The sequence below is a fragment of the Lotus japonicus genome, chromosome 1, assembly GCF_012489685.1.
Source record: "Lotus japonicus ecotype B-129 chromosome 1, LjGifu_v1.2".
NCBI classification, from domain to species: domain Eukaryota; kingdom Viridiplantae; phylum Streptophyta; class Magnoliopsida; order Fabales; family Fabaceae; genus Lotus; species Lotus japonicus.
In genome coordinates, this window is record NC_080041.1 from 23,973,939 (window position 1) to 24,046,027 (window position 72,089).

General features: G+C 32.9%; 4 protein-coding genes, 2 long non-coding RNA genes and 1 other non-coding gene across 7 annotated transcripts in view; 3 read left to right on the top strand and 4 right to left on the bottom strand.

Moving 5' to 3' along the window:
* The window catches only part of LOC130734203 (uncharacterized), a 2,783-nt gene extending 2,396 nt beyond the window's left edge, over nt 1–387 (bottom strand). The window contains exon 1 of the long non-coding RNA XR_009017816.1: nt 1–387. This exon is cut by the window's left edge and continues 1,615 nt beyond it. This is a non-coding gene — a long non-coding RNA (uncharacterized LOC130734203).
* Nucleotides 388–9,017: 8,630 nt separating this feature from the next.
* On the top strand, nt 9,018–9,104 carry TRNAY-GUA (transfer RNA tyrosine (anticodon GUA)). The gene is given in 2 exon segments: nt 9,018–9,054; nt 9,069–9,104. It is a non-coding gene; the product is annotated as a tRNA-Tyr (tRNA).
* Nucleotides 9,105–15,915: 6,811 nt separating this feature from the next.
* Nucleotides 15,916–28,425, bottom strand: LOC130730557 (uncharacterized). The gene is made up of 7 exons (XM_057582601.1): nt 27,535–28,425; nt 26,106–26,198; nt 25,935–26,002; nt 25,700–25,859; nt 17,268–18,576; nt 17,031–17,177; nt 15,916–16,610 (listed from the first exon to the last, which is right to left on the bottom strand). Exons 1-7 carry the CDS (start codon nt 28,162–28,164, stop codon nt 16,153–16,155), a joined length of 2,865 nt encoding a protein of 954 aa, XP_057438584.1. The 5' UTR covers nt 28,165–28,425; the 3' UTR covers nt 15,916–16,152.
* A 2,359-nt stretch (nt 28,426–30,784) lies between these two features.
* Nucleotides 30,785–31,772, top strand: LOC130734205 (uncharacterized). Its single transcript, XR_009017817.1, has 3 exons — nt 30,785–30,906; nt 31,021–31,098; nt 31,376–31,772. It is a non-coding gene; the product is annotated as an uncharacterized LOC130734205 (long non-coding RNA).
* A 482-nt stretch (nt 31,773–32,254) lies between these two features.
* Nucleotides 32,255–34,080, bottom strand: LOC130734204 (zeatin O-glucosyltransferase-like). The gene has a single exon (XM_057586555.1). It carries the CDS (start codon nt 33,908–33,910, stop codon nt 32,489–32,491), a length of 1,422 nt encoding a protein of 473 aa, XP_057442538.1. The 5' UTR covers nt 33,911–34,080; the 3' UTR covers nt 32,255–32,488.
* Nucleotides 34,081–57,485: 23,405 nt separating this feature from the next.
* LOC130730566 (uncharacterized) lies at nt 57,486–59,156 on the bottom strand. The gene has a single exon (XM_057582612.1). The coding sequence runs from the start codon at nt 59,154–59,156 to the stop codon at nt 57,486–57,488; it is 1,671 nt and encodes a 556-aa protein (XP_057438595.1).
* Nucleotides 59,157–65,259: 6,103 nt separating this feature from the next.
* LOC130734206 (zeatin O-glucosyltransferase-like) lies at nt 65,260–67,047 on the top strand. Its single transcript, XM_057586556.1, has one exon. It carries the CDS (start codon nt 65,335–65,337, stop codon nt 66,757–66,759), a length of 1,425 nt encoding a protein of 474 aa, XP_057442539.1. The 5' UTR covers nt 65,260–65,334; the 3' UTR covers nt 66,760–67,047.
* The last annotated feature ends 5,042 nt before the right edge of the window (nt 67,048–72,089 follow it).

A 72,089-nucleotide genomic window follows, 5' to 3' on the forward strand; every position in this document is an offset into this window, starting at 1 on the left:
AATGAAGTTTTTGATGAACTTTCATTTAATATTCTTACCTTTATACAAATTAAAATATCACAATTTAAAATTACAACTTAAAACAAATCTGTGCAGCGCATAGGTAAAAGAACCCATACTTGAATGCATTGTACCAAACATCACATTTTCTTTGTAATAAATATATTACACAATAAAATTAACTTATTGCTTAAATTAAATATTTCAAAGTAAATTAGCAATTTTTTATGTCATTGGATAAATAAATTTTTAAGTTGTTAAGATTATTTCTATGCTAATAATTATATAATTTGAGTACTATTAATTATTTACACAAAAAATAACTCTAATTATATTTATTGAAATGTCTTAATTAACACAATTTTTTTATATTTATAATTAAAATTATTTTAAATTTTATTTATTTAAACTACAATAATTTATATATAATGTTCTATAATATTGTAAGTAAACCCGTGCAACGCACGGGTATAATATCTAGTGTGTTTGTATTTGTTTTGTAGTAATGTAATAATTATACTAATTTATATTTTTTGCGTTTATTTTAATGTTAAACTTTTTTTTTGATAGGAAAATGTTAGTTGTTAATTGTTAGTAAATTAGTTCTTTCATCAGGGTTCGCCTCTAGCCCTTCACCCTTCAATACCCTTCATTTTCCTTAGCTCACCAAGTGAGCTACCCATCCCACCCCAATGTTGAACTATTTAATTTGGTCTTTTATATAACAATTTAATTTTTTATTTTAGTGAGATGAAATGTTATATGAGTTTAATGGATGTGCATTTTCAATGTTACCCAATTATTGTATGCCACGTGGGATAAATGATTATATTTTTCATTTATTTTAATTAAATTACAATTATAGTTTCTGATGTGACAGAAAACAATTGAATGTTTGTGTAAAAAAATGTTTACACCAACGGTGTATCTTCCATTTTCTCATATTATATATGAGCTGATAAAAGAAATTGAATAAGTAATGATTATACTAATATTTTTTGGCAAATAAAATGATTACAACATTGAGAATGTAACTTGACATTTTGATTGACCCTCTGGCTTTCCCGAAATATAAGAAAAAAATAGAATAAGACAATAATTAGTATAATGAGATAAATATATTTGGATTTGTTTTATATTTATTAATTTAATTTTCTCATTCATTAAGTACATGGATTAGGAAGGTTAAAACTCTTTTTGTTGTAACAATTTTTTTATAGATTAATAATAATAATATTATTTATTATATTCTATAATCCTAATAAAATTATAATACATATTCTATGGATTTCCGTAACTGATATTAAACATTTTAATTAGTATGTAAATAATATTAACTAAACACCAATAAAATATCTTATGAAATTCATATCAAATTTAATTTTAAAATTTCAAAATTAATTGCTAAAGAATAATATTAATATTTATTTATGTATTGTATAAATTTGATAATAATTTTTCGACGTCTTGTGAAATTCCGTAACCGATATTATAATCCTCAAGAAAATTTATCATGTCTTTTGGAATTTCTTAACTAATATTTTATTTTTATCTGATGTGTAAATAATATTAACTAAACAGTTACCAAAAAACTAAGTGGAAGCGCAAGGGTTAGTAAATTTTTTATTGTTGCATGTGCATTGATTTATTAAATTCCCGTCTTACCCTCAAAGTTGCAAAAACTTCACTTTTATATAGTTTATTGATAGATAGATGTTACAATAGAAAAATACTAAATTTTTATTAGGGTACGATGTACTATTCTTGTTTTCCGATGAAGCAAAAAGAGTATCTTTTATCTTCAAACATCAAATTAATTTAACCACTCTATCCTTATAATTAACCATAAACTAATACCATTTAACCAACTAATTAATCACTTATAAAAAATGATATAATTTACCGCTACCCTCTTAGAGTATGATAAAATCTGTCTTTCAATTTATAAAAAAACAAATCTCTCTTCAATAATAAAGTTGTATCTTTGTCTATTCACCATGAATAACGCAATTAATATTGAATATAATTGATACATTGTAATGTTGGCTAGACAAAAATTGAGAAAGCTTAAACTTTCTGATGCAATAACATGATGTTCATAGCATACCCTTAAATTAAGTATAGCAAACAACACTTGAAAACAACATATCAAGAAAGTTGAGGAAAAAGAAAAGTCATTTACGACACTATTGTTGTCCTACTGCTCAGAATCATCCTTTTCTTCTTCTTCCTCTTCAAACTCTTCTCCCATCTTCGTCCTCTTCAATAGGCGTTGTACCACCTGACTTAGGTCTTTCCCTTTCTCACTCTTGTCAATATATGCATTCAACAATAAAATCAACTTGTGTATTGAATGGCCACAAATAGAGAAGAAAAATAGTTAGACTTATAAGAGAGTTAGTGGAAAGTTAGTACTTGTAATTGTTGTAGTGGAAAGGGTTAGTGGAAAGTTTTTATTGGCATTGATGTCAAATTTAATGTTTAAACTGTCAACTTATTTAGGATTAATGTCTTGTATATATCCTAACTAACTAATCATGCCCTCTGGAATTCCCTAACTGACATTAATTACTAATATGTAACCACTAAATTCCTCAATAACCACATATAAATGAAAAAGATGTCACATTTGACCTTATTAGAGAGCTCTTCCAAAATGAGGGCATTGAAACTTGTAAATGTATGAGTGGCAACTCTTGGCCATAAAAAATTAAAATGAATATCTTTTTAATAGAAAGTAGAAGAGATGTTTAGTAAATAATTAGGAGAGAATAAATTGAGATAAAAGTATGAGGAGAGAATAAAATGAATTATAATATTGAGGAACTTCTTGAGCCCGGGGATACTTCATTTTTGAAATCCACTGCACCCATATGAGGAGTAAAATAAAGAAGATAGCAACCTAATGTGAAAAAAATTTAATTGAGGAATAAAGACTGTATCTTACTGGAGTGGAAGAGGAGAAATGAGAATAAAGAAGACAACAACCTAATGTGAAAAATAAATTGTAGAAAAATAAGTCTGATCTCTGAAGTCAAAATGCAGAAAGAAGGGGAAAAAAAAGAAAAAGGTTCTTACCACAGTTGGAGAGAACGATCTTGCTCTTTGTGGATTTCTTCCCTCTCGCTTCGTTTTCCACAAAACAAATGGTAGAAAAATTAGAAGAATGGTTCTTACCACAGTTGGAGAGAGCGAGCTTGCCCTTCACCGTTTTCTTCCTTTTCGCTTCGTTTTCTCGAGACGGATATGTTGGGAGACAAAACCTCTGCTTCCTCCCCGCAATCAACAGCAGAAAGTAAAATAAAATTGTGCGTACCTAAAGAGTCATTTTTAGGAGACAATGAAACAATAAAAAAGTACATAAAATGCAAGAAACTTACATATATTCAAGATAGTACATTGGAAGAATGGAAACAATAGAGGCAAAATATGAAAGAAGAACAAATTTAAACGAAATCAGTTACATGTAAAAGGAGAACAAAGGCTACAATGTATTAGATTAGATGAAAAGACAATCATTTGGTTGATTTAGTTGATGGTAAAACAATGAAAATTAAAAAGCACGAAACTTACATTAACTGAAGTAAATTAAAATAAGACGAATTTAACAGTTTATTGTTACCAATGGAAGTAAAGGAAGTTTACTTTAAAAATGGAATAGAAGATAAGAAAATATCATAATAATGTTAATAATTCATAGAATAAGAACAAAACATGCATCAATGACAAAAGTACAGTAAAATGGGTAATTTCTACCGATTGAATTAGTGGTAACAGTATGCATATTACGAATAAACACTGAATCTTATCGCAGTGGAAGATGAGGAAGGAGAAGAATAAATGGAAAAATGAAGATCAGTTGAGAAGAATGTAGCTTGAGAACGAAATGTGAAGAAGAAATGATTATGAAATCAGAATAAATAAATCAAAAGGGAGATAAAAGGAGAAAAGTGGGCTCTTACCGGATGGACGATGATGATGGAGAAGAACATTAACGCCTAAGAATTAAAAATGATGAAGAAGAAGTGGTTGATGAAGAAGAATTTTTTCTAACCTGATGGAAGATCTTCTTGCGCAGAAATGGTGCTGTTGGAGAATCCAGAGGGAGAGATTTCTTGCATATAAATAGAGGTTAGGGAGATCAAGATGGGAAAGATGAAAAGATTTTGAAAGGAAATGGAAAGACTCAAAACTTAATAAAATTTATGGGTGAAAAATGAAGAGATTCTTGCTGATATTTGTAACCACAATCAAGAGTTACAAAAGTAACAAAAAAAAACCAAGAATATGAAAAGGTTACTCAAAGTGTTTCATAAGAAAATGATGCAAGGCTAGGATTAGAAGCAATCAACGGTCAAGATTGATTTCATAATTAATTACTCACAAATTTACATATATGCCCATGGAAAAATATTCACTCATGTGCATTGATTTATTGAATTCCCATCTTACCCTCAAAGTTGCAAAAACTTCACTTTTATATAGTTTATAGATAGATTCAGGAAATGAGGAATAAATTATAGGATGAATTATAATTCTAGACGGAAATCTGGGTTTGATTATGTTTGATTTAAGAAATAAGGAGTAAAATTATACTCTGAAATGTGAATCAAGGGGAGGCCACCAATTTTTGCTACTTACCAAAAAAAAGGGGAGGCCACCAAACCCTAGGCAACCCGGTTATAAATAGATGAAGTTTTTTATGGTAGGAGTCTTTCAGAGTAAGAGAGAAAGAGCACCAGAGTGATCACTTAATTGTGAGAATTGAGGCTTCATCTTTGCGCTTCAATTCAATTCTTAGAGTAAGACATACACTTTGAGTGCAACATGTAGACATAAAGGAGGACGCTGCATAACCAAGGAGCAACTTGGAAAATTGGTAATGGTCGTTTGATCCTTTTTTGGACAGATTCCTGGCTACCTACTGTGGATAATCTGGTAGAATATATCCCTGATTCTAGCTATAGTTGGGTTAAAACTCTGCCAGTTTCCTACTATGCAAGTGATGGTGTTTGGAAATGGGAGACTCTGAGGCACTTGCTCCCTGACTCCATTTGTACCGAGATAGCAAAAGTTAAACCTCCTGATGATAGGAAAGGGGAGGATTTTCCTTTATGGAAACCTTCGATAGATGGGTACTTTAGTATTAAATCTGTCTACTCCCTGATTTTCAACTACCCCGACATTTATTCCTCGAAGACCTTTGATCTGGTCTGGAAGTACAAAGGACCTCCAAGGGTGCAAACCTTTCTTTGGCAAGTATCTCATGATAGACTTCTCACTAATAATGAGAGATTTCGCAGGAATATGACAGCTGATGCTATTTGTCCAAGATGTCTTGAAGCTGAGGAAACAGTTATCCATGTGATAAGGGATTGCAGGTGCATTCAAGAAGTCTAGAACCCCCTCATCTCTCCTAGAGAATGGGACAAGTTCTATAGCCTGGGCTTGACAGATTGGCTTGAATACAATTTGAAGAGAAAAGAGCGCCATAAGGATGGAGTTAAGTGGCCACTGTTATTTGGAATCCTTGCCTGGCACTTATGGAAGGACCGTTGCGATCTAATCTTCAACAATAATATTACTTCTCCCAGAAATATTATTATTAATGCTACCCTCTTTGCAGCAGAAGTCACCAAAAGCCTGCTGTCCTCGGATAAAATTGACGACCTGCCTAGGAAAACTGTTCTTGTCTCTTGGGAACTTCCGCAGGAAGGAACCTGGAAGTTGAATGTCGACGGGTCTAGTCTTCTGCACAGTAAGAAAGCTTCTTATGGAGGTCTGGCTAGAGACTCGCGGGGTAGAATTATCAGAGGCTTTGCTCGCAGCCTGGAGTTTTGTAACCCTCTTGGTGCAGAGTTATGGGGAGTCCTATGGGGCCTGCGCTCATTGGAAAGTCAGAAACCAAAGAACTTGCAAGTGGAATTAGACTCCAAAGCCGCTTTTGAGCTCCTGACAGTGCATTGTCCTGTTCAGCATCCCTTTGCAGATATCATTCAAGATATTGCTACCTTGTTCTCCCCAGATTGGAATATTTCCTTTCACCATATCTTTAGAGAAGCTAATCTCTGTGCAGATTTTTTAGCTCATATTGGTCATAGCATGGATGTTAATTTTACTAGTGATCAAGCTCCCTCGGGTCTGCTCCCTCTTATTAGAGCAGATCTGATTGGGACTGTTATTCCTAGAGCTGTTTAGTTGTTTTGTTTGGGCCTTTGGCCTCCATATTATCAAAAAAAAAAAAAAAAAAGGAGGACGCTGCAAAGGAATCATCCGGATTAACATTTCTTTTGTGCTTCAACCAAGTAATCCTTATTCTTGTACTTGATTTGTTTAGACGTACAGTACGTGAATGTTCTCATGCTTCTATAGTTCCACTTGTGAACTCGTTTAATTCTTATGCATTTACTAGATTTGTTTAGCACAATACGCAAATGTTTTCATGCTAGTATGATTCTATTTGTGAACTTGTTCAATCTTTGTCCCTTGATCTGTGGTAAATATTTTCAGGCCAGTATATATGCATGCTTCTGTTTGTGAAACGTTTGCTCCATCGGAATAATCACACACTTGTTTAATTTGTATGCTGTCTAAATGTATTTAAGTGCTAAATGTGAAAACTCCATCACTTTTCTTCAATCTGGTCCTTTATTTTCCCTTTATATTTAATACAAAATTGTTTGAGGAAAAATTAATCTTAATATTTTTTCTTATTTCAAATTATTTTTCATAGGCTATAATCCATTTAATGCATAAATTGATTATATAATTATTTAGTTTATTTTTGTTTTGACTATCGTGGCTTTATAAAAATGGTAAAGATAAAAACCATTGGTTGAGAATTCAAATTTGAAAATTATTTTTATTTTGAAATACAAATAATTTAAATGAATATCAAATTTGAAAGTATGATATATATTAAATAAAGAAACCCAAATGGAGAAAAAACTGGTTGAAAATCGGTTTCATTCCTTTTTTGCAAATGAAGAAACCGAAATACAACCCAATAATTTGAACATAATTAAAAAAATTGATTATTTTTTTAATTAAGACATTAATCATTCATGGAAATTTCGAAAAAGATTTGTACAGGTGAAAATTTCTATGTCAATTGATATAGATTATTCAACTTTAAAATTAACCACTAAATTATTAGCCTAATTTGTCTGAATTAATTTTGTTTACTGAAAAATAACCTAATTTGTAGGTTCAATTAACTAATTTTCATTATAAATAAAGAGAAAACTTCACTCGGTATCATTCATCATTTCATTTCTTTTCAAACTTTATATACGTACTGTTTCACAAGTCACAACTCAATCCTTTAAAGGATGAGTGCGCCATTGTGGCTAGGGTTAACAAGGTTGCTGATGGATAACAATGTTTTTTGGTATTCATATTTTGCTTTTTAACTGTATGTTGTCTCTAACATTTGTTTCAATGTTAACAGGGTGATAAGATTCATGCCTTTGTTATGAAAATTTATCGCTTTTAAAAAATCACAACTGAAGGAGGTGTTTATTCATTTCATAATTTTAATGTAGGATATAGCTAAGGTGATTACACGCTATGCAAGCATCAATACAAGATTAACATGAAATTCGAAAACAAAGTCATTCATGTTAGTAGTGAAGAATTCCCACTCAATTTGTTCAAGTTCGACGATTTTGATGAGATTTTGAACTCTTCTTTTAACTAAAGCATTTTGATTTATAAGTAGTATATGTGATTATGTTCATTATTCATTCTCAAATCATGCAGCATTGTCAGCACATCCTTGCATTATTTGTGAATGAATAATGAAATAATCAGATATACTACTTACCAACCAAAGTTTTTTATCAAAAGAAGGGTTCTAAGATCTATTCAAAATCGTCGAACTTGAATAAATTGAGCGAAAAAATTTCACTGCTAACAGGAATGACTTTGGTTTCCAACTTCATCTTAATCTTGTATTGATTCCTGCATGGCCTGTAATTACCATAGGTCTGTCCTACATTGAAATTATGGAATGACCAATCAGAGGCATCATAATACTACTCCCTCTGTTCCTATTTAACTGTCCAGGAAGAGAAGAAACACACATATTAAGGAGTGCAATTAATTTTGTTACTTTTCATAAAAGTATTATTTGATTTCATATTTCACCCTTTAAAAAGTATATTATTTTTCCTCATTTATTGTTCCTACAAGGACATTTATTGGAAAAACATCATTTAATACTCTCTTGAAACTCTAAGTGGACAGATATATAGGAACAAATTTTTTTCTTCAAAGTGGACAGTTAATAAGGAACGGAGGGAGTAGTAGATAAGGAGGCAACGGTAGGATCAGAAAGATGAACAAATACCAAAAGTTAAACATATAATAAAAATATGATAAATTCACCAAATAAGTGAGAAATGTAACAGTACCAAGGAGGGGAGGAGACAAAATTCTAGAAGATGATGAGGCAATGCAGTGGTGATGATATTTATCTTGTGAGGACCAGGGACGGAATAGAGAAAGTTGATAACAAATTCCATGATTCAATGGATTGATATAATTTTGGTTAAATGTGAATTAATGAAATGAAATGTTGATTTTGAAATTTTAAAAGTTCAAAATTTTGAGAAGGTGAAAGGGAGAGAAGAATAAAGGTAGGGGAAGGAGGGAGGCTCATTAGATGACACGTAGAATTTTAGAGAATTTAAGCCAATCATAGAATGACACATGCAATTGTGTGGTTCTGACTTTTCTATGCATTAACGGTGTAAATAAGTTTTACATAATCATTCAATCACAACCTTACATTTTACTAGCTCATAAATAATTTAGCTCATAAATAATTTTGGATTTAATAATATTTAAAATAAGAAATGAAAAATGTAATTGAATGAATGTGTAAAACTTTTTACATTTTCATTGCGTATAAATTAATCTCAAATAGATATACTATGGATGGATGGTTTTGAAGAATTGATTTTTCCTAAACATTACATAGTTTAAATATATGTGTTTGTTCCTAGATAACAAAGCCGACCTTAGCTCAGTTGGTAGAGCGGAGGACTGTAGTTGGTACAACAGAAATCCTTAGGTCACTGGTTCGAATCCGGTAGGTCGGATTTTTTATTTTTGAATCGCTAATTATTTTGAGTTTCATTTTATCCTTAACGTTACTTTTTGAATCCTTACGTTTTTTTTTTTCTCCTTAGGTAAGTGAACATGTAATAAAAGGTAAACGAATAAGGGTTGGTGGGAGAAGTAAGATAGAAAAATTGACGATTTATAGTAAACCCACTGTTAGCATATGCTGAATGGAATCACTTTTTAATTGGTACTAGTATTTTTTACCCGTATATTCATTTTTGTTTGTCGTTTGTAATTTTTAAAAACTTGTGTTAATTTTATTTTGTTTATTCAAGTAATTATAAAAGTCACTATTAAGTGTGAGTAAGTTTGACAAACTATTGTTTTGTTGGATTAGAGGAGTATCCTACTGGTTTAGTAGGCATATTAACCTCTGATTTGAGTATTTCTCATTAATGAAAGCTCCAACTTTCTGTCAAAAAAAAGTCTAACATAGAAATAAAATGACAATTTTGAGCTGTTTATAAGTAAGATGATTCATACACCTAACGTTTTGAGGTTTTAGGTGAAATATGAGGTGTTCAACACACTTGTGTTTGTTGTTTACCCCAATGTGATGATGTGATGATCCCTCATAGTTCTAAACATATTTTTTGCCCTAACACCACCATGATATTAATGTTGCCAACTCAAACAGTATTGTGTCCCAATGAGACTATTTGAAATCAACGAAAAAACATATGAATATTAAGTTGAGTAATATCTCATTTACGATCTGAATATTTGAATGAATTTTATTGTCAAAATGAACCTCATAAATGTAGTAGAAATTAATTTTAAAAAGAAGAAGAAGGAGAATAAATTGGGTCATTTATAAGATATGAGGCAAATAAAGTAGGATATCAGTTACAAACCTTAATTGACGATAAAGCAAATAAGTAGGATATAAGTTACAAAGATAACTCTTTAATTAGATATTTATGACTCCATAATCATGATATTGTTTTGATCACAGTAATTAAATTGGGGTGATTTACAATATAAAACCATCTTATTTTTCATGTTCTTTATGTCTTTCATACAATAATTAATCCACTTAACGTTTGAAAATGTGAAGAGTTTTAAAAAAGAAAATGTGAAGTTTTTTTTATAATATGCGAAGTGATTAACATTTAAGGAAAGAAACTGAGTCTCTAATGATAGCTCAAGTGGTAAGAGCTGGGGGGCATATGGGTAGGGGAGAAGAAGGTCTAGAGATCGATCCCGAGAGGGTGTAATTTATCTTTCCTATGTACCAAAAAGAAAGGAAAGAATCCGAATAAAAAATATTGGTGGACATAAAAACAATATAATCCACTATTGGACACCTACATTTGTGATGGTTTTAGAACACTAAAAAGTGTATAAAAGGTTAAGAATCCAAAAAGAACAAAGGCATATAATAATTGCAAAAAAATAAAATTCATAGTGAAACGCATACAAATCAATGGACCAACAAATCTATGAAATCATATAAGAAAACCGGTAAAAAAAGTATGGACAAAGACTCAAAGAGGTATGTATACCTATAATTTAAGTTGTACATAAGATTGAAGGTTTAAAAGAACTGGAAAATATTGAAGGTTTAAAAAACTGAAGAATATTGAAGGTCTCTTCAAAGATTCTTAGGACCCCTATGTGAATGCATTGATTTTTACAATTAAGCTTAGTGAATCGATTAGGGAATGCAAAAGGACAATGAGATTCCTATGAAACGAACGGTCGTGATTGAATATGGGAGAATAATTTACATTTTTACCAAAATAATTATAGTCAAATTTTCAATGTAGTATAAAAATTGTTAAATTATTATTTTACCCTCAAGGTTGCGAAACTTCTTCTTTATTATATCTACAGAATGACCAAAATTCATTATAAATTTAATTTAGATCTAATATTAGTTAACGGGTAAAAAATTATTTAATTTGTTAATGTATCAAAACTATTTTGTAGATAAGTTTTTGACCCTTGTCTTTTTGTGTATAGCATGAAATTTTTTAAAATTTATATTATTTTGTTATGATTATTAAAATAGAGTTTCTAAATTAACAAAATAAAGTTAATTTTACTTAAGTATAAGAAAATAAAAATTTGAATTTTTTTTAGTTTTGCGATAAATGCGTTTGACTTTTTTAAGAAGCGTAATATTTATATTTCTTTGTGGTTGTTTTTTAAATATTGAATGATTGAATTTTGTTTTTATATAAATATTTACATTTTTTTTTGTTTTGCAATGTCCTAACAAAACTTAACAACCTTCATGAATTTTAAAATGGAAAAATCAAATGAACACTACATGCTCTCCAAAAATCATCAAATTTAAATTTATCATAAAGGTAGAAGAATTAAAAAAAATAAGAATAAAGAATACTTGGAACTATTCTCAGAAACTGAACCCTTGTCCCTTGTTGTTTTTCCTTTCAAAATTTCAGTGGGGTGCAGAGGAAAGAAGTCCAACGCTTCTTGGTTACTACATTGAATGTTATGATATGAGATCCTCTATTGCAGCCATCATATACCATTTGGTCATTATAGAGACTTGACATGGGTACAACCTTCTCAACATGACTCCTACAACCTACAGGTAGAAGCACCAGCGTGTCTGAGGTATACAATATGGGTCATAGAGGGCTGGGGGATAACCTTTCATGGAATTCTATGTTTTTTTAACAGGATGAACAAACAAACCAAAAGAACTCATTATGATTTTATGTGGGGGCATAAATAAAAGAAATGATAAATGAAAAGAAGAACACATGTACCACAACAAACAACATCCATTCAAGGGCTATAGCAAAATATCTAAAGAAAATTACTTCATCCGTTCCAAAATGTAAGTTGTTTTAGAATTTGTACTATATTCCAAAATATAAGTTGTTTTGCAAAACCAATGCACTTTTTTTCTATTTCTTCCTTATATACCCTCATTTAATATTATATCTCTTAATTACCACCTTCAATTTTCACCTATCACAACTCTCACTATCCACTTAACCAATAATAACATTTCTCTCTCCTTAATATAACACAACTTTAAATAGGGGTATTTTAATCAAAAAAATTATCAATAAATGAGCTCTTAAACAATATGCACAACCTAAAACAACCTATATTTTGGAACGGAGGGAGTAAGTAGAAGTTGTTGTCATTGAAAAGATCAACCTTATAATTTTTCAATTGAGCAAAGAGAAGTGCCTGCTTTCATTAACACCAATCTTCCTTAGGTTTTGAAATAGAACTTGGAAGATTGGAATGGTCAAAATAACTAACTTAAAAAAAAAGATTTCATTCTGATATAGAATGATTATATCAATCCAAAATAGTTAGAATAGACACATTCAAAACATGATATTCATAACTGGAACTTATGAGCTAACAGATAAAAACAAAAACTAATGAGGTGATATTTGTTTAAACAAAAAATAATTAAAAGTGTATCTTTCATCATCATCATCATCATCATCCTTTTTTGGCACATATTTGCTTGGTTTATAAAACTTAAAAAATACTATATCATGAAATTCTTAATGAGGTAAATTTTTATAGAAACATAATGAGTTATGTTTATTATTATTATTATTATTATTATTATTATTATTATTATTATTATTATTATTATTATTATTATTATTATTATTATTATTATTATTATTATAACCATTATTCCATTTTTTAATTAAATTAAATATACTTGAACAAATATGTTAGTTTGTGAAAGTATCTTTTTTTTGTGGTAAAATAAATATCGATATAAATTTTATGAAAATGCATTAAAATAAATTAACATAAGTGCATCACATGATGAACTATCATGATCGACACATCTTCATCTTCATCAGATAAAATATGACCGTGGTCGAAATTGTGTGAAGCTGCTTAGCAATTTATAAGGGGAGTTTATTAAAAATATGCTATAATTTAAATTTTCATGTTGGTGTAAAGTCAAGACACTTGAAGAATCAATATCCTTCCGAGATCTAAAAGATGCATGGAATGTCCCATGCCCATTTTTAAACAATGCAATTGAGTTTCATCTTCGCTCATATCATTTTGAGTTAGACCACCTATTGAATTTTTGGATTGAAATAGTGTGGTATGGTTTTAGTCAAATGTTATATTATTTTTTAATTAATAAATATCTAGTAGCAATAATAAAAAACATAAATTAAATTAAATAACAAATACTTACTTCTTATATCATTGACACGGTTTCTATGAACTTGTGAATTTCGGCTTCGTGCTGAGGCCTTTACATGAGAGATACATATTGTTGTGCTTTGATCTGCTGCATTGTTTTGTTCAAATATTCCATTTAAAAGAATTTTTAGGGAATATATAAAAGCAATTTAGATAATCAAGCACCGACACAAAATAAGTGAATTTTTTTTGTTTTGGAAACATACCATTTGAAATGTTAGGTTGTTGAATGCTTGCAGAAGTTCTTTCGTCGTTGACATGGTTTCTCTGAACTGGTGAATGTCTGCTTCGTGTCAAACCCTTTACATGGGAGATTCACAATGTGTTTTGTTATGGTATACAAATATTTACATTGAAAAGATTTTTTTAGAGAATATATAAAAGCAATTTAATTAACAAAACATCGACACAACATAAATCAAATAAAAGTTGTTTTACGATTAGAAGTGTTAGATTGTTGAAACCTCGCATAAGTTCCTTAGCTCATTTTATGTTAGAATTTGGCATTATATGAAAATGGTGGATTCATGAATGTTAAACTTGTAGAAAAAATTGGATAAAAAAAGAAATAATTAAAAAATTGATATGTACGAAACTTACTTGTGTCGTTGGTCGAAGATCCATGATTTGATGAATTATACTTGCGATCTTCATCTTTCAGCCTCATTTAGAGGGCGATAAACAATGCGAAAGGGTGAGAAATCGTTTCAAAGGTAAAGATGTTTGAGTGGGAAATTGTGTGTTGAGATGAAGATTTTTTTGTTATTTATATAGTAAGCAAATGGGAATGGAGTTATAGAAGTGGAATAGTTTTTTCTCTTGGTTTTAATTATTTATTTTTGTGTCATGATTAGATACTTTGATGTAGGATTTTAAACCAATATTGAAGGTTACAAATTTTTAAACTTCTTCTAAACTAATCTCTTAATTTATATGTAGCTTCTAAATTGCATTAATATTTTTATAAAAAAATGTGTGCTTATAAAAATATGTAGCCTATATGCACATGTAAGACATTTTTTATTTATTTTCTATGCAATAATAGAAAGCATATGAGAATATGATTGTAGAATATGAATGGTTGTTGTAACATCATTAGGTAATTTAAAGTGGGATGTTAAAGGTTTATTTTTTTTAACTTCTTATAAATTAATTTCTTAAATGTATGTAACTCCTAAATTGCCTTAATTTTTTTAACTTCTCATAATTCACTATTAGACACTTTTTTTTTGGCAAATCATTATTAGGCACTTTGATAAATCAAATGCTTGTGAATCAACGGTTGAGATTCAATCCAAGAGAAATAAATTATTTTTTACTAAAATACCCATGCCAAACTTTCATAGTTTTTAAAATTAATTGTTGAATGACTGGTTTGCCCCAAGGTTGCACAAACTCTCCCTTTATATAGTTTATAAATACGAGAAAGAGTAATAGACTAGTTAATGAATTGGATGGAAGATTGGAAGTAGTTATACATCACTTGAGGAGTCCATTTATCTCTGCTTATTTGAAAAAAAAATCATATTTTTTGAACTGTTTATATATGATTTTGATAAAATAAATTGAATTTGAATAGCTTTTAGAATAACCAATTATTTTTACCAACTTTTAAAGTGAAAAATAATATTTATATTTGTAGACAAACAAGATGTTGTTTGTTAGACTAAAGAAGATGGTGAGTGTCCCAATAGGATAACTTAAGTGGTAGGAGTTGTGGGAGATATGGGTTGGGTAGGGTCGTAGGGGAAGTCCAGTGATCGATTCTAGGTGGGTACAATTTATCTTTTCGATGTAAACAAAAAAAGATGGTGAACTTGGTATTAGATTAACAATGCTTTGCTTAGGAAATAGCATTGTAGGTTATTGTCGGAAAGAGAAAAGTAAGGTGATATAGATCGATTTGAAAAGGAGGAATTTTCAAAAAAAAAAATATCTTTGTGGTGGAAGGATATTTGAAGGGCATCAATTACCTCTAATGTTGGTCATGAACAGGGACATACCAACACTAAATGAGGCCTAAAACAAACTTTAGAGTGAGCCATTTTAACCTAAAAAATATTTCTTTTCATGTAATCACTTGTTGTTCTTATGCTCAGTTTTCTAAATCTATTTGGCAACAATGTCTTAAGTTAACTGATTTGGTGATTGTAACTTGTAAGGAAGGAGTGCATACTCTGAGTTTTCAGTCCTCGGGTAGAACTAACCACTCAGCAAACAATAACTGTCTCAGTTTGACAGTTTTCTTTCCTTCTCAAAAAGTAGTTTAAAAAGGGAATATAAACAACACATGACAAGTATTTGCATTTTAATGAAGGAGCCATATATCCATTGCCACAATACAAACTTAGAGCCAAGTCCCTTTGCACTCTTCACCATCAAAGTGATGTTACTAATAATTTACCACAGTGAATGGAATTTTCTTGTGGCATATTTCATTTTACTACCTGAAACTCTTCAATGCCTCCTTTTAAACAGTGAGGTGCTTTGAACATGTGACCTCATAGTCACATAGTACCAACTTAAATTACTGCAAGCTCTCATCTTGAGCAGGTCCCTTGGTATTTAGATAAATTTTTGATGATAATTAATATTGACATGCACAGGAAAAATCAATTTGCTTAATGCTCATAGAAATCATAAGATCATGGTGAACAAACCAAGTTCCACACAGTAAAGTTGCATAGAATGAAGACTCAATCATGAAAACATAAAACAAACCAAGGGACAATTAACACCTAAGGCTTTGTTTTCTCTAATGATATAAATAAATGAAACATTGAAAAGACCAAACAGAACAATTATCCAATGAGTTGTTGCTTTTACATGCAACTATGCATTATTGCTTCACCTCCTTGTCCGATTCCTGCTGGTCTGGGCAACAATTGCACTACTTCTATGCCCTCTACTGGAAATTGGTCCTCCTTGGCTAACTCTCAATCTTCTCCTAAAGTCTCGCTTGTTGTTCCCAAGTGCAGCTTTGGCAACATTATCTGGTAATATTTCGCGTGCTCTCTGACTCTTGAGTGGTTGCTTGTTCAGGTACACCAACTTTGGAAGGAGACTGGACACTGCCTTGCTTAACTGGTCATCACTCATGTTGCTTTGAATGGGATTTCCGAGCAGGTTAAGGGCCTGAAGTGAGTTGTAGTTTGCCACTAGTTGGCCTAATGCTTTTTTTGCCGTGATCTTGTTGAAGCTCAAGTCCAGAACTGTTAGCTTAAATAGCCTGTGTAACCCCTCAATATCACTTATCTTGTTCCCCCCAAGGTATAGCTCTTTGATGAGTCTGCAACTTGACAATCCTGGTAAATCACATAGTGAATAGTTTTATTGTAGAAAACACTTACGAATGAAGGCTAAGAAATTTGAGATGTGTTAAAAGCATAATATAAAACCATTCATGTATGACTTCACCCAATAGTTTAAGTTTTTGGGATAGTTGGTTCATGACATAATATCATAGCCTCTACAACTAAGTGGTCTAGAATTGGATCATTGTTAACCCGAATGATCTAATAAAAATGTTAAAGTTCAGCACAAGGTAGGTGAGGCCTATGCACTGTTCAATTTTCGAGTCCAATGGACCCTTACGTGAGTGAGCGGGATAAAAGTATAATATAAAACCGTTAATGTATCCTCGCCCAACAACATCAGCTTTTGGGATCGTTGGTTCATGATAAGATGCACACTTCCATTGAGCATGAATTAATATAGACACTAACCTTGACCAATTCTTGAGATGCGGTTGTAACTTAAGTCAAGCACCCGCAACCGGGTTAATTCTTTGAGGCCCTCAAGGGTGCTGATCTTGTTTCTTGACAAATTAAGTGTATGAATACACTTCGGCAGAAATCCTGGTGAGATGTGCACTGTAGATAAATGAAGAAGTAAGTCAATCAACTGAGTTATATTTTAATTGATTGTGAATTAAGGGCTACATTTCTGTTCGAAAGCTTTACCTATGAAATTGTTTGATAGATTGACAGAGCGAAGATTAGTCAAGTGCGAAATAGCAGGGATGACTTTTATACCAACATCGGATATATGAGCAACAGATGAAGCCGGATTTAGACACTGGACCAAACTATTGGCATTCAAAATATCTCTGGAGAGATTTGCATCTAGATGATTCAGCTGAGATGTGCTTCTTGTCATTGATCGGCCCTCATTAGGAGTAGGTGGGAAGACAATACTTCTGGCATTGCCATAATCCAAATCATCCTCAGGAATTGGTTGCTGAATTTCAAGATCTTTCACCCATGCATCCACCCAGGAAAATTCTGATTCTGTTGAGAAAGCAAACCACTGGTTGCCGGCCCGAAAACTAGAACTTTCAATTTGTCTACTCCACCTTTGATCATCAATATTTTTACCAATGCTGCTTTTGTTGAAGGTTTCTGTAGTAATTGACTCGGATGATTCCGCATGTCTCAATGCCTTGCCTTGCTTAGGTTCAAAGGTGTCCGACGAGTACCCACATTTACTATTTAAAGCAGCACTAGAAGGAACAAGTGATGAATTTCTAGAGAAAGTTCTATGGATATTTCTGTGGCTCCACATGAAGAGCTTCCACCACAATTTTCTACTTCCAGAAGGGAGTATTTGACTTAAAGAATGTTGTTTCAACATCACTCTATCAGCACTTATGTGACTCATCACAGACTTTGACCTTTCTAGTTTAACCATTGGATTCGCTGATAATTCCTGAAAGTCCTCAAAAGACCCTGAGTTTAAAAGAGGCAAGGGTAGAGTTGTGTTCTTCAGTAAATCCCCTTTTTCTAGGTTAGAGCAGAATCGCTTGAGCTTTGGAGAAGCCCCGAAATCAGCCTTGACAATCCCAGGATCACTAACATGTCCACTTTGGATTATATCCACACTCTTTTGGTTGTATCTATCATTTCTCTCTTCCAATTCATTGCTAGCTTGGTTGGGATACTTCATCTCTTTATCTATTGAATCATGCTCTTTTTTCGTTGCCACAGCTTCCTGGTCTTGGAGATCAAAATCAGAGAGTTCCCTCTTGATTGAGAGTGAATCCTCATGCTCATCTTCCCCTTCATAAGCTTCGTCTACTTCAGCCTTCACTGGACTCTCACTCTCAAGACTCATAACCCTCACTTTGCACCTTGAATTGTTTTGAATACCATGGGGTACTGAAACATCAAAAGTGGTTGGCTCCAAATTACGCGTCGTCTCTGATGAAGTTCTTGTTTGTTGTAGCTTGACAAGTAGAGTGTTAAAGTCCTCTTTTGCAGGTTTGACACTCCCCTGAAGAAGCAAGCAAGATTGAAAGTAAATCAAGGTTAATCAAATGAATTATAAGAATCTCACAAAATAAATTAAGACATGATATCCAATTAACACAATTTTACCTTAATTGAGAAGCACCTTAACAAGGCCATCTCAGAAGATGAAACCTATTCTGATATCCTTTTTAATTCAGATAGTTCATCAAATGTTAGCCATAATCAATGGGAAGGCGCAAGACAAGAGATATGATCCTTTCTGAACAAAACTTGAAACTGGGAAACAAAAGACCAAAGCCTGTTCCAATTGAAGCAGATATATCTATAGAATTGGCCAGAGTTGTATATGCAACCAATCCTCCTCAAGTCAAATCTCCACCCAAAATTTATCTCTCATGATAGACCTACCCAATTGAACAACAATAATCAGATAATAACCAAATGTCACAAATATTCATCCAGAGAAAAATTCAAGAACCCCACCAGCAAAATCATATCACATTGTGAAATTCAACGTTAAAATTTCCTAAATTCCCTAAGATCAACAATTCAACATCAACTTATACACAAACACACACACACACTTTTTGATGAATGTACTAGGAATTCAATTCAATTTAGTGATCTTTAGCAAAAATTGAACATAACAGAAGACATGAGTTATAATAATTGTTACTAGAGTCAAAAGGTGGTGACAGGAATCTAGCTAACCTCAAATGTCTCCCTCGTGATTCTGACGCAGGATCAACTAGACGCAAACCAAGGCGTGCATTGTGGCAACACTAGTTGATGGAATTAAGGTTGAAAAAAATAAGGTTGTTGTCGAGATTTTCGTTAGAAGTTGTTGTGATATAATCTGACGGTGCAGAAAGTACTAGAGAAAGCCGGAGGTAGTTTTTGTTGGAAATCAGAAATCGATAATGAAATTGAAAACCAAGGCAGAACCAACACGTGGTGTTTCTAACTAGGAGGGTCACAGAAGTCAGAAACATGCATGTTCTCCAGACTCCAGCAACAAATTAACACTATAATTGTTCTGAAACATGCATCTTTTTTGTTGGTACATGGCAATTAAGTCTTTTTCTTAAGTATTTTTTTAAATCAGAAAAATAAATTACAACGGAATGATCATAAACCTTCCCTACCCAATTCATATATTTCACAACACTTACCAAATATTTTTTTTTGAAACTAGGGTATAAACAAATATAGTAAAATATTTAATTTTTTAATTATTAGTTTAATTAGTTAAGAAATTTTTTACTATGATATTAATTAATTTTGACCTCAATTATTATTTTATTTTGAATCTCTCTTTACAATAAATTGTCAAGAATGGATTTTGATCTCTTCAATTTAATTTTAAAGGGCATGAAATTTGAATCATTGAATATTATATACTTTATAATTATAAAAAATAATATAAAGATAATTGTTTTTTTTTAATTAAAGATAATTTTTTATAATCCATTAAGAACAACTTCTAAAATATAATTTTTTTAGGAAAAAATATAATTATTTATTAGTTTTTACTTAAATTGTTTAGTACATTTTTTCTATGATACTAATTAATTTTTTTACCTCAATTATTATTTAAATTTTAATCTCTCTCTATAATAAATTGTCAATAACGGATTACCATCTCTTCAATTTACTTTTTAAGTGCAACTTTTGAAAATTATATACTTTATAACTAGTAATGCCTCTGTTATTATATAACAGTCCAGAGAGAAAAGAAACACACATATTAAGGAGTATAATTAATATTGTTAATTTTCAGAAAAATATAATTTTTTTTTCTGTTTTATCCTTTGGAATGTATTTTTGTTAGGAAATAACACAGCTGAAAAAGTAAAATAAATCAGAAACGCAAGAAAATAACGTCGAAACTCCAAAATCGGAGAAAAAACCACGACCGTTGTTAAAACCGACAACCACAGAATAAACATTGTGTGAAAATTGTTACAATACACAGACTTCACTCTCAACCACCCCATGACCCCAGTACACCCGCACTCACCAAAGTAAATATTTGAACTACATCTCACAATACTAAAAAACAAGAGCATCAGAGAAAAAGAAAACAAAAATATAACTTAAAGTGTTTTCATGTGCTAAAGCTTGGTGTTTTTGGTGTGTTGAAACAAGGAGCCTAAGATCCCTATATATAGTCTTGGACTCTCACACCCCTCACTAATCTAAGCCATGTGGGACTTCTCCAAGATGCATAACTTGATCTTTTTTCTCCTTCATTAGCAATGTGGGACTTACATTGCAATCAACCTCAACAATCTCCACGCACCTTGATTGTAATGGTCTTCAGTCTTCATTGTCTACAGCGACAATCATTGTTTTCACCGACAAACATAATGCTCATTGTCTAAATACCGACAAATTAAATTATCATACTCCACCATAAAGAGTACACTACACTTGGAACTAAACCTTCCCAAGAATTTTCTTCACTTGAAAATAAACCGTTCCAAGAATTTTCACATGCCGAAACCATGCTGAAAATTTATGGTGCAACTTCCATGTTGGTTTTTTCCGGAAGTTCATCAGTCATCGACATAACTACGTACCTTGCATCACCGCCAACCAATGCCTGCACGCTATCACCACAGACCTTGCATCTATATTAACCAATTCTCATGTGCCACCTGGACAATTTCATGCCCAGAACGCCTTGTGTAATCATGATTGCATCAACTCCTCATCACAACATCATTGCAGTTGTAGACCACTTCGTCAGCACCTTCGCAATACCAGACAAAGTGATATCCATCGAACCGGAAGCTCTGAAACCACTGTTAGGAAATAACACAGCTGAAGAAGTAAAATAAATCTGGAGTGCAATCAACAACACAAGAAAATAACAAGGAAACTCCAAAACCGGAGAAAAAACCACGGCCGTTGTCAAAATCGACAACCAGATAATAAACATTATGTGAAAAATGTTACAATACATAGACTTCACTCTCAACCACCCCATGACCCCAGTAGACCCACACTCTCCAAAGTAAATATTTGAATTACATCTCACAATACTCTAAAACAAGAGCATAAGAGTAAAAGAAAACACAAATATAACTTAAAGTGTTTTCAGGTGCTAATGCTTGGTGTTTTTTGTGGGTTGAATCAAGAAGCCTGAGATCCCTATATATAGTCTTGGACCCTCCCACCCCTCACTAATCTAAGCGATGTGTGACTTCTCTAAGATGCATAACTTGATCTTTTTTCTCCTTCATTAGCAATGTGAGACTTACATTGCAATCAACCTCAACAATCTCCACCTTGATTGTAATGGTCTTCAGTCTTCATTGTCTACACTGACAATCATTGTTTTCACCGACAAACATAATTCTCATTGTCTATATACCGACAAATTAAATTATCATACTCCACCATCAAGAGTACACTACACTTGGAACTAAACCTTCCCAAGAATTTTCTTCACTTGAAACTAAACCGTTCCAAGAATTTTCACATGCCGAAACCATGCTGAAAATTTATGGTGCAACTTCCATGTTGGCTTTTTCCGGAAGTTCATCAGCCATCGACTTAACCACGTACCTTGCATCACCGCCAACCAATGCCTGCACGCTATCACCACAGACCTTGCATCTATATTAACCAATGTCTGTGTGCCACCTGGACAATTTCATGCTCAGAACGCCTTATGTAATCATGATTGCATTAACTCCTCATCACAACATCATCGCAGCTGTAGACCACTTCGTCAGCACCTTCGCAATACCACACAAAGTGATATCCATCGAATCGGAAGCTCTGATACCACTGTTAGGAAATAACACAGCTGAAGAAGTAAAATAAATCAGGAGCGCAATCAACAACACAAGAAAATAACAAGGAAACTTCAAAACCGGAAAAAAAACCACGGCCGTTGTCAAAATCGACAACTATATAATAAACATTATGTGAAAATTGTTACAACACATAGACTTCACTTTCAACCACCCCATGACCCCAGTACACCCACACTCTCCAAAGTAAATATTTGAATTACATCTCACTATACTCTAAAACAAGAGCATAAGAGAAAAAGAAAACACAGAAATAACTTAAAGTTTTTTCAGGTGCTAATGCTTGGTGTTTTTGGTGTGTTGAAACAAGGAGCCTGAGATCCCTATATATAGTCTTGAACCCTCCCACCCCTAACTATTCTAAGCAATGTAGGACTTCTCCAAGATGCATAACTGGTCTTTTTTCTCCTTCATTAGCAACGTGGGATTTACATTGCAATCAACCTCAACAATTTTATCTTTCCTCATTTATTACTATTACAAGTGTATTATTTGGAAAAAACATCATTTAATACTTTCTTGAAATGCGAAGTATAAAATCTTAGTATCCTCTCACTTTAGCAATATTGATTGAGTTTTATTTATTTTAAAATTCATTTTTAAAATGACTCTTTAATAAAGCAATTGCGGTCAGATAAACAATCTGATATAATCACCACAAAACACATGGACATTGCAACCAACAAAATCATTGGTTAAAGAGTCATAAGCAAAGATAAAGGGCTTGTTTGATTGCATTTTTTGAAAATTATATTTAAAAATTGTTTATAGAAATTATTTTTGAAAATTATTTTTTGAAAAAATTGTTTGATTTAGACATTTTCCAACATTTAAAAAAATTTGTAATTTGAAAACTAAACACTAAAATATAAAATATCTTTTAACTGTTTTGGTAATTTAGTTTTAAAAATTGAAATTGAGAACTGTTTACGAAAATAGTTTATGAAAACAATCAGGTTTTTCAATTTTTAAAAGCAGAAAACAATTTTTAAAAACTATAATCATCAAACAGACTCAAACTAATCCATGTTGATTTTACATATGAACACATAACTAATAATCCTCATTATGTGTGCGAATGTAGTTACACAACATAGCATAGTATATGATGATCATTTTTATGTCGTATTGTATATGAATCCACATTGTGTCTAAAAAAAAATTAATATCTCAAAAAGAAATCTCAAACATGTTACTCATGAAACCTCACCCTCTAAAGAAGGAAAATAAATATTTGGAGATAAAACACAGTTATAGAACTATGTAACAATCATTGCATTGATAGTATTAAAAGTGTGCATGCGCATAATAACACTAAGTCAAAATTACATAAGTTCAATGCTTAAACTTAGCCAAGATTGTCTTAGGTTGCTTAGCCAGGATTTAGTAGGGGTTGCATCCTCTTCGTTTATTTTGGCTCTAATTAGCTTTGTTTTTTTTTCTTTGGGGCTTAGCCCCTCTACTTATTAAATTTTTTAAAGCAAAATTTATATTTATATAAGAGAGAAAATAAAAGAGCAACGCCTCATTAAGAGAAGAAGCTACCCTCCCTCTTCAAAAACAACATGGGGAAAGAGCAACAGCTCTAGCAAAAAATCACAAACGCCCTACACAACACTGACCAAAGGCACACCCTCCCTAAACAACAAAAACAAAAAATCTACCAGACCAATCAACCCCTAAAAGGCCGAAAACAACAACTAAACCCCAAGGATTGAACAACCAAAACACAAGAGACCACTTCAACCCATCAAATAACGACAATCTGAAAAGGCCAGCCCGACAAAGCTCTATGCGCTGAAATCTGGGTCACAATCTATTTCAAGGCAACAATATCCGAACATGAATACTCTATGCCTAACTGTTTTCCCACCAAAAGGGCACTCCTTACCCTAGTCAAAACGCCCCGTGGCTCTAAGAATTCCGCCGGCAAAAGCATCAACTGTCGGCCTTCGGATGAGTTCTCTACTAGCGGACTATAGAGAATGTTGAGCCCTTGTGATTCTCACATCTTTGACTCGGCTCTCATTCTTCCTGGGATGACCTCGACTGTGAGCTCCCTTTGAAGATTTGTTTCTTGGGTCACCTGCGTCTCCTAGGCATAAGCACCTCCTCCCCATGAGTGACACCAATCTCCTCCTCGACAAGGTTGACTCCCTCTCCAAACCCACCAGCCTCGCTAACCCCTAAATAAAGAAAGAACCGCAAAGGAGAGGAAGCAATTGGAGACAACACCTCATACGACTCAAGAGGCCAATAATCAATTTATGGAAAAAGGAATTCAACCGGAATTCTTTTCCCACAAAAAGAAATGCACTCTATCGCTAAAGTAATACAAGAATGAAGTCATAGTTATCGAACCTAAGAGACTAAGCGTCTAACATTGTCCATTTAACATTGCATTCGAGAGCTGATGCATCCAGGAAAGTGTGAGGACTATTGCCCATTTAACATTGCAATCGAGAACGGATGCAATGACACTAGCTCATTTAACATTGTACTCGAGTCACACAACATGTTACTTCCTTGTAACAACCTAGGATTAACACAAATCTATCACATTTGGTCCATATTGAAGAGACGGCCAAGTTTACATTAACTGTTGTAAAAACCTTATACAATCTTCCTCCTTTACCCGAGTTTATAACTAGCTATGCCGTTTGAGTAGTTACCCATTTTGAAAGGCCTAAATTGTTAATTTGAATCAATTACTATGTCTATAAGAGTACATCAATCTTTTATGCGTGGTGCTTTTGAGTTGTGAGGGCATTAGATATAACAAGTTTAAGCCTCATACTATCATAAATATATCTATGCAGAGAAAATCCTGCAATATATAGTCTATACTAGTTAGACAAAATAGGCCAGTGTATGAAAATCCTAGGTCGTTAACACTCTGGAAAATGCAGATCGGAGAAGGGCCAAGAAGTTTAGATGGGTTACCAATCTGATATAACCATTGAAATCCACATAATGTAAGTCATCTTGTTACAAATAATAGAAACTGAAGAAAAAATTAGTGACACTCGAAAATACTCACTCTGTATGTTCTTGTATTGTAATTTATTTCATTCCGCTCTTAATCTTTTGACCTCTATCAAGCACAACAAATTCAACAGGCTTCAATTCAATATACAGAAGCCAAATACTATTTATCCTATTTGCCAATGAGATCCCTTGCATTGAACTGTTTATAATTTGCTCCCACTGCTTGGAGACAGATGGAAAAAGAATGTGTTCAACAATATCACTCATTTTACCGTTTCATGTTTCTTCAATTCTTCTGTTTGCTTGTTTTTCTTTTGGTACTTAAATTCACACTGGATTGTTATTTTGCCACTTGGAAAGTGAGCTCTCTGCAGGTGACTGCAAATCCACAAGAAAGGACTTCAAGACACTGAAGAATTCCTTACCCTTTTCCACATTGAAAGCATGCCCAGCATTTTTAAGGACCACAATTTGAGCATTGTCCCCTATATGCCTGCATTGCAAATCCAATGAGTTCTGAACTCAAAAGTGAAAGTAGCAAGTACAATTAGAGAGTTCTTATATTAACCTTTTCAATCTGTGACCAAGTTCTAAAGGGAATACTTGATCATGTTCTCCCCAGATAATTAATGTAGGCTGCATGAAAAATGAAATGAAGCCTTCTAATTTAACTATACTATAAAATTACAATGGGATAAAAGAAAATAATATCCAATAAATAGTGTAGAAATTAATGAACCTGAGATATCTTGGGTATGTCAGAAAGTTTTCGATCCTTTGCAATGGCTCGGATCAATTCTCTTTTTTCTTGTACATAGTCGACACACATTGCCTATAAATCCAAATTCATCAATGTAAGCACACTTTGGCTCCTTTACATTCACACATCCACAATAACACTATACAGATCTATGTTTAGTTGAAATGGCAGCTGAAACATCATCTTATTCAACCATTACACATCATTTTAGACAAAACATGCTTAAAGAACTGAAATGAAGTAATGTCAATGAGCAATTATACATATATATAGTGAAATTATCTTAACTATTAAAAAATTAGCTAAATTGGCCAAGTACCCTTAACTCATAAGGTAAACAGGAACACAGTTTTGAACTTATTTCTGTAAGTTGTTCACATTAGCTTATGTATAAGTGCTTATGTGGTAAGCGCTTATTGTCATAAGCAATTATTAAGTTGTTTGCACGAAAAGTGAATTGTTTTTAAGACAAGTTTTTAAACATATATCAGTTTAATCTTGAAAAATGAAAATCATACAACAACAATAATCAAAGTCTATTTTCACTAAGTGGGATTGGCTGAATGAAAGTACTATTTTGTTATGAAGCAAATCCGATAATAAGACTATTAAAATCTAAATATATCTTTAATGATTTGCCCTATAAATATCTTGGTCTCTCACCATTTCTGACTATTGTAACTGCATGCATCCGGTCATTTGGTCTACCACCTTAATCAAATTTTAAGGGATCTTCTTCACTCATGTCCATATCATTACACCAAATTATACATCTTTCTCTAAAATTAGAAAACAGCTAAAACCAAATATGATCATCCAAGCAGAAGTGAAATTGTAATCCATCATCTTGACCTCTTGAGAAAATTGGAATCGGTAGCTTTTATCAAAACACACTTTTTGAACACACTCTCACAAATTTCGTACAATTGGTCCATTTACAAAATCGTTAACAAAAATAAAAAAATTTCAGCTATGACAATTAATTGACTTAAATCTTATCTTCCTCCAACAAAATTAGGAAGAAATGTGTGTTGCTAGCTCTATCACCCAATGACCCAATTACCAGGGGATTAGTCTCATAAATTTAACCATGATTGTTAAACCTGGTTGACTGGTTCTATAAAGTTATAGAGTGCTAACTGATAAACCACTAAATAGTATAGACACTCATCATTTTTCTCTATATCACTCATTTATAATCACACTATATCATATATCAAATTCATTATTTCTCTTGTCTTTCCTACTCATCTACACCCAAAGAGGAGTCTAGGAATCATTTTTGAAAGTTATGCGAGGTCAAAGCGAATGAACTAATTTGCTAACAATTAACGACTAACATTAACATTTGCCTTAAAAAAAGCAAAAAGTAACACACAAGTAAGATAAAAAGGAAGAGTCATCTTACATGAATGAAATCATGGAGGAAGCAAGAGGGAAACCAAGCCACCGGAGGAGGTCTAAAAAACGCATACCTCACAAGCTCCCGGAGCTTCGCCGGCGTCAACGGCACCAAAATGCTACAAGCTTCTTCCAAATCACACACCGGAAAAACCCCTTCCTTAATATCCCTCTCTTCCAAACACACCCCTGAACCACAAACCACCACTCTCTCCACCACCTCCCTATACTTCACCGCCAAGCTATACACCACAAACCCACCATAACTCAACCCCACCACCGTCATCTTCCCCACGCGCCTCCCCTCCAACACCCTCATCACACACTCCGCCTGAAACTCTTCACCCCTCTCGGGTCGGGTCGTGTATGACCCGCCGAAGAAAACGAGGTCCGGGACATACACGTTGAAGTGGGGTGTCAAGTGGCGGATGATGTCGCCCCATTGCCACAGCGCGTTGGCTCCCAGGCCGTGGACGAGGAGGAGGTTCGGTTTCGACTCGTTACGCGTCGCCGGAACCCAGCAATGCATTATGGTTCCATCTTTCAGGTCGGTTATTGTTGACCGGAGACCCGACCCGGTGAACGTTGACCGGTAGCACCGGTTTCTGGTTTCCGTCAAGCTGAAACATTGGGTCATGGTATGTAACTATGTATAGTATGACTATGACTATGAGCAATGAACAATTTCTAGAAACTCAAAAAAATTGGAGGGTGTGAAATTGTGATCAGTTTTTGGTGTTGAAATATGAGTTTGAAGTTTAGTTGAGATGCTTGGCTAACATGTGCTGCATTGAAGAAAGTGGTTGTGTTGTTTTGGGAATCAAATGTGTACGATTGAAGAATGAGAAATGGATAGAAGCAATTGTATGTGGTACGATATGAATCACGTGTCTAGTTTCAATCATTGGTGTTTATTTATTATTATAGATATATATGCATCATTTTTTCCTCATGGCTGACTCACTAGTAGGTTGGCTTCTCTTGATTGGTTCTTTCTTACCTAAGTTTGCTAATTTTTTATTGAAAATTCATTTTTGGGTATTTTTCATTTTAATTATAGGTGGCTTCTAGTAGCAACCGGAACAATGGGCCAATTCCCTCTCCAATCATGGGTCCAATAGAATAAAAAATTACATCTTAGTTAGTTATTTTCATTTTTTTTTTTGAAAGAAACTAAAATTAAAAGGAAATGGATGAGGTATAGAAACCATTAATTTCCCTGGATAAAATTAGTAAGTTTTGGAGGAACCTCCTCAATCTAAACAGAATTGGGAAAATGACGACAGTTTTTGGCCAAATAATTTGTCACACTTTTCCAGAGCGGCAAACAAATAAATTGGAAAATGTAAAAGATGAGACTAACTTTCTACAATTCAAAAAAATATCAAGTAAATAAGAGCAACCCCTTATCGACATGTGTGACACATCAAACAAGTGCAAATAATATGTTACAAAACAAACTTCACGCGGAAGCCTAAGTCATAAGCCATAGATAAAGACCATCGGAATGCAATCACCTCAGCCAGCAAAGGAGAGCCATCCATGATGGTTCCTAGCGATGAAGCCCATACCCATGAGTTTATTTGCTGCATACGACACGTCAAAGTTCACCTTTATCGTCGCACCCACTAGCCACCTCCACATCGCAGCCAAATCACGACCTGATCATTGTACAACATTAGAAAAAGTTGAAGGAGCTTGCAAATCAATCACCCTTTGGAGCACCAGATCAACCAAAACACTTTTTTTATTCGAAAACACAGAGATATATTAAGAAGAAGGAGAAAACTTGGGAACAAACTCTCCCAAGTGAGCAACAAGTATTTAGCAACAAAAACAACACAAATAGATAAAATAAAAGCCAACACAACAGAAAAAAAAGCTATGCTAGTTATAGGGTCATCCCAACACTTGAGCCATTGAAAACCACCTTATCACGAGTCTCACATATCACGTTCATCAGCAATAAACAGAGGCCAATGATAACTAAATCTGAATGTTGAAGCACTTGCTGCAAAAACTCAGAAAAATGCACTCTTTATCGAGCCGAAAACCAAACACTTAAGCAAACCACAAACTACCAGCCTTTCACAACTGGACAGAAGATTAGAACATGATCCATCGTTTCAGGAACCTCGTGACAAAACGAACATGAATCATCAACATCAATTATCGCGCCCGAAGAGCGACATGAACTTGGAGAGCATCTTGCAGCCCAAAGAACCTCCTTACACATAGGTAGAGCAGCAGTCGACCACAACCACTTCCATAAAAGATAGGGAAAGTTTTGCACACAATCCATGTGGTTCGACAATCTTTTATATTACTTCGATCGATCTGTACACTTGCGGAACCCGTATCATCCACATGTAATTTTTACATCAATTTATTCCTTTAGCATTTTATTTATTCATATTTTTTGTCCTTCATTTCCCCTGTGAGTGTGTGTGATTTGCGATGAGAGGTGTAGGAAGCTTATGAGGCGTTCAAACTTTTGTGAGCATTGTAGTTGTTGTTTTTCTCGACAAGACTATATAGGTCAACACCATCTATGCATTGTTTGTTGAGTTGTCCATTCTTAACATTGTGAGAAGGTGAAAGGTATTTTGGTTTCCACGTTTGGTTTTGCTGGCGTAGTTCACCCATTCTTGCCATACTTGTCTGCTTCTCTTGGTTTTGTCGGCGCACATCCTACATTCGCGCCATCTTCTTCTGCATCATTTGAGTTTGTTGTTGCATCTGTGTCACCAAGGCTCGCACAACGTCGTCTGTTAGAAGCCCTTGATTTTTGCCGTTGTTGCCCGATTGTAGATTCATGGCGAATAAGTAAACCTTGGGGACCTAGGAAGTGTTTTATCAGGCCCCACAATGAGCACCAATGTTCCTGAATCAACTATGAGAATTAAGCCGACTAAGAAGACCAAAACTTAAGGTACAACCTTAACCCTAAATAAGTAAACTTTGTGATATGGGACGACTAGCTTGCTAAACTAAATTACACGGGAAACAAAGAGAATCAAGAGATTTTCCGAGACAATCTCCGGGTTGGAAGTCCACACGTTCATATGGTTGCTCACATGGGATAAAGTCATTCGATTTGCCTAGGCACTTGTTTCTTCTTACTTGACCAGTCCGGTCCCTTGGGTGTTCGGGTTGAGATAAAGTCATTCGATTTGCTCTAAGCCCATAACGGAACATTATAATTTTATTACATTTAATTAAAATTTACACACATATCATAATTATTAATTTGAGTGATAATCTAAAATTATATTATTATAATTTCATTAATATTCCACCTCCACCATTAGCAACTCGTTCGGTCCTGTACACGCGCAGGCAACAGTCAATCTCAGCTCACTCGAAGTTCTACAATTAGGTATGATCTTTCTCTCTTTGAATGCTGCTATTTATGTCAGTGGTTTGTGAAGATCATGGGTGCGTGGTGGTAGGTTTGAATCTTGCACCTGATGAATCTCGCACAATGTGTTAGTTGTGTAGGTGCCAGTAACCCCAAATGGAGGCTGGATTGGTATCCCTCAGTGCTAGTAATCTGGTCATGATTTTATGAGTTTGTCCCTTGACTCCCTTCTCCTAGCCACCAAGTGACTTTTCTTTATTTGTACATAAAAAAATAACAGAATTACATACTTCTTTTAAATTGTTATTACTTTTTAAGTAAATTGTATTCTTTTGATTTGATAACTCTTTTGGTTCAAAATTAGTCTTGTAATCTTGTTAGTTATCTCTTTGATTCACAGAAAAGGAAAATTGGTCTTAAAAAATTTAACCTTGGATGCTTCTTTTATAGTTTCTTAATTTCTCTATCTTGGCTCTTCCTCACACAGGTTGGAGAGAAACACAGGAATTAACGTACATGACTTAATTTATACCATCATCAACATTTCCACAATTGCTTGGGGTTGTGTTCAGGACATTTTTACAAAGCCCTTTTTACTGCAGAACAGAGGAGCAGACGGAAACGCCCCTTTACTCAAAGACCTCTATTGCTGAGACCTTTGTAGTAGCCGGTAAGTGCGAAGAAGTACATGCTGATTTTTAAAAGTCAAAAGAAATAAGTTTTTTTGTTATATTATTCCCCTACAACTTCATTTGTAGGAGTTCCTTCAGGAACAAGCTGGTAATATAGTCTATGTTATTGTTATATTGAAGCAGTACGAATGAAGAATGATTCATGATTCACTGATGAAGTTTTGAATTTTGATGAAATGAGTTTCAGATTCATTAATTAAGTATTCTGATAGGTACCAGCGTTGAAAGATAAGAAATACTGAATTCTATTGAAAGTATTATATGAAAACTACACTGATTCTCTAGTATTTGAGAGACCTCTCCCTAATTTCCCAACTACAAATTAGATACACTCACTATTCTCCTCACCTTATTTATAGTCTCTCTTCACTCTCTCTAATCTCTAACCAACTCACTAACAATTAACAAACCACATGATTTCCCTAACTGACTGACTAAGTAAAGTAGCTAAGGGGTAGTTACCTATCATTAGTCCTCCCTGAACATTCACCTTGTCTTCAAGGTGAAGATGTGGAATTGCTAGTGAGTTATAAAAAAGTACAAAGTTTCTGAGAAATTCAAGAGTCTCAGCTCCTCTCTTATTTATAGTATCACTCTCCAACTAACTCTCTCAACTAACTAAAACTCAAACAAATAACTAAACTATTAACTAGTAAACTACTAAATAAACTATGGGATACAATTACCTATAGAAAACTTATATTTGCAAAAACTTAGCATACATATTTATTCCATAAAATTGACCAGATGATATCTTGAAACACAGAAAGATCTGCATATTTTCCTGCCAAACCTATTACATTCACTTCATGTGCTATAAAATTTTCATGTCCTATTTGGTACCAGTACTACAATATGGTAAGACCAACTTGTGTATACTAGAAGAATGTGTTGTTACATAGATCCTACTATCTAGTTATATGAGCAATGAAGGAATCCATTTCCATATGAGAGACTCCACCTTCATCCATGGACCTACGGATGGATTTTTTAAGGTTCATTGCTCTCTCTCGCATCTCATCTCCTTCCTTTGTTTCCATCAACCTTCTCACTGCATTCTCAATAGCTGAAGCAGTCACCAACTCATCTCTTTTAGCCCAGTCCTTTACTACCAAACCAACCTTTAGCACTTCAGTTATCAAAACGGTATTTCTTGGCTGATCAGAGTGCATAGGCCATGCTGCTATTGGCACTCCCATGGACATGCTCTCTATGGAGGAGTTCCATCCACAGTGACTCATAAACCCTCCTGTTGAAGGATGGCTTAGAATTTCCAATTGGGGTGCCCAGTCTCTCACAACTAGCCCCATGCCTTCAACTCTCTTTTCAAACCCGTTTGGAAGATCACGTTCTTTTACATTATCTCCATCAAAGATGTCTCCTTTATCCGCATCTCTCAGCACCCAGATGAATTGTTGTTTGCTGTGTTCCAATCCATTTGCTATTTGTTCAATTTGTTCCTTTGTTAAGGTTGTTGTTGACCCAAAAGATACATATATCACAGATTTTGGCTCTTGTCTATCAAGCCACTCCATGACAAAGTGCCTTCCTGTTGAACTTTTCTTCTCAATGGTTAGAGGGTTGAAGGGCCCAAGTGCCCAATGCTTCTTGCTACCAATGATGCTTTCCATAAATTCCATGTAAGGACTTTCAATTGCTCTGGTTGTGTTGTAGATGTTTCCATCACTGAATTTCGTGAACTCACTTTGTTCAATTATGAACTCCATCATTTGGACGGTGAAGCACCCTTCAAGAGAAGGAATTTCTGGGATATGTGAGCCTGCTAGTGGAGGTTTTCCCATCTGCTCCCAAAAGAACAGGAAGATGGTGAAGGCACAACAACTGTGAAATGTGTAATTCTCAACATTTGCTATGCTTTTGGCATCTTGTGCCACTGATGCCATGAGGGAGTCATGAATCACTATGACCCTTCTAGCCACAGATGAAAGGGATTGGAGAAGTTCTGCCAAAGGCGCACGAAGATGTGAAGAGGCTTCAAAGGAAGGGACCATGTGAGATGGGAATTTGGTTTCAGTATTGGGGTTAGGTGGAGGGGAAGCAAATGAAGGGACTTTGAAGTCATGAAAATGGATATTTGAAATGGAGTTTGGGTCCCAACCATGGACACGAAGTTTGGCTTGACGATTGTTTGTGGCTGTGCCAACATAATGAACAGGTATGTTGTGTGACAAGATTAGGCGTGACAAGTGCATGAGCTGATTGAGATGTCCTTGTGCAGGAAAAGGTACCATAACCACCACCACTTGGTGTTCATCAAAGGTGATACTGCTGCCATGGCTTTTTCCATTGCTCTGGTAATTGGAAGCCATTGGCGAACTTAGGTGGCTAGAATCCAGTGTTTAACTTTGGAACTGGATTTGATTAGTTTGGCTAGCTTGTGGATCTTTATAGAATATGAATATCTTGGTTGTAACGTATAATTAAATAATGAAAATGCTTATAAATTGGAGGTGGTGTACATCATCCAAGATAACTAGCTTAATATTTTTTTTGTCAACATAACTGGCTTAGTTTAGGTGGATCCAATAATATTTTAACAAGTTTCTTAAAGTAATTTATTGAAATGAAAAATTCTAAAAATGCAAAATTAATATAAATTCTAATTAATATATTTCAAAATATTTCATTTTTTTCAAAATTAGTAATAATTAGTAGTTATTACTAATTAATATATTAAATGTAGTTTCAACTTATTTCCTTTAAGTTACTTCGTAATCATATCATTATTTATTCCTTTTAATTATTCAAAATCTTATCTTATGTTTATTTTATTCTAAATCTTATCTTATCTTATATACTATTTTCGAAACAAAAAAGTAGTAACTCCTATAGGTGTTACCCCTTCATGCTTTGTTGTTTTTGAATTTTTTTTTTCTCTCATTATTCTTAGTAGGTATTGATGGTGTCATATTTTATTTTTAAGAATTTTAATAATTTCAAAATTGAATTTTTTACCTCATAATTAGATTTTTCAGATATTATTTACGCTCACAATCATATCCTATACTTTTTCCGAAACCAAAAAGTGACAACTAAGAAAAGTGCCACCCAATCATTCTATGTCTTTCTTTATAAGCTTTCTCTCTCATACTATAATTAGTAGGTAGATAATGTAATATTAATATTTTTTGATTTTTTAGTAATTTAAATATTAAATAATTCCATATTTTAAAAAATACTTAATGTATTTTTTTTTTGAAAGGAAAAAATACTTAATGTATTAGTATTGCATTTAATATTTATTAATGACATTAGAATAATTAACAAAAGTCAATTGTAACTTTTTTCAAAAATGACTAATGTATTAATTTGACAATTAATTGTTTTTAATGACAATAAAATAATTAATAAAAATCAATTGTGATTTTTCTAACATTAAGATGTATACTAATAAAGTATTTTTTTTAATGATTATGGTTATTTTTAATATAACAAAAAAAAAATGAATGTATCATCTTACGTTCAAAATGCTACCAAATATGCCATAAAAATTGATATCAAATAGTTTTAAGAGATTGATTTGAAAACTAATTCAAAATTTTTGTAGTTTATATTTTCGTATATACATCTGGAAGATTAAAATGATTTTGATATATTGATTCATAGCATAACAAGTTAGAAAAAAAAGGGAATTAGAGCGTAACTAGGATTAGAAGGGAAAAAAAAAACTTGAAGAAGTGATATACATATTTAAAAAAAAATAAAAACGAGAGAGGAAATATGAAAAGGTCTGATGCATGCCGACAAAGTACTCATATTTCATTTGTGCATGGCGTGAGATTAAAACTAGTTAATGTCTTTCAAAAAAAATACTAGTTAATAATGCAATTCGAAATTACCTTCCTTAAATAATTGAACAAATTGTTACAACCAATAAATAATAGATCTAAATCTTTAAGAAAGTTATTAAATGTATTTTGAAGATTGACCAGGAAACAAATAATTAAGAATCAATTTCGTATTTTTTAATACTTTTAACTATTAACATTAATTTTAATGAAATTTGGACAATTAAAATATATTTTATTTTAACTGCATTTTGGAATTTTGAAAAAAAAAGAATTAAATTGGAAAATTTAATTTTTTTTTTTTTTTGAAAATAGAAAATTTTATTGAAGAAACAAAGAAATCCAAGAGAACAACCCTCTCAAGGTAAGGCTATATGTCCATCCTACTCCAACCAAGACCTCCTTGGAAAGCCTAGCCTAACCTACCTAAGAGAATGAGCCTCATTAAAACCTTACTAAGAAAAACTCATTGAGAAAAAACCTAGTAAGGAAAATGAGTACTCAACCTCAAAGCAAGCTAATAACAAATTAACTTTAGTCCCAATACATGTCACATAAACCTCATACACACTCTACAGCGTCTACACCTCAATCAAGATTATCAAACAACCTCCCTGCATCTTTACCATGCATTGACTACAAATTTTGCAAAACAAAGCAAAAAGTTCTAGAGCTGCAACATGTGACATGAAATTAATACGCGCCCAAAGTAACCAGCAAACTTCAACCACCACCTGTACACACATCAAACAAATAATTAAGTATCAAAATATTCTGCAATCTTAAATAAATATTTTTTTTTATGTGTATGGAATTTCAGAAAAATTTCTCAAAATTAATTTGAATTTAAAAATATTTATTATTAATTGATCTAAATCTTTTTTTTGAACGTTTGATATTATAGAAAATTAATAAATTTTATCCCAAAATTTGGCCATTTTATATAAATGACATTACAAATTTAAAAAATTATTTTCATTGTAATTTAGAATTTCGGAAAATTTTCAATGAAATTTGAAAATTAGTTTATATTATTCTTTTGCATATTTTTCAATTTCAAAAAATTATTTGTTCTCGTAATTAATTTAAATTTTAAAATATTATTCTGTTTCATAATTAATACTGAACTAGTGTTTTTTACCCGCGCGTTGCACGGGGAATACATCTATTATATTTGATATGTCAATTAATACCTTGATCATTAAAAATATAATAAACAACTGATGAAATAGAAGAGTATGAAATGATGAGCAAAGTGGACAAAAAGTCTTAAATTAAAACCCTTGTTGCATAGATTGAACTTCGTACAATTGAATAACTAATAAAAAAATTGGTTAACCAAATCTCAAATTATGCAAAACATATTAGGGGATGTGGTTTAATGATGGCTAATAAACAATAGTTTATTTAATCTACAATGAAAAAAAGAGAAAAGATTCTTTATGTACGTTATTATGCGAGCTCATTTTTTACACAATAAAATAAACTAAGTTTGACCCATATCAACATGAAGTCGTTTCACATTCTTCATGAGCCTAAAGACCAATGTTTAGAAAACCGGACCGGTCATTGAACCGGTGAAGGTACTGGTTTAAGGTTTAAAGGTCCAACCGAAGTCGAACCAGGGTCGAACCGGGGTCGAACTGTTAGTAATAAAATAATATTTAAAATATCATTTACTCTTAAATTTAGACCCAAATTGAAGTTAATTACATGTAACACTTAAAATGCCTATAAAAAACATGTAATAATATTATAGAGAATATCAAGAAAACATAATAATGTTAAAGTTTTACAAAGTTAATAAATATTATATGTTTTAGGGTGTATTTAAAAAAATAAAAATGAAACAGGTTCTTTTTCTATTTTGAAACAAACAACCGTATATTGGAAACAGGTTGGTAGCCTCCTAAACTTAATTTGGACAAGAAAAAAAACTGGCAACGTATATATGAGAGAGACAAAGATTTTTGAAAATATTTAATATTTCCCATTTTCAAGATTAGATTAATAATGAGAGAGGAAAGATTGACCTTTGACAGTGAACTTTTCTGAAAAGATGACATGTGTCACACGGAAATCTAGACTGGGAGAGAGAAAAGTTAATGGGACAGAGAAAAAAAGCATATTTTAAACCTGAACCGGTTTAACCGTTGGACAACGGTTTTGACCGGTTTTACCGGTTTCAGACCGGTTTGAACGGTCCAATTCCGGTCTCATGTTCCAGCGGTTTCTGCAATGTTCCGGACCGGTGCCATGCCCGGTTCCCGGTTGAACCGGTCGAACCGGCCGGTCCGGTCCGGTTTCAGAACAGTGCTAAAGACAATAACACAAATTATAGATATGAAGAATCATCAATAAAGCATTCAGAACACATTTTAATCTTAGAAAAAAAAGAATGTACCGCGAAATTTGTTATTCTATTTGATACATTAATTAATACTTAATGAAGGTACTTTCTTGTTAAAATATATTTCTTCCCATAGAAGAATTTAACTCCTATAATAATTTGTACAAAAAAATTAAAGTGGACTATATTATTATGTAGTAAAAAATTAACATCAAACTATATTATATTATGTTTTTTTTGTAACAAAAAAAAAATCCGATGAAATCTTATTAACATTTATTTTTATGTAGAAGTATTTTCATGTAAAATATTCTTCCTATATATAAAAGCTTTTAGGCTCTTTCTAATACATTTAGATCCAGCTTCTCCTTACTCTTAGGATGCCTGAAAGTCTTTTCTCAAGTCTATCTGGTGGGTAATATCGATGAAGATGATGACACCCACCATACCTTGCTTGCTTCAAGGTCGATCTCTTGTATCCTCCTCCTACCGAAGACTTTAAGAGTAAACCTTGTCATTCCAACTTTCATCGATCGAGTTTCAGTTGCTTTTTCTGTTGATCCAAGTGAGAAAGCTTACTAAGGCAACCTCTGCTTTTGTCTATCTCCCAATATAAGAAGCATGTTGCTTTGCTCTTATAGTAGTACTAATGGGCGTACTTTAGAACAAATTTCTAGCGAAGGTCTTGACAGTTTGGAACTGAAAGGTTTGGTTCATTAATAATATTTAGTAGTTTCATCATGCTATTCTGCTTTTGAGCTTGTTGTACTTACCGGAGCATTTCTGCGATAAAAAAATTCAGAATAGTAAAGCAGTCGTAGTATGCTCCCTTTACTTGCTCTAGTGCTCAAGTGATAGCTGAGTGCATACTGTTTGCATCTGAATTATATATAAAAGACTCTTAAAAACAACTACTTAATTCTCCATTACAAAGAATATACATTACATCAGAACCTAATTATTATTTGTCAGTGACATAAGTGTCGAAAATAATAGTAATGAAAATTTCGAATGGTGTGGATAAGGGTTAAAAGTTCAATCTCATAAGAAAGAAAAATCTCCATTTACATCAAAATCTCTCTCAGATTTCTCTACCTCACTATCACCACCGTTTTTCTTATAATTTATCCACAAACACACTCACAAATTTCACACAGTACCTAACATCATATGCAAATTTTGTTTTCACTGCAACCAGAGTCTGTTCTCTGACATAAAAAAGCACTTCATAAAGTAAGAAGGTATCACATTTTGAATTTAAATCATTAAAATATTTATTTCTAATTAAAAAATCAAATCAAACTTGCTTCCAAATCAGCAGCAATCCTAGGTGCTATTCCTGATTGTTGTCCAACTTTAACATGAATTAATATGAACTCATGCTAATTCAAATGAAACTTGCTTCCAAATCAGCAGCTTCCAGCCGTATCTGCATTCTAAGTAACAGAAAATCAAGAACTCATGAGGTGAGATTGATAGACATGTTAGAGTAGGATAGACTAAAGACCACCAAACATAATAGCAATATGTGCAACATCAATCTAACTATGATAGTGCAAAGATAGCAATCAAATTTGCAGACAGATATGAAAGCCAAAGAATGAATTGAAGCCACTTTTTGGCTATGACCTTCCAGTGGTTTCCATAACCAATCAGATCTATTTGTAAGAGGAAACTAATCACATGCTACTAAAGAAGATGAATTCAAGAAATAAAAAACCTAAATCTTAATCAAATCTAAAATTTAAAAAATGTATTTTTTTTATTAAGGAGAAATAAGGTAAGGAAAAATCAGGGTACATGTGGCAAGTGGGGCCAAGGAGAAAGAGCTTACATGTAAAATATTATGTGAGAATTAATCTGGGAGCGACACGTCACTAACTTGGCCTGTGAGAGCGACACGTCATGCTAGAAGTTGTTCTTTTCTAATATATATAGATTTCAGAAATAATTTCCATTGTACCTAGTAGACAGTTGCACGCATGTTTTTTTTTTTTTGACAACACGTTTGCATCCATGTTAATTAGCCTAGTAGACACAAGTATATATTTAGCCCATTAGTTAGATAGATATTAATTTTAGTGATACAATTTATGATATAAAAATATATGATGTTATTTTGAATATTACTTTCAATTTTATCTCACAACTTATATCTTATGTTATTTAATCTTGGCCCCGGTAAGTATAAATTTCTGGCTCTCTGCCTTTGGAGCATTGAGGACCCCATTATATAGATGATAAGTCCCCAAACCTTAGTTATAGATACATTGAGGGAATTGGATTTGACACCTCACTCATTATAAATGCCATCCTACTTAAAACACTTTTTGGAAACTTGGCTGAAATATTTGGGAATTTAAAAATCCGAAATATTTTCACAGTCAAGAGTGAAGTATTACATTGTATTTTTGCACTGCTGAGTATGTAAATCACGAATTAATTTCGGAATATAAAATTCTGAAATAATTCCGAACTTAAAATTCCGAAAATGGGGGTGTGAAATCTAGTAGTGGGGGTGGGAAATCTAACCCCCACACATTGAACCTTAGCGACTAACTAAATTGACTAAGTTACATGAATGATTGAGGATCAAGGGGGTTGAATCTAGATATCATTTCATGCTTGGTTTGCCTTCCTTCTTAGTTGACTTACTTAATTCTTGGTTGCTGATCCAAATTGAAGACACGCTCAGTGTAATCCAAATCATGATGTTACATGTACAATCACAAAATAAGGCTCGCAATCAGAGAATAAAGACTGTGGGGTGAGTTTCAATATCATTCACCCACCGCGTGTTTGATTTGGCAATGAAGAAAGAAAAACATAGAGGGAGGTGTTTTGTCTGCGGGGTCACATATCGAAAGGGACACAACATGTTTGCGTATTGATCAAAAACCAAAGATTGAAAAAATTTAGTATCTTCTTCATCTTGGGAACACAGGACTTCCCCATGAGAGCTTCGAAACATTGTCAAGATTTTAATCCCACACTATTTGTACTTTTATTTTTCCTCCTAAACAACAATAACACATTTCTGGGAATGTCAAAAACACATTCTGAATTTTTAAGTTAGTGTCCTGATTGTATTTCGGAAATTGAAAAACCCAAAACATATCTCACAACTAAACATTTCATACATTTCAGATCTTGATATCAAATAGTATAATTTAATCTGAGTTTTAATTCTCGAAGCGGTAAGCTACAATACATTCTAGTATATGTTTGCTACTTGGGGGCCGGCCGGGTGCGTACAAATCATATGCCATCCAGCTACACTGCCGGCACTTCTCGGTTTTATCCTTCCACGAGGTTTCTTTTTGGACGCTAAAAAACAAGAGAAATTTAAAAATAAAACTCGAGGTTCTCAAATCTTGGGCCTACTTTGTAGTATAAAAATATAAAATGAAAGATAAAGGGGTAATTAACATCATACTCCTATGAAACAAGCATTTTTCAACATTAACTTATCACGTTAATTACAACCAAGAGATGAGTTGGTGACCGCTTCAGTTATTGAAAATGCAGTGAGAAGGTTGATGGAAACACAGGAAGGAGATGAGATGCGAGAGAGAGCAGTGAACCTTAAAAAATCCATCCACAAGTCCATGGATGAAGGTGGAGTCTCTTGTATGGAAATTAAATCTTTCATTGCTCATATAACTAGCTAGATAGTATGATTTAATCACACATTCTTCTGGTATACACTGTTTGAATTAAAATTAATTAGTGGTAATTAGAAAATAAAAAGTTGCATGTTACAAAAGATAATAGGTTATGGGTTACTAGCACTATTGAGCATTTTTATTTTTTAACGTGACTTATGGAGCATTAGTATTCTTTAAGAGCTGTTATGTAATCACTTGGAATTTATCATTAGTATTATGTCTATTTAGTATTTTTAAGTGAGTAATTATGTTTTTTCTTTTTGAAATTTTAGTAATTATGTTGTTGTTATGGATTACTTTGTTATAAATATATGACCAAGTCATGTAATAATTGTGAATAAAACCAAGTGGGATACCAGGTCTGTTACAATATTTATGAATTAAAGGAACAGGGGACCAAGTGGTGATGATAAAACAGAGGGTGGGGGGCCAAGCGGTGATATAAAATAGAGGCTGGTAACCAGTGGTGTTATATAGCAGCGGTTGGGGACCAAGCGGTAGAAAAAAAAAAAAACAGAGAGCAAAGGATGTTGGAAAATTTGAGGATGAACAACCGAACACTGAGTCGGACAATAATCTTGGTGGTACAGAAACAGCAATAGCATAAACAGTACACCTTTCAGTCCCTCAGGATTAAACGGCCTATTCTAGTAAACCGGGTGATAGAACTAGCGAGATTAACTTAATCAATATGTCGACAACACAATAAACAAGAGTGATACCATCTAGGTTGGACGATGACATTTAAAGTGGACGGTAAACACATGTAAAATATGTATGAATTTTTTAAATACACTTAAATTTCCAATAATCCCCCACATATTTCAAAAGTTCAAGGGAATAAGAAGAAATAATTTCGTGGGCAACCTCCACGAGTGTAATTATTTTGAATCTGATGCTTTTTGGGCTATGAACCAGACCTAGACTAATAAGACTTAACACGTAAATGAATCGGTGGAGCAAGCTCTATGAACCAATACACTTTGGTGTGTGCTAGAGGTCTTACTAATCATTACACCCCCACAATTCTCGTTGTGGTGCGCTAAATGGTCAAGCGCGTGCCTGGTATTCTTTGAGTTCTCTAGAGATCAGTCAAATCTCATGCAAGCACCTCCACTTGACACTTGATGAGACATGATTCTACGGTCCTTTTTCGTAGTATTTATTTGAGGGTTTATTTAAGTTATTTTAGTATTTTTAGTTGAGTATTGGCATTATCTTAATATTTTGATATTTTAATTAGTTTTATTATCTTCTTATAGTTTTTATGTTATTTTTATGAATTTCGTTAGGATTTAGGACGTTATTTTAAGTCTAGATAAGTTCATTAGGATAATTATCCTTATTTCATCCTTTATTAATTATTATATGCTTTATTTTAGGAAGAGATAAAGGAATAGATGAGAAAATCAAAGCAAGAGATGCAAGATTCAAAATTGCACCAAATCTGGAAACTTCAGCATGAAGCTCGTGTCGTTTTAGCTGGAAACCGTGCTATAGCGCGACATAAACTAATGCTGAAAATTTTAGCATGAAGTAGCACAAGTTTTGCTTGGAAATTAGTGCAATTGCACGACAGATGCTGTTGATGGAAATTCTTGCATGAGAGTAGCACGGATTTTGCCTGTAATTCGTGTTATAGCACCAGCCACGAATTTAGTTTATTTAAACGTGATTTTTCAACTCTATTTGATTACCTTTGGAACGTGAAAAACTTTTTGAGACTTTTAGAGGCAGAGCTCTAAGTTCTTTAGGATTCCTTACATGTTTCTACTGTAATTTTGATGTTTTGCTTTCTTCTTCTGGAATTTGTTCCTACGGCTATGAGGAACTAATCCTCTTTTGCACTAGAGATAGATGATGTTATCTCTTTGATTTTGTTGTATTTTGGTCTCTACACCTTAGGGATAAGGGTAGCAAATAATATGTGATTGTCTGATATTGAACTGAATTTCTAGTTAATTAGGATTAGGTACTAAGGGATTAGCTATCACTAATTAACTAGAAGGAGAACTTGACTAAGGAATTAGTAAGTAATCACATAGACATAACACCTTGAACGGGTTTAGTCGAATTCATATGTAATCGGAACAGGTACATGTATAACGAGAGTAACTGATTCAATTCCATGGTGCAATTTCTCTCTCACAGTGTTCAAAACAACAACCGTTTATCTGCTTTATAATTGCTTTTCATGATAATCAACAATCAATCAAACCTTCCTTTTTATCTTTGTTTTTATCCTTGCAACTGAGTTTGTAAAGTTAGAAGTAAACTCACACACACTTGTGTTCGATAATCAAAACCTCGGGCGAAACTGTACACTTGCAGTTTGGCACATCAACACTCATATAGGTGATTCCATCAAGTATATGCCGCACTTCATATACCACCCCAAAGGGCTATGGAAATCATAAAAAGCTTTAAAGCTTATCCTCTCAAAATGCAGCACAACACTTACACCTTAGGAATGGACTATACAATAAAATTATTTAGTGTTGTCAGATAAAATGAATAACTTGATATAACCCATATGAACTTTCTTGATGGGATCTCCAATCATAAATGTTGGGTTACCATTATTCACTGATTCAAATTGGCTCAAGTCTCATTCCCCTCGATGTGTCATCACTAGCTTCATGCATAGTGATTTTGTCAACGGATCCTCTTCATAAAATTTAGGGATACAACCTCATCATATTGTAGCTACCTCTAGATTATTACGTATACATATTTGTCTCAAATTTGTAGTAAACTTCATTTAATACTTTCACCAGGTCTACTTGGACACCTTTCAAGTGACAACATTAAGCTTACAAAATCAATTTCTCATAAACATCACTCAATTATTCTCATAGAGTGGATATCCACAATAAATAAATGAAATTGATTATCACAGTGCATTAATACGGATGGAGTAACTTCATTCCAAAGGAATTTTCGCTAAGTAGTTTTTAACCACTAAGCTCAATACCAGCCAAATCTAGAACAAAGACTGTGATTCCATAGTAGATTTAGCAATAATAGATTACTATGTTGTTTTTCAACTTACCGTACCACCACCAAGTGTAAATGCATATACAATTGTGGATGAATTCAAGATCCATCTATCATCGATGTATCCTCAAGTACACCGGAAATTCACTACATATGATACTGTTACTCACAGTATCTCTAAAATATTTGATGCCCGCTAGCACTTCCCAATGATCCTTATTGGGACTATGAGAATACCTACTCAATCTGTTTACAGAATATGCGAAAATCTTGCAAAGAAAAGATCATCAAATATAGTAAGTGGACTGTTATGAATTTAGATTAAGCCGAACGTGCCTCCAAGCAGAACGATCCAAGAACTAAGTAAGAAAGCCCAAAAGGAAGACAACCAAGCATGAAGTGGAGCCCAGATTCATCCCATTTTCTCCCCAAGAATAGTCAACGCAATTATTATTATTCCCCTTAATTTCCTCCCCATGTCATGTAAATTAGTCAACTCATTCAAGACATTTATTACTAGGGTTATGGGTTCGCCAACTATATATGGGGGAGTCTGTGATGTATAATACATGTTCACTCTATTACTAGAATAATACTATTGAGCTTCTTTGCTCTTCCTTAAGGTTTTATTCTAGAACATTGGCGCCCACCGTGGGGCCCTGGTAAAACTCTTCCCAGGTCCTCAAGGAGTTAACGCACTCAAACCGCATCTGGCCTCATGATCACCGATCTTTCAAAAAACGTGATTTGAACTTCTACCCAGCCATGGCTGAATTCTATCTTCCTTAACAGTATGAAGCATAAGGCAGAAATTCTCCCTCCACCGGATGATTACCCGCGACCACCTGTTGTCCACCAGCGAGACCATGATGAGGTCACTCTGTCATCATGCTTCATGAAATAAGATAAGTCATTTTTCACATGTATTTTCATTTTAACCACCAGTTTTGTTTATTCATCTATTGGTTTTTGTTAATTTGTTGATGGGAGGGTGATGGGTTTACTTACGATATTACTACCCTCGTTATAAGAATTTTATTTGTCTAAATCCTAAAGTAGACATCACGATCCCTGTGAAAATTTCCATGGTTTGGTGCCCAACATCTGCATGTGCTTATAGAATATTTGTCCAGAAGAAAATTATTATTATTTGACATTAAAATCTAAAGAATTGAAATACCATAAAATATGACAGTAGATCGCAATTGTACCTTAATATTAGATGTTGTTTCTCGGTATTTCTCTAATTAATTGTACTACAAATAGTCATATATCAATTATGATAATAGGCATATATCAATTATGATTATCATTTACCCATCCGTCAATAAATTTGAATTAATATTCATGACTTGTTTTCCCTTTTGATTAAATTCCATAATTTTTAGTTATTCCACAGTATTTCAAGGCATTCACAATTTACAAGCCTAATTGTTAGTCATTATATTCATTGTATTAATTATCAATTAGTCATAACAGTTGATTGGTCACTTCAATGCCATTTACAAAAATCTTTATACGAAGACTGAAGGGATAAGCAACATTAAAGGTCAGGACAATGTCTAAAGCCATGTGATGATTCAGAAAAACCGTTTTAAAGGAGATTATTCTGTTATAAAAGCTCTTTGACTATAATTATCTTGATATTTTCTCACCTTACGTTCATGCTTTATTTAATTTATTTCTTAAATATCTTAACTACAAATAATATCAAGTATTTACGGTATGTAAATCAACATTTTGATCTCACATTCATTTCATTCATTATTTATCAGTCGTCAACAATATTTACCACAGTTCATGGCTTAAAAAAGACTTTATTTCATTTATGACTTGAAATATGACTTATTTAAACAATTATGATTGATAAGAAATATATCAGGCATGCGATTGAAGTTCCTTAGCTTAGATCATTAAATTGGAGAAAAGTGAAAACCACTTATTCACTGTCCACTTCGACAATGTGACTGGAAGACTGAATGACTAAATATTTGGCCAAATTTGATCTAACCGACCAATATAAAAATCAAGGCAATCTACACCATGGGAAATTGCCACAAATCTAAGCTCGACCTTGTGTCGCGCATTGAGCTTTACCACTGGGCCCCGTGCCAAGTGCGTTTTAACCTCTGCCGACCTTGTGTCGCGCGTCGAGCCTTACCACTTGGCCTCGTGCCACGTGCGTTTATAACTTCCGCTCGACCCTGTTTCGCGCGTCGAGTCTCACCGCTTGGTCCCGTGCCAGGTGCGTTTATAACCTCCGCCAAGTGTCGCACGTCGAGCCTCGCAACTTGGCTCTGTTCCAATGCGTTTATAACCTCCACCAGACCCAGTGTGGCGCGTGGAGCCTCATTGCTTGACCCAATGCCAAGTGTCAAGTACGATACGATGCATATAAGTTTAGAGAGGAAAAAACAACAAGTTCATTAAAGACACTCAAAGCAACACATGCCCAATTCTAAAGGCTTTTGTGCCTAGTTCCTAGCCACAAGCCTTGGGGGGCTGTGGACCGTTATGGATTTGGATTAAACTGAGCATGCCTCCAAGCAGAACGACCCAAGAACCAAGTAAGGAAGCTCAAAAGAAAGACAACCAAGCATGAAGTGGAGTCCAGATTCATCCCATTTTCTCCCCAAGAATAGTCAAAGTAGTTATTATTATTCCCCTTGATTTCCTCCCCAAGTCATGTAACTTAGTCAACTCATTCAAGGCATTTATTACTAGGGTTGTGGGTTCGCCAACTAAATAAGGGGGAGTCTGTGATGTATAATACATATATGTTCACTCTATTACTAGAATGATACTCTTGAACTTCTTTGCTCTTCCTTAAGGTTTTATTCTAGAACAGTAAGCCACAAATAATTTAAGCATACTCATACTCCCTCCGTTCCTATTTAACTGTCTACTTTGAAGAAATTTTTTATTCCTATTTGATTGTCGACTTAGTATTTCAAGAGAGCATTAAATGATATTTTTACAAAAAATGCCCTTGTTAGTACAATAAATGAGGAGAGATAACACATACTTTAAAGGGTAAAATAGAAAAATAATCCTCACTTTTTCTAAAAATCAACAAAATTAATCACACCCTTAATATGTGTGTCTCCACTCAAAGTGGACAGTTAAATAGGAACGGAGGGAGTATTAAGAAACAAGATTTTCGCCATTTTGTTAAAATCATGAGGGATACTCATAAGTTTAACGTCATAAGCACGAAACTTTTAAAGATGTTTTTCAACACAATGCTCTTGGGATAGTATGAAACTATCTTCTTTCCTTATGATTTTAACACCCATATCTTTCATATTAAAAGGATGAAAAAGGGTTTTCCATTTACAATATAACTAGATATAACACCCGTGCGTTGCACGGGTTTATTTCTATTATTTTTTAGTATTATATAAAAATTATTATAATTTAAATGAATATTAAACTAATTTTTAATTAAAAGGAGCAATTTTATTTTACACGACTAAACCACTGTACGATCTTCACGACAATCTATTTTAAAGAATGATGATAAATCAAGTTTTTATTTTTTTACACATGGAAGATAATAATAAATCAAATTTGATAACAATAACAATATTTAGTTTTGAAAAAACAGAATTACTAACCAATCACGTTTGGTCGTGTTGGTCTGGATAAGATTTGTCGTGTTTATTAGCATTACATAAGTATTATAGAATTAAAAATAATTATCTTGAGACAACTTAGAGTTTTCTTTGTGTAAAAAATACATCTTCAAATTTATTAATTTATTTGAACATTAGCAATAAATTAGTTTTATTAATTCATTTATTTGTTTATATGAAAAAGATTATGCAAGTTTAAAGAATTTTATATTAAATAATAAATTTTTAATATCATCAAATAAGTTATAATAATAACATAATTGTGTGCTTTTGATCAACAAAAAAAATAATTTTAAATTTTAAAATTATGTGTTTAGGTCGTCTAATTTGTGTTTGTTTATGTTTCCTTTCTCGTTTTACTGTTTGTTTTTTGTTTCTTAGGTGTTGGTCTAAGCTCTAGCTCTAGCTTTGTAGCGTTCGATGGTTGTTGTTGGTGGGTTGTTTTAGAGGTTATTGATAGGGTTTTGATGCTTATGCATGTGGTTTTTTAGAGGTTTTTTGGAGGTTTCGGCTACAGTTGCTGAGCTTGTTATCGACTTTTGTCGAAGTGGTTACTGTCTGTACCCATGTTGAGAAGGGATATTTCTCAACTCTATCCTTATATATTTATATATCTTTCACTTTCTAAAAAAAAATTATAAATTTAATTGCTCTTTCAAAAAAAAAAAAACTTAAATAGCGTAAAACATTATTTACTAAATTTAAAATTATTTAGTTTTTTTTAATTAGCTTCCTCTGTTATGCCATCTCAAGTCATTTTCACTAATATTTAATAGATAGAATTTTTTTTTAAAATAACACACAAATACCTTATTGCGAAAATTTAAATTTAAAACTATGTTGTCTAAATTATTTATTAATAATTGATATTTTATTATTATTATTATTTAATTTTGGTTTTTGATGTTAATTTATTTATGTAGGCAAATTTGGTTTTTTTATCATGAAGGATAGTGAGTAAGTACTATGAAAAATGAAAAGTCATGAGTTTAATTTTTTTTTTTCAATGAAAAGTCTTCATTTCTACTATTATATTTAATGTTATGGTTCAAGTGTCATTTTCATATATGTACAAGATTCGAACGCGAGACATTGCTTAAGGGAAATAAAACATCCACAAATATATTTTAAATCATTCTTTTATTAAGATATTTATTTACATAAATTATTTATAATATTTTTTATTATAATATAATTAAACTTGTTCACATGTAAATTATGTGTACTTTTATCAGTATAACTTTTTGTCGATAAACATCAGTGTAATTTTTTTTATTAGAGTGTCTTGGTTCACTCTTTTTTCATAAAACTAAATGTTATGTCCTGGAGAATATTGTCATATTCTGTTCTACCTTATACAACAAACATGAAAATTAGGTGATAGTTGAAAAACTATTGATTTGAAAATTTTATTTATCAGTTTTTAGTTTAATGTATATAATACAAATATTTTTTGTATGTATTTATAACAAAATTTAAATCGAATTTTACATTTTAGTAGGTAGTTGAATAGCTCATAACTTACGCAATTTCATTCAATTTTAATATTATGATTTAGGAAAATTTATTTATTTTTTAATTTTATTATTTAAGTTCATTTAAAAAAAAAATTATTATTCAAATTATTAATACAAATGAAAGGTTTTATCATTTAATGCATTCAATGTAAAGGAGTGCAACCAATCTCAAGTCTCCTTTACATATATACTAGATATAAAACCCGTGCGTTGCACAGGTGTTTTTACAATTTTATCAACATAACATAAAATTTATTATAGTTTAAAAAAATAAACATTTTTTACTTATAAATTATATTAAAATAAAAATAATTGTGTTAAAACATTTCATTATGAGTATTAGAGTTTTCTTTAAATAATTAATACTATTCAAATTTAATAATTAGCATTATAATAAATTTAAAAATTTAAAAATGAATTTATTAAAACATACAATAAATTATAAAGTGCATTTCAAATATTTTAAATCAATTAATAAGTTTTAATATCACCAAATAAATTATATCAACATTTTTTTAATACTTTTTATCAACAATTAATTAACTTTAACTTTTATAATTACAATAAATTATAATTTTAATATTCTAAAATATTATTTAGTAAAATAATTAATTTTTAATTTTAGCCTTAATTATTTTTCTCTGCTATACTTCTTTAAGTTGATCTTTTTTACTAATATATAATAGATAAAAGTTTATAATTGAATAAATTTCTGAAAAAAATACGCACACGTCATACTTTTTTTACATCCACGTCATACTTAATAATTTAGTTTTAAAAATATTTTTATATATTATTGAGGCATTTTTTAATTTTAAAACTATTTGATAATTTTTTATTAATAAAATCATTAACTTTAATTATAAATAATGTTTCCATATAAAAATATTATTTAATAAAAGTTTATTCTAAATATCATCTTGTGTATACTCTCTACACATTTTAATGCATATAAAAAGATTATTCTAAAAGACTTAAATAATTATAATATATTAATTTTTTTTGTATGTAAAATTATTTTATAAAATAACACAAAACAACATCATAATAATCTATATTAAACAACACATGTAACTATTAAAAAAAAATTATAGGTATATCTTTACTAAGAGTATTTAATCATTGACTATTTCTGATATTTCATATATTTATTTTATATAAAATATATTACTCTATATAAATTTAATTTTTTTCTCAAGTTGAGGTCAATAATTAATATTTTAACTACATATGTTTAAATTTTTTATCACATTATATTTAGCTTTTACTTAAATGTATAGGAAATTTTATAATTAATATATAAATAACTATAAAAATGAAGATAAATAAGTTTATAAATATATTATTTAATGTTGGTAGTTGAATAGTTTTTGACATTACAATTTATTCAGTTTTAATTTTATAATTTAATATATTTATGGCAAATGAAATTCTTTATTTTTAATGTAGAGGTAGGAATTACTTGATTTATTTAATGGAAAAAACTCAAGTCTCCTTTACATATATATATATATATATAGATAAAAAAAATTGAATTTTAAAATTATTTAATGTAAATTATTTTCTAATAAATATTATTTTCTTATTGAATTTAATTTTTAATATTTGTGAAATACAAAATTCAAGGAAATTTTAAGTTTATGAATGTTTTTATTTAATGATAGTAGTTGAATAGTTTTTTACAATATATATTTTTTAAATTTTAATGTTATCATTTTTTAATATATTTATTACAAATTTTTTTGTTTTTTTGGTTGCTTTTATTGCACACTTGAGTTTTGCTTATGTATTTAATGCAAAAACTCAAGTGTGCTTTACATATATATATAGATAGACTAGATATTATACCCGTGCAACTTTATTTACGATATTTTTTAATATTATATGAAAATTACTATAGTGTAATTATATAAATAATAAATATTAAAATATTTATTCAATATAAATATAACAGAAAACATTATTGTGTTTAGACATTTAAATAGATAATATTAGAGTTTTTTTATGCATTAAATTACTTGTATTAGAGTTCTCTTTATGTAAAAAAAGGATATTACTGAAATTTAATAATTTTTTCGAAAATGAAAATAAATATTATTAATAACATAAGAAAACTTGAGAAAATATTTTTACTACTATATAATAGATCAAAAAAAAATATTTGAAATTATTTTTCAAATAATACACACATATATGCAGTATATTTAATAGTACATATCTTATAAAGACATTTATTTAATTTTGAAACTATTTTTTTTAGATTGTTCATTAATAAATTTTATTTTTACTATTATTTAATTTAAATTATTAATATTGTCTACATATAAAAATATTTCTTCATTGTTTCTCTCAATTTATGATTGATAGTTAATATTCTATCCATTTTTAAGTACTACGTAATAAATTATTCTTTTGTATACGAAAATGAAAAGTTGACAATTAATAGTTAATAATAAATTTAATAACATAAAAAATTCATCAATAATTTATTACTATCATTATTTAGAAAAATCACAAGTAAATTTAAAATTATTTTTTAAAATAACACAAAACAACATTATAGTTAATTTAAACAACATGCATAATCATTTCAAATTTTAAAAGTAATTTCCAAAATATATATTTCCAAAAAGAATTCAACCATTAACTAATTTCAATATTTAACATCTTTATTTAATTTAAAAGATATTAATTTGTGCTATTTTTGTATCTTTTCTTTTTTTCAACCTTATGTCGATAATTAATTGAAATGAAAAGAAAAATTTGATCAATCTTGCCAATAATGTAGAACTCAAGTCCTGACAGCCTATTGTTTAGCTAGCATGTTGAGTTGTCTCGAAGACACAAAATTTGGAATTTCTGACAGCCTTGAGAACCTTTTACTCATGGTTGGTTTATTATCAATAATATTACTTTCATTTTCGATAAAAAATGTAGAACTCAAGTGCAATATTTTATTATATATATATATATATATAATTTATTAAGATGATATCTAACTTTAGGACTTATTGGTTAATTTTTAAAATTCATCAACATATGATTAATAATTAAAATTAAAATATTAATTTTAAATATAATATATAAGAATTTGAATTTTTTTACCATTATTTATAAATGTAAAGTTTATTTTACTATATATTTTTATTAATGTAAAGGTAGTCAATTAATATTGTTATTATTATTATTCAAAATTTGTCCCCAAGTTATAATTAATAAGTAGTTAAAATTTAATCAATATTAAAAATTATTTTAAGGTATGGGAAATTGAAAATTTTAACAATTATTAATTAATATAATGAATAATAAAGTAGATGTAGTTATTTTTTTAGTTTTGTATATTATTATCTAATGTATTTAATACAAAGGTCGTAATCAATGCAAAAAATTTCAAATCTCCTTTATTTATATATATATATATATAGATATATAGATTATATCACATGTACAAACTTTGCATACAAAGATATTATAATACATTCACCATCCAATGTTTAGCATACACATGTTTATCAGCATCAACAGATGAGAATTATTCACTAATCAAATTTTATCAAATATCTCATGCTATTGTACAAGAACCTGCTTTACATCATATGAGAATTCGAGAGTTTGCAATCTTTAGTTTATGGACCCTTAACTTCAACACCTTTGGTTGAGTCGTATAAATTTCTTCTCAGTTACCATTCAATGAAGCGGTTTTCAAATCCATTTGATAAATCCCTAATTTATAGACGGAAGCTAAAAGAGTAATAAGACAAATGGAAGCAATTTTCACTACCGAAGCAAAAATATCAAAATTATCTATATAATTGCCTTTCGTGAAAATCTTTTGCAACTAGTTATTCTCCTTGAGATAAATTAATTAAAGTTCATGAATTATTTTTCAAAGCCAAATAAAAAAGCTTCATTCAAAATGTAGTTATAAGAAGAAATAGCATCAAGAAACGAAAGGGGGGTCATAAATAGATTAAATGAAGCATTTTCAAAGAGGTTTGGTTCCTTTGCCTCTTACTCCTTCTCAAATCTTCATTTCCAAACCATTATCATTGCCATAATCATTTTAAGATTCATGACAGTAGTCATTAGACTTCTTTAATTGCTAATGAGAAATATGATCAGTCAATAACAGAAATGTGCTCAAAGCTCATCAACTCTATAGTTTCAATGATTTAGAATTGCAATCATGCATGTCATTCTTTAGAATAAGAAATTCATATGTAACACTATGTTCAGCGTGCAATTAGAATTTTGGATCTTTTTTTTTCTTCTTAAGGTCATAAAACACTACCTTGATACCCCCACATTTTTAAATATTTTAATTGGGGTTGATAGTCTTTCAAAACCTCATTCAAGTAGCTAGACATGTAACTTCTGCTAAAAAATTATCAGGTCCAAGGTACTAACCAACATTACATTCAATATATTTTCAAAACATCAGCTTCCCCTACATTTTCCTTTCCAGCAACTTCATTAGAGCACCAGGAGAGTCAGAAGGGTTTTCTTCATAAGTTGTGCAAACCTCTACAATGTACTTTTATCGCTTTACATTTATTCTTTTCATAGAGGCATTATATGTAAAAACATCAATTAATACTCCATTGGAATTCTAAGTGGACAGTTATCGTGAAACAATTTTTTTCTCTAAATAGACAGTTATTATGAAACATAGGAAGTACATTTCTAATTTAGAGCCAAAATTGACCTCCCCACTGGTTCCCATGCAATCAATTATTACTTTTAGAGATTTACGATCCTTACATATTTGATTGTGCAGTCTCTCTTCTCAAGACACTGTACACAACGAGAATTGATATAGTCAAACCAAGACTTTAAAGTACCTTTTCAAACCCAAAAATGCCATATAGAATACTCCTAGTCTAATAGGATTCACAAGACAGCTAGCAATATCACATGAATTTAACTTGTGTCCATTAATTTTGCAGAAACAAAACTTCTATTCTTCACAGTGAATTTCTATAGCTACTACGCATATCATTTATATGCAACACAAATCTTGTATCAAGACCTTATACACAAAAAGGCTATCACAAGAAGATAATAATTTTAATTTTGAAATAAGTCTAAAATTGAAGCACTTTAAATTGAACAACAACACAGGTAAGCAAAACTCATAAGATCATTACAGTCCATAAAACTTGTACAACTTTTCATTCAGATAAAATAATTCAAGTTAGTTTTAATCATTATGAATATTTGGAATATTTATGTCCAGAACCTCTTCTAGAAATTTGCGAGCGTGGATCAAATTCGATATCTATTTTCAGTATATGAATCTCTTTCTTAAAGTGAACATGCAGAAACAGATTTGTGACCAAAGGCAAAGGTTGACATATTGAAACAAATCCGTAGCAGGGACTAGTTTCGGTTCACATTAAATAGTGCTATATGTAAAGTAGTTTGACATACCTTGTAGGAGATACTGGAGATATGGAGGAACAAGTTGCCAAATGGGACACGAGTGAGGACTATAGTAGGAACAGGGCTGGAACATTAGTTCCTTTATCATGTGTGTTTGTGTTTCCCATGACATTGTCCACCATAAAACTCTCAAGATTGTTGGAAAAATTAAGGATGAACAATGCGAACACCGAGTCGGACAACAACCTTGGTGGAACAGAAACAACAATAGCACGAACAATACACTTTCACGAACCGAATCCCTGTAATGAAACAAGCTGAGTCGCGAAAATCAATTCGTTGTCCTTGAGTGTTTTATTCGGGTATTATCTCAAACACTCCCCCAGGATTAAACAACCTCTTCTGGTAAACCGGGTGACAGACTTAGCGAGATTAACTTACTCAATATGCCGATGATAGAATTTAAATGGGAGAGGAAGGGAGAGGAAGAACTAGTTTGCAGTTATCTGTATTGTTGTGGTATGTTTTTCTCATGAGAAAAAGGCTTGGTGTTTATAAGCAAGGATTTGTGAATACACTACTAGAAAAACTAGTTTTCACATCGGGTATTTTTGAGTTTTAACATCGGTTTTTATCCGATGTAAACAATGTTGATGTGGTATCTCCTAACCTTTTCACATCGGGTTTATAACTCATTTGAATTTTCACCAATACAATCCCCAGTTTGTGGATCAAACTCAATCTTCAATTTCACATATGTTTTCCGAACTTTGGCAATTTTAAGCATTTTAGTGCAACCTCTAACCATTCTCTTTTTATCTTCACTAGACGAATGATTAGGTCCACTAGATGAAAGAGAGGTGTTGGTTGAATCAGCCATTTATCTGTTAACAGAAAACAAAAAAGATTTCAGAATCAAAGCACAAATAAATGCAATAATATAAGCATCATAAGCATATAAACGAATGACATATAAACTAATTAATCAAATAGATATAACATGTGGCATACATGGGTACTGAATTTACTAACTTATTTCAACAAAGAATAGAAACTCATTAGCTCTCCCATATCTCTTCTTCATGATCCAAACGAGTAACTTGCACATCGTCTACTTCATTTTCTTCATTTGAGGTAAGCAAATTTGTTGCAGAAGACGGAATCCCAGAAATATGAAGGGATTCTTCACTACCATGTGTGGTTTTTGGTTGTAGAGCCACCGACCACCTTTTGTTAGAAGGATCTGTGACATAAAACACTTGTTTTGCTTGGGATGCCATAATGAAAGGTTCGTCCCTATAAGCCACCTTGGAAAGATCAACCAGTGTATATCCAAATTCATCAATTCTTACACCATTGGAAATATCAATCCACTTGCATTTAAATACAGGCACTGTAAATGTAACATAATCAACCTCCTAAATCTCTTCAATCACCCTAAAGTACGGTGTAGATGCCATTATAGGTCTTTTATCTTTTGAACTAGAGAAGTGCATGGACTCGGCCACAACCATAACCCCACTATTTTGCATAGTACTTCTATCATCTTTTGATTTTGTATAAAAGGTAGTTCTATTAATATCATAAGCACTCCAAGTCATAACATTACATTTAGGCTCAAATGAGAGTCGTTTTATTGTATCAGAAGCACTTTCATCATTAGCAATTTTTTCTTTAAACCATTCAGAGAAACTCTTATTGTGCTCTTTTAACAAACCTTATTTCATTCATCTTGGGGTATTTTTCATTTATAAAGCTTTTGTGGGCAGATAAGTAAGGTTGAACTTCATCAGTGTTATTCAATATATACAAATGCGCTGGATGACGTACCTTCCAAGTCATGCACTTGACATTTAAACCTTGTGTACCCTTACCTTCACATCTTCCATCATGACGAGACTTTGGAACCCCTATAGCATCCACTTCTGACAAATAGTTTGAACAGTACTCAATAGCTTCTTCTGCAATGTACCTTTCAACGATCGAAGCTTCCGGACGGTGTGGATTCATAGTATACCCTTTTAGTATCTTCATGTACCGTTCTACCGGATACATCCACCTTAAACAAACTGGACCGCACAATCTAATCTCCCTTACCAAATGAACAATCAAGTGTTCCATAATGTCAAAAAATGAAGGAGGAAAATGCATCTCCAACTGACACAAGATGACTGCAGCCTCATTTTCCAACTCGTCTAACTTCAATGGATCAATGACTTTACTACATATTGCATTGAAGAATAAGCACAGCCTAGTTATAGTTTTCCTAACTTTAATAGGCAATATTCCACGAATAGCCACTGGTAGTAGTTGCTGCATCAGAACATGAAAGTCATGAGATTTTAAGCCAATTAACTTGAGATCTTTCATTGAAACAAGTCTCTTGATATTTGATGAGTAACCTTGCGGTACTTTGATACCTTGTAAACACTCACAAAAACTTGTTTTCTCTTTCTTAGACAAAGTGTGACATGCTGGAGGCAAATATGTCTTGTTACCTATCTGTTGTGGAGTTAACTGTTGTCGTATACCCATTTCAGCCAAATCTTAACGAGCACTTAACCCATCTTTTGTCTTGCCATTAATGTGAAGAAGTGTGCCAATTAGACTTTCACAAACATTTTTCTCTACATGCATCAAATCAATACAATGTCTTACATCAACACTTGACCAATATGGAAGATCAAAGAACACCGACCTCTTTTTCCATACATTTTTTTCAGCAGGCTTCTTTTGTTTCTTTCCAAAGATAACCTTCACATGTTGTTGTCGTTGATAAACTTCCTCTCCAGTCAAGGGTTTTGGCGCAACACCATACTCTGATTTTCCGTTGAAAGCTTTCTTCAATTTACGATATGGATGATGACGGTCTAAAAATTTCCGATGCCCAAGATAAACGGTCTTCCTTCCATGATTAAGCTGATGGTAACTTGTATCTTTCTCACATATAGGACACGCTTTATGCCCTTTAATGCTGGAACCAGACAAATTACCGTATGCCGGAAAGTCGTTGATGGTGCAAAACAACATGGCACGCATATTGAAATGTTCACCAGAATACGCATCAAGAACATCAACTCCTTGCTCCCACAACAATCTTAAATCATCAATCAATGGACTTAGATAAACATCTATGTCGTTTCCTGGTTGTTTTGGGCCCGGAATCATCATAGATAACGTCATATATTTACGCTTCATGCACAGCAAAGGAGATAGGTTGTAAATTATCAAGAGAACAGGCCATGAACTATGGTTACAACTTAGACTACCATACGGATTCATTCCATCGGTAGCAAGTCCAAGTCTAAGGTTTCTCGACTCTTTGCCAAAACTTTGAAACTTCAAATCAATTTTCTTCCATTGCAAAGAATCAGCTACATGGCGAATTTTTCCATCTTCATTTCTCTCTTCTGCATGCCATCTAAGGTTCTTTGCGTCATTTGCATTAGAGAACAATCTCTTGAACCTTGAAATTATTGGTAGGTACCATAACACTTTTGCAGGAGGACCCTTTGTGCTCACATCATCACTGGAATCACCATCTTTCTTTTTGTAGCGTGACGCCTTGCACTTCGGACAATGATCATAGTTTTCAAACTCTTTTCTGTATAAGATGCAATCATTAGGGCATGCATGTATTTTTTCATACTCCATCCCCATCGGACACAATACTTTCTTGGCTTCATAATGAAGATTCGGCATTGTGTTACCTTCTGGAAGCATTTCTTTCAACAATCCAAGCAAATCAGTGAAACTTTTATCACTCCATCCATTTTTCGCCTTCAAATTAAACAATCTTAACACAGCTGACAACCGTGTAAAGTTTGTGCATCCCGGGTACAAAGGTTCTTCCTTGTCTTTACATAAAGTATCATACACATGCGCTCTCTTAAATGATTCTTCTCCAATATCATGTATCATGTCTTCCAGCCGATCATCCATATCTACACATACTTTCTCTCTTTGTGATACACTTGGCATTACTACTTCACCATGCCATATCCATTGTGTATAATTTTGACAAATCCCTCTCCAAGCTAGATGGTCCCTTATTTCATCCTTAGTAAGTTTTGGGTCCCGGTTCCCACAAGAAACACAAGGACATGGAAAAACTCCCTTATTGTTCGGAAGATTCTTTTCAGCAAATTCTAGAAATTCAACCACTCCATTATCAAACTCATCACTTAATCGATTAGCTCTCATCCAACTACGATCCATAACTACGTTCTGCAAATTATCACATACTAAATTAAAGAATTGTGACCCTAGAACCAAACTCATCAACATTTTTCAAATGATAAGCTAAAGACAACCTAAAAATTAATTGTAAAAAATCGAACATGAACAAGCATTCAAATTAAATAAGCCAAAAACAAATCACGAATTCAGAGCCAATTTTAGAAAATAGTTTTAAAGTGAAAACAAACTTACAGCAAGATGGAAGAGTTTTGCAATGGCCGGAATAGTTTGCCGGAGCTAGAGTGGCTAGAAGAGTTCGTCGAATTCGTGAAGAGGAAGGTGTAAATCTGAGACGTCTGATAAATAACAAAAACATGGAAAGGCAATAAATAAATGGACAGATTAGCATTTTTGAAATGAATGATGGAACATGAAAGTGGTAACCAAGTAAACTCACCAATAGCAAAGTCAACTAGGCCAGCAGCAACCGCTAGAGCTGAACCACTTGAAGAACCTCCAGGAATGCAAGACGACAACAGATGATTGGTTGGTATGAAAACAGTGTGCAATCAGAATTCCTATCTAAAATATGAACAGTGGAAGAATGACTTGGTCATGTATAGATATGTTGACAAAAAAAAATGATAAATAATTCCAGTTACATGTTTCATATTATCTTTGTTTACTAGTAACTTATCATTATAAAATATTATTAACAAGAGCGAACCGGTTAGAATCCTTTTTTTCAGAGTTGAGAGCAACAGGTAAATGATCTGTCATTAGACATGATTCATAGTATGACACTATATAACTTGAAAACATTACCTGATCAAGAGCACAAGCAAAGAGATCTAGTACATGACCCTGATGTACAAGCAGCTTTGAAAGTCCATCATAGAATTTCACACATTTATGGTAATATGGCCCAAAATCTTTATCCAGATCCTTGTGGGAGCAAATTGGTTCAGAAAGTTGTTTGGATACAATCTACAGTATACAACAATTCATAAGAGAGAATCAGCTCATATCAGATAGCAAGTCTTTAATAGTAAAACTCAACATAGGCTAAGCTTCATCTTTCACCCAACAGAATTGCAATACATAAGCTCCACTACTCCTTCTTCTGAGATGTATTATCAATGATAATAAGACCAGATAGCATAATAAGACCAGACATTCATCCATTCATATGATACCAAGCATTAATTACAGTTAGAGAACTTGCTGTACATAAAGGACAAAAAACACCAATCCCTAATTTATATAGTAATCAACAAACAAACACACATTTAAAACAACAAAGAAAGGATCAGAACATGCTATGCTTAATAAGAGGGTAATAATTTTATTTCGAAAGAAGAGAATAATATATAAAGAGTGAATGAGTCATTACAAGGAGGCAACACAAAGCCAAAAGAAAAAAACATAGTATAACCCTGATGTAAAAACCCTGATGTGGAATGTATATTTTCTACTGTTTCAGCATCCTCTCTCTCTCACTTACCAATACACACATGGGCATACATTTAACCTAGTCTAATTTTACTGGTTTCCAACACACCATGATCAGTTTTAGGTCTGCAATTTTATTTCACTTGCACTATTTCTTTGTCCATTAGTTAACTTAGTATAACTAAATCTTTGATACTTATTAGTGTCATCACCAGATGCTTGTGATAAGCACTGATCTTAAGATACACTTAAGCTTGTTTGGCACCATTAATACTCATTAACTCAAGCAACACCAGTACTTTTTCAGTTAGATTAATGATTTGAGGATATCCGCTCTGTTAAGGGACCACAAACATGAGTGAAAAAAGAGAAAAATAGGGTGTTTATCAGTGAACAGAACTAGAGTGATTTGTAGACAAGCATAAACTTAGGTGAACAGAACAACACAACAAACAAGCATAAACTTTGTAACATCTCGATTATTCGACATTAGAGTAACTCAGGACAATTGAATTAAAATTTAGAGCAATATCAGTGATTATTCTAAACGTGCCTTCAGTCTTTGATGGAATGTTCATGAAGGCAACAACATTGATTACCTTGATAGTGTCGAAGCAGGAGCGGCGACGAGTCACAGCAGGAGCAGAGTCGATTCAAAGCAGGAACGGAAACTGAACAAGAGCAGGAACGAAACACAAATTGATTACCTTGTCACTTCCTGCAAATGCAAATCAAGCGTACATGTGAGCGAGCTAGAAATTGATTCAGTTTCTGAGAAAAACAATTTGTTATCAGAAATTGTAACAAGTTACTTTCAAGATCATTTGGTCCCTTAATTATGAAATTATGTATAACAGTGTATACTTGAGATACAAAACAGACACAATTTTCCCAAGTCAAGCAGATAAGTACAGGATATGTAATTCAGCACTAACTTAAAGCATAGATCATAAGATATTTCAAACTTTAATAATTCAGCACAAAGCTCATTGTCTCTGTGAGACTACTCCATAACCCTAGAATACAACCACAACTACGATTTGATTCCTAGCTCATGATATTGATCAGCTTAACTTTTACATTCCCCATAAATTTAGAACAATTTGAGAAAAAACCCTAATTGATCGAAATGAGAAAACCAGAGCATGAAAATTGAAAGTCGTGAATAACACTAAACCAACAGAGGAAACAAGATAACAGAGGAGGAGAAGAAGTAGGAACCTGGTGCGAGCGAACGGAAGAACCAACGGCGCCACCACATAGGAGGAATTGATGTCCCGCTTTAGAAATCTGAAGTGAGTGATGGGTACAGAGAGGAATTGAGTGTCGAACCAGGAACACAAAACACAGGTGAGTTTAAGCAGGAACCTGGTGCGAGCGAACGGAAGAACCAACGACGCCACCACCAACGGAAGAGTCGAAGAGGTTTAAGATTAGGGTTTTGATGGGTACAGAGAGGAAGAGGAAGGTGACTCCGCCGCCAAGATGGCCAAAACCAACAGCGCCACCACCAACGGAAGAACCAAACGCACAGCGGAAAGAGGGACTGATCGAGGAAGAAAAGACCGAGGAAGAAAGCTTCTTGTTTTTTCGTGAATGACTGAGGAAGAAAGCTTTCAGCGTTTGTGTAAAAATTAAAGAAAAGAGGGACTTTTCCCAACGGTTGTTATATAACCGATGTGAAAACTAAAGAAAAGAGAGACTTTTCCCAACCGTTGTAATATAACCGATGTGAAAACTAAAGAAAGATGGACTTTTCCCAACGGTTGTAATATAACCGATGTGAAAAGTACTTCATTAAAATTTCAAAAATGCCACCGCATTTAGCTTTCACATCGCTTATTCTAACAACCGTTGTAAATAATGATTACTAATTACTTTTCACATCAGACATATTCCCAACCGATGTGAAAACTATCATAAAAGTTCACTAAAATTTCAATATTGCCACCGCGTTATCTTTTACATCAGGTAATTGATTAACCGATGTGAAAACCCTGATGTGAAAAGTCTTTTTTCTAGTAGTGATAGCAAGATAGTGGAGAAATTAATGTTGGGCAGCAGAAATTAAATATTAGGCAACAAGCCTTTAATTAGAGGGTGGCAACACAATAAACAAGGGTGATACTATTGACTATCGGTTCAATTATTGTTCGACCTCAGTTTGATTATTGAATTTTTAACTAGTGTTTGGACCAGTTTGATGACAGGTTCGTTATGCAAACATTGGGAATATAGATATATGTTTGAAACTATTAAAATTAATTCAAAACTTGAATATTAAAGTATGTTGTTTAATCTTAGTTCCTATAAGTATAAATTTCTAGCTCTGCCCCTGGGAGCATCGAGGACCCCATTATATAGATGATAAGTTCCCAAACCCTAGTTATGGATATATTGAACCTTAACGACTTACTAAATTGATTAAGTTAATTACATGAATGATTGAGGAAATCAAGGGGAATAGTAACTAATTTCTTTGACTAGTCTTAAGGATCGATCAAGGGGTTGGTCTTCCTTCTTTGAACTGTCTTACTTTATTCTTGATTGCTCATCTGAATTGTAGGCACACTCGGCCTAATCTGAAACCATGATGATACATGTTACAATCACAAAATAAGGCTAGCATCAGAGAATAAAGTAGGGGTGTAATCGGACCGGATTGGTTCAGATTTAGGGTGTTTAAATGTCCGAACCAATCAAACATGTTCAGTTTGGGTTGGTTCGGATTTCATGATTTTTACTTCTAAACTCGAACAAAACTAACCTGATTTCAATCGGATTGGTTCGGTTCGGATGGTCGGATTTGAAATAAAAAATATTATTTCGTAATATGCACGAAATTTATTCTAAAAACGTGAAAAATTGTAAAAAAAATCTAACATTTTTAAAGAACAAAACATTCGATAATGACATAATCCATATAATCAAAATAAAACTAACATCTCTAACACAAATATAAATATGTAATGTAATGGGTTGAAAGTGTTTGACCTTAATGTAAAAAATTCTAAATTCATTGGGTTGGTTCGGATTGATCGATTTTTCAATTTTCAAATATGATACCCAAACCGATGGTGGTCGGACTCAGTAAAAAAAACTCGAACCGAACCAATGATCTAATTCAACCCACCATAATGTGTTCGGTTCGGATCGGTTTGATTGAATTCGCGGATCGGACCATACCCACTTACACCCCAAAAATAAAGAATGTGGGGTGTGGGCACATCGTATGTGAAGTTTCAACATCATTCACTCACCGCATGTTTGATTTGGCAATGAAGAAAGAAAAACAAAGAGGGAGGTGTTGTGTGTGCGAGCTCACAAATCAAAAGGGACACAACATGTTTGCGTATTGATAAAAAGCGAAAGAGAAAAAGAACTTATCTTCTTCATCTTCGGAACACATGCATGGCTTTTCCCATGAGAGCTTCAAGACCTTATCAAAATTTTAGTCCCACAGCGTTTGTAATTTTTTTTCCCTCCTAAATACTATTTCGGTTTTTAATTCCTAGAATATTAAGAAACACATAACACATTTCACAAACTAAACATTCCGAAATTTTTGAATAAGATTCCTAAAATCAAATGTTATAATTTCTCTTCTGAATTTTAATTTCCAGAACAGTGAGTTACAATACATTTTCAGTTTTCATAAGAAGTGTAATTTATGTGGGATAGATTTTTTAAGAGCTTATGTGGGATAGTATATAAAACTTTACTACTTTAGAGTGAGTCGAGAAATTGAGTTTCTTTGGGTGAGAAAATGAACTTTCTAACAGTATTTTCAATGGTAAATTCTTAGTTTTTAGCTTTATTCATGTGAGTTCGTACTGCCACATGGGTTTAAGCAAGTCGTTGCAGATTTTGTTCAAACTTTGAGTTTTTAGTTCTTAACACTATTCATATGTGCCCGTACTGCCACATGTGATTAAGCAACTCGTTGCAGATTTTATTCCAACCTTGAGTTCGTAGTTCTTAACACTATTCATCTGTGTCCGTACTGCCACATGTGCTTAAGCAACTCTTTGCAGATTTTGTTCCAACCTTAAGTTCTTAGTTTTTAGTTCTTAGCACTATTCATCTGGTCTCACATCACCATAATAATAGTAATATTTTTTATTTTCATATATATAATTTTTTTTTAAATTTATATGCTAATTCAATACTTAGTTGATGATTGGGAAAAAAAAATTAATTTTTTATTGTAAGATCTCAAAAAGTAAAACTCCTTATATAAGAATTAGTTCTTATTTTAAAGAACTAAGAACTCCACGTGAGCCCCTTCCAATGGTTAAGAACTCAGTTCTTAGTTATTAACTCAGAAATAAGAACTAAGAACCTTACCTCGGAGATGTTTCAAAATATAATTCTAATTTAGGTTGGATTTGAACCACTAGATCCAAGAGCAGCTTGATAATAACTAATAAGTCCGAACATGTGTGTACAAATCACATGCCATTCAGCTCCACTGCCGACTTTCCATTTTTATCCTTCCACGAGGTCTCTTTTCCGACGCTAAAAAACAAGAGAGAATTTTAAAAATAAAACTCGAGTTTCTCAAATCGTCCACGAGGTCTCATTGTAGTATTAAAATATAAAATGAAAGATAAAGGGGTAACATCATATGAACCAAGTATCTTTCAACATTGACTTATCACGTTACAACAAATTAAAAGAACAACAAAAATATATTCATCTAGTATATAAAAATCCAAGATAGTAAATAGTACGTAGCAACCAAATCCAGTTCCAAAGATCAACAATGGCTTCTAGCCACCAAAGTTCACCAGGAAAAATCCGCAGCAGCAGCAGCCGCTTTGATGAACACCAAGTGGTGGTGGTTATGGTACCTTTCCCTGCACAAGGACATCTCAATCAGCTCATGCACTTGTCACGCGTAATCTTGCCACACAACATACCTGTTCATTATGTTGGCACAGCCACACACAATCGTCAAGCCACACTTCGTGTCCAAGGTTGGGACCCAAACTCCATTTCAAACATCCATTTCCATGATTTTGAAGTTCCTCCCTTTGCTTCCCCACCTCCCAACCCAAATGCAGACACCAAATTCCCATCTCACATGATTCCTTCCTTTGAGGCCTCTTCACATCTTCGTTCACCTTTGGCAGCATTTCTCCGATCCCTTTCATCTGTGGCCAGAAGGGTCATAGTGATTCATGACTCCATATTGGCGTCAGTGGTTCAAGATGCCAAAAACATAGCAAATGTTGAGAGGTACACATTTCACAGTTGTTCTGCCTTTATGATTTTCTTACACTTTTGGGAAAATATGGGAAAACCGCAACTAGAAGGCTTACATATCCCACAACTTCCTTCTCTTGAAGGATGCTTCCCCACCCAATTCATGGATTTCATTACTGAACAAAGTGAATTCTTTGAATTCACTGATGGACACATTTACAACACATCAAGAGCAATTGAAAGTCCTTACATGGAGTTTATGGAAAACATCATTAATAATAAGAAGCATTGGGCACTTGGGCCTTTCAACCCTCTAACCATTGAGAAGAAAAGTTCAAAAGGAAGACACTTTGTCATGGAGTGGCTTGATAGACAAGAGCCAAAATCTGTTATATATGTATCTTTTGGGTCAACAACAACCTTTACAGAGGAGCAAATTGAACAGATAGCAAATGGATTGGAGCAAAGCAAACACAAATTCATCTGGGTGCTGAGAGATGCTGATAAAGGAGACATCTTTGATGGAGATAAAGTAAAAGAACATGGGCTTCCAAATGGGTTTGAAAAGAGAGTTGAAGGCATGGGGCTAGTTGTGAGAGACTGGGCACCCCAATTGGAAATTCTAAGTCATCCTTCAACAGGAGGGTTTATGAGTCATTGTGGATGGAACTCCTGCTTAGAGAGCATGTCCATGGGGGTGCCAATAGCAGCATGGCCTATGCACTCTGACCAGCCAAGAAACAGTGTTTTGATAGCTGAAGTGGTAAAGGTTGGTTTGTTATTAAAAGATTGGGCTCAAAGAGATGAGTTGGTGACCACTTCAGTTATTGAGAATGCAGTGAGAAGGTTGATGGAAACAAAGGAAGGAGATGAGATGCGAGAGAGAGCAATGAACCTTAAAAAATCCATTCATAAGTCCATGGATGAAGGTGGAGTCTCTCGTACAGAAATGGAATCTTTCATTGCTCATATAACTAGATAGAATGATTTAATCACAAATTATTCTAGTATAAACTGTTAGAAATAAAATTAATTAGTGGTAATTAGAAAATAAAAAGCTGCATGTTACAAAAGATAATAGGTTATGGGTTACTAGCATTATGGAGCATTAGTATTGTTTAAGAGCTGTTATGTTTTGTTATGTAATCACTAGAATTTATCATTAGTATTATATCTATTTAGTTTTTTTAATTGATTAGTATTATGTCTATTTAGTATTTTTAATTTAGTAATTATGTTGTTGTTATGGATTACTTTATTATAAATATATTCCCAAGTCATGTGATAATTGTGAATAAAACCAAGCGGGATACCAGGTCTGTTACAATCTTTCTGAATTAAAGGAACAGGGGACCAAGTGGTGATGATAAAACAGAGGGTGGGGGGCCAAGCGGTGATATAAAATAGAGGCTGGTAACCAGCGGTCTTACATAACAGAGGTTGGGGACCATGTCCTTACTGCCAAAACTTCTTTCATAGAGAATGGAGAAGAAAGAAGTCAAAGATAGGAGACTTCAATTATTTAGAGTAGATTTTTGTAGAGGACGTGGATGATGAGGCCAAGGAAGAGGGGAAGATGAGATGGTGACAATTTGGCTTAATTGCAACTTTGCTCCCCGACGTTTACCAATGTCACGATTTTGGTCCCCCACCTAATTTAATTACATGAATGGTCCCCAACGTTGTAGGTTGTGTGCAACGTTAGTCCTACCGTTTATTTCTTAATGGAGGAGGCTTATGTGGACGTCTAATTTGAGAGAAAAATGAGATCTGAAGAGAGAGGGAAGCACGTGAGTATCACGTGAACCTTATATAAACCCATTATACCCAAATCTGAAACCCTAGGAATCTAAATCGTGTTACCTTCTTCGTTCCAGAGAGGTCAGGGGTTTGGGTATAATGGGTTCAGATAAGGGTCACGTGATACTCACGTGCTTCCCTCTCTTCTTATACCTCATTTCTCTCTCCAATTGGACGTCCACGTAAGCCTCTTCCTTTAACAAATAAACAGTAGGACTAACGTTGCACACGGCCTACAACGTCGGGGACCATCCATGTAATTAAATTAGGTGGGGGACCAAAATCGTGGTATTGATAAACGTCGGGGACCAAAGTTGCAATTAAGCCGTGACAATTTTAATGGTTGATGATAGGAGACTTCAATTATTTAGAGTAGATTTTTGTAGAACAAATGGAAGGAGGTATGCTAAATTTAATGCTAAGTGTTTCAATAAGTAAAAGGTTCATGAGAACATTCCTCTCATATAAAATTTGAAATTAAAGCTACAAAATCTCATCCAGAGCTAATCTTTTTTGGTGGGTAGCAACTCATGAGTGAACCTCATTAAAACCTCCTTAGAAAAAACCCAGTAGGAAAAATTCTAGGGGAGGAAAAAGAGTACTCAAACAAGAGCCAACACCAAGAAGAATGACTACTTAGCTCACAAACTTCCCACTACAGACCCTTGACTACGAACAAATAAAATAAATATAGTTTCTAATGGGCAAAGTTACCTTTGTGAATTACAAAAACAAAGCCCAGTAAGCTTTTCCTAATATGAGCTCGTCTTAAGCCCTTCACTGGTGACAAAGTCGTTCCCTTCTCACAACACAGGTGCAATTACCATCCTCAGACCTTTTTTAAGCATTGGAAAATGATTGACGTGAAGTTTTTAGTTCTTAAATATGCAACTTTGCTTTAAGAGTTCTTAATAATATAAAGGCTTAATACATCAGAAGACCCCTGTAATTGTAAAGGGAATCAAATCCAGGGCCTAGAAAATTTTTGCATCAAATTGGATCCCTGGAAATTTTTTTTTTTAATTCAATTAAGGCCAAAGTGTGTCAGCCTTCAATTTTATCCCAGTCATCAATTCCACGTGGCTTTTATTATTATTTTTAATTAGAAAAATAATAAAAAATTATTTTTAATTCCAACTCAATTAAATAATTAGAAAAAAAAATTTAAAAACTTAATAAATAACCTAATCTAATAATCCTTAACTAAACAAACTAATAATCTAACTAATAAACTAATCTAATAATCTAACCTAATCTAATCTAATAATCCCTATAACCAATTTCAATCTTCCCCAAATTAAACCCTAACTGAAGAGAGATTAAGAACACAGAGAAGTCTCCCCCTCTCTCCTAGCCGGCGGCCACCATCATCACCATAACCACCATCTCCATTTTCCCCTCTGAATCACACTAGCACTGGTCCTTTTCTTCCTAATCACCTTTGTCGTTCCTCTGTTTCTCATCTCCTCAAAGCAACACATCTATGTTAGAATCAAAGAAGGAATTCTGAGCTAGACTAAACCCAGAACCCACCCACCTCCACGCCACCCAGAACCTACCACCACCATCAACCAGAAACCCAGAAACCACCCACCACCATCACCAACCTCTTCACGCCACCCCAAACCCAGAACCCACCACTATCCCTCAGATCCATCGAATCACAAGAAGAGGAACGATGTTGCTTCCAAGCAGCGTTCCCTGAGGGCTTTGAGATCATCGGAACAGTAGGAATCAGAGAGAGGAAGAGCGTGATGGGGGCGACAGAAAAGGATGACGAACCCAGCAAACCCATTCACCACCGCAAGCCACCACAAGCCCAGGACGACCACATATGATTTATAGAGAGGGACATGAGGGGCGGTGGTGACAAGGAAGCAGCGGTGGAGCGCGACCTACACTGAGGGTTTGCAGGGTTGGGGGTGGGGGGTTGGGGTTTCGTTTGGGTTGAGTTGGGTTGGGTTGGGTTGGGGGTGGGGTGAGGTTGAGGGTGGGTATGGTGGGAGAGAAGGGAGGAAGATGAGAACTGAGAAGTTCAATCAGAATGATGAATGATGAATAAAAAATGATGAATAATTAATTAAATATTTTTTGAATAATTAAAAAATGAGTTGGAATTAAAAAATTAACTTTTAGAATTTTTCAATTAAAAAATAATTCCAAATTCCACGTGGAAAAGCTAAGTAGGCTAAAATTGAAGCCACTTCAGCATCAGACGCACTTTGTCCTTAATTGAATTAAAAAAAAATTTCTAGGGACCCAATTTGATGCAAAAATTTTCTAGGCCCTGGATTTGATTCCCTTTACAATTACAGGGACCTTCTGATGTATTAAGCCTAATATAAAATATTTTTTTCTCTCATTTGCTACTTTATGGTTTAAATACTCTAGAGGTCCATGAAATTGCCTTTCATACTAAAATAAGTCCCTCAATCTTTTTTTCCCATTCTGAATCCATGGAATTTTTTTTTAATCAGAATAAGTCCCAACTTGTGTTTCCAGCCTATGTGGCTCAATTTTTGCTGAGTCATTTATTCCACGTGACTTTTCTATTTTTTTTTTAAATACACATGGATTAAAAAAATAAAATTAAACATTTAAATTTAAAATTAAAATCTTATTAACCTAATTAACCCTAAATCTAATTAACCCTAAATCCCTAAAAAGATTTTTATTTTAAATGTAAATGTTTAAATTTAAAATTAAAATCTTATTAACCTAATTAACCCTAAATCTAATTAACCCTGAATCCCTAAAAAGATTTTAATTTTAAATTTAAATGTTTAATTTTATTTTTTTAATCCATGTGTATTTAAAAAAAAGGTGATCCTAATATGCATGTGCACCACTTTTAAAGTGGTGTAATTTTACACCACTTTTTTTAACCTACTATAACAGGTCAACATATCTTTTTTTAAAGAAATTTAATATATGACAAATTTTTAATGATATTTTTTCTTAAAAAAATAATGTGTTGACCTACTATACCCGGTCAAAGTAGGTGGTGTAAAATTACACCACTCTAAAAGTGGTGCATATTAGGGAGAACCTTAAAAAAAATAGAAAAGCCACGTGGAATAAATGACTCAGCAAAACTTGTGCCACATAGGCTGAAAACACGAGTAGAGATTTATTCTGATTATATTTTTTTCCAGGGGTTCGGAATCGGAAAAAAAAATTTCAGGGACTTATTTTCGTACGACAGACAATTTCAGGGACATCTAGAGTATTTAAGCCTTACTTTATTACTTTATGAGTTTAGTTTTATTACTTGTGAAAATAAAAAGTATGAATAATGTGATGTTGTTGAACCAGATGAATAGTGCTAAGAACTCAAAGTTAAGAACTTGTGGTTGGAGAGAAATATGCAAAAGTTGTTTAGAGCAACGCCAACGCAAGTTGCTTAACTTGGTTGTAGGACATAAACAACGTTGCTTATTTTTGTGTTCCCTGGGAGCTTGCTGAACTGGCGTTGCTAAAAGCTAAGCAACGTTGCTTAAATAAGGCCTATACAGTCTTAGAATACCACTTGTTCAGGTGCAAGATCAGTTCATTCATGTGTCCCTCCGCCTAGAAGCATGTCAGGAGTCACTCCTTGCCCGTGCCTCACTTCACCAACGATCACTCCTCGCCCTTGTCGGTTTCGGGTGTCACATGTCACCAGCTTCCGCTTGGTTCGTCCCCGAACCACACCGTACTACGAGAGGTTGGCTCTGATAGAATGGAGATAGGATAACAGCTATAAGACCCTTCCACCAAGAGAACGACCTAGTTACATTGTTGTTAAAATATAATATAAAATAATTCATGTAACCCTTATCGAACAGTTTAAGTTTTTGGATAATTGATTGCTTGACATGGTTATCAGAGCTTCTATGACCAAAAGGTCCAGAGTTGTGTCCATGCTACCCTCAATTCTTTTAATAAAAAGTTGAATTTAAACACATGGCAGGTGACCAAGTGCATTCTCCACGCTTTAAACCCACTGCTAGAAATGTGCTTATTACCTGCACATTTTTTGCCATTTTTTTCGCAAACGTTTCTCGCGAATTTTTCTGCGTTTTGGGTGTTTTTCTTGCGAATATATTTTCTGAAGAAATATTCGCAGGTAATCATTAAATTTCTTGCAAACTTCCTACAGACTGCTATTCGTAGCTATATCTGAATATTTGCTGCGAATTTATTTTTGACCGAAATGTATAGGAACATTTTCGCTACAGATTTCGCAACAAATGTTAAAATTTGATTGGGATTTTGGTACGGCTAAATACGTTGGAAAGTTTCTCAAAAAATATCGCAAGAAATCATAGAATTTTATATTCTAGCTATGCAATTTTCGCGAATCCATGATGATACATGTTACAATCACAAAATAAGGCCAACAATTAGAGAATAAAGAGTGTGGGGAGTGGGCACATCGCATATGAAGTTTCAACATTATTCACTCACCGTATGTTTGATTTGGCAATGAAGAAAGAAAAACAAAGAGGGAGGTGTTGTGTCCGCGGGGGT

What these genes read in the sequence shown, in the direction of transcription:
- LOC130730557 (XM_057582601.1), bottom strand. Translation starts at nt 28,164, where the DNA reads ATGACCCAATGTTTCAGCTTGACGGAAACCAGAAACCGGTGCTACCGG. An exon ending in TCCTCCATGATTTCATTCAT is followed by an intron (nt 26,199 to 27,534) that starts GTAAGATGACTC and finishes TTGGATTTATAG; the next exon opens with GCAATGTGTGTCGACTATGT. An exon ending in ACATACCCAAGATATCTCAG is followed by an intron (nt 26,003 to 26,105) that starts GTTCATTAATTT and finishes TTTTTCATGCAG; the next exon opens with CCTACATTAATTATCTGGGG.
- LOC130734204 (XM_057586555.1), bottom strand. Translation starts at nt 33,910, where the DNA reads ATGGCTTCCAATTACCAGAGCAATGGAAAAAGCCATGGCAGCAGTATC.
- LOC130730566 (XM_057582612.1), bottom strand. Translation starts at nt 59,156, where the DNA reads ATGGATCGTAGTTGGATGAGAGCTAATCGATTAAGTGATGAGTTTGAT.
- LOC130734206 (XM_057586556.1), top strand. Translation starts at nt 65,335, where the DNA reads ATGGCTTCTAGCCACCAAAGTTCACCAGGAAAAATCCGCAGCAGCAGC.